This window comes from Desmodus rotundus, chromosome X, assembly GCF_022682495.2.
Source record: "Desmodus rotundus isolate HL8 chromosome X, HLdesRot8A.1, whole genome shotgun sequence".
In the NCBI taxonomy this organism is placed as follows: Eukaryota; Metazoa; Chordata; class Mammalia; order Chiroptera; family Phyllostomidae; genus Desmodus; species Desmodus rotundus.
Window position 1 is genome coordinate 6528556 of NC_071400.1, and position 72089 is coordinate 6600644.

A 72089-nucleotide genomic window follows, 5' to 3' on the forward strand; every position below is an offset into this window, starting at 1 on the left:
CACCCAGGACAGGCTTTGGGCTGGTTAATAACCCCCAGCCCTGCATGGGGGAGTGGGCAAAGCTCTGTCCCCCTGCTGCTTCACCTCTCTGACAGCCCCCAAGGGCCTTGCTGTTTCTCCGACAGACCAAGGGAAGGGAACACAGGGCCCCCTCCATCCCCTAGGGCCCACAGTCTCTGCCCCCTCCCCACCATGGCATCTGAACAGAGCTGAGTTTATGGCTCTTAGTGGGGGGTGGCTGTGGGATGGGGGGCCACAGAGAAAGGAGGGTTGCAAAAGCTGTGCCTTGCTTTCTCAGTGGCCTCCTGGGGGCCAATGAATGTACAGAGCCACAGTCAGGGGGTGTAGGGGTGGGCAGCCAGCATGTTTTCATTTTGCTCTGTTTGTTTTCTGTTTAGATCTACTGCTCAGTTCTGGTTTGGGCCTCTGAGAGCTGATGGGGTTTGGCAGGTACGGATTTCTGGGGCCACCCATCTCTGCCTCATACAGGGCTGTGGGCTCAGCTCTTGCCAGCCGTGTAGGAGCAGGAGGGTCTGCCTGCTCTCCTTCCTTCTAGCTCTTTCTTTCTATTTTCTCTTTCTCTTTTCCTCTTTCCTTCTTTCTCTTTCTGTATGTCTCTTTTTCCTCTATTTCCCTTTCTTTCCCCTCTCTGTTTCTCTCATCACTCTCGGAGTTTGTTTCTGTCTCCCTGTGCCTCTTTTATTCAGTAGTTCTTTCTGTCTTGCCATCTTTCTCCCTTTTCTCTCTATTTCCCTTATTCTCTTCCTCAAAAGGAGAGGAAGAAATCAACTCCTGGGGCATTTGGAGGCCTGAATTCTGGCCCAGCCTTCCCCATTAACTTTCTCTGAGTAAACTTTAATTGATCCTTTCCTATCTCTGGACCTCAGTTTTCCCATCTGCACAATGAAGGCTCTAATTTATGTGACCTCTGAGCTCTAAGCTAGAAGATCTTGTGAATATTTATTCCTTGCAGTGGATAATAGAGAGGGGTGCATCAGCTATGCTCTTCGGGGAGCATGGTCCTGAAATGCAGTCTGGACTTGAGGAGAGAGGGTACTAAGTAGAGTGCCTCCTTGAGCAGTGAGGGCTTATGGGGAAAGACAGAGATGGAGCAGGTCCTCACCTCACTGATGCCAAAACCTGATCCAGAGAACAGCATGAACAGAGCTGAGGCCTGGGGCCTAGGAAGGTAACAGTGCTGCTCTAGCAATAGTGGACAAGAGGACTAGAGCACAGAGCACCCAGTCTTGCTTCTTGACCTTCCGTCTGCTTTCCACATAGCCCTGCATCAGGCCAAAGACCATGTGGCCCCTATCTTTGAGCACAGCTCTCTTCTCATTATGGCATTTGTCCACTACCCTCTAGTGACTCAAAGGTAGAGGAGTCCAGGTTAGGGTGTGCCACACATCTCTGCACTGCTTTCTCTCCTGGTACTTCAATTCTAGTGGCAACCAGACCAAACTCATCCCCCACACCCCTTGCTCCTCCAGGGATTTTTTCCTCAGTGAATGCACAGCCATCTTCCCAGGTGGCTTGGGCCTTAGCCAGGGGTCCTGCTTTCCTATCAGCTCCCAGATCTCATCCATCTCAGTTATGGGGCTCTATCTCCATGTGTTACTCCTGCCCTCCCCACTGCTGCTGTCACTGCTGCGACCACCAGTGTCCACCTGGACTCCTGGCACATCCTCCTCCTTTTCTCATCTGTCTCACAATCTCTGATTCAACATCCACAGGGCTGCCCACACAACTGCAATTTCTATACCTCAGGGTAACTTCAGGGTTTAGGCTATTATAAATAGGACTGTTCTAAGCATTGGTGTGCATGTCTTCTGGTAACATAATTGCTGGGTCATAGGGGAAGGAAGCCCATGCTCAGTTTGGGCAGATACCGCCTCACAGCTGTCCAGAATGCTTGTGGCAATGTATACCTCCACCATCAATGTGGAGGACTTTCAGCTGCTCCTCATCTTCACTAGTACTTGCTCATTTCCATTTTCTTTCATTCTACTCATTTTGGTGGATATTGGGTGGCATCTTATTACAGTTTTAATTTTCCTTTTCCTTTTGACTAATTAAGTTGAACACCTTTTCATATGTTGATTGGCTACCTCAATATTCTTTATTTTGTGAAGTGTCTGTCAAAGTCTTTTGCACATTTTCTATTGGATCATCTAATGTATTGTGTATCAGGAGTCTTCTGTCAGATATATCTATTGCAAATATTTTCTCTCATTCTGTGGGTTGTCTTTTGAGGAACACAAATTCTTTATTTTTATATAGTCCAAATTATCAACTTTTTTCTTCATGGATAGCATTTTCCCATCTTATTTAAGAAATTTTTGTCTGCTCCAATGCTTCCAAGTTGTTCCCCTACATTTTCTTCTGAAAGCTTTATTGTTTTCCATTTCACATTTACATTGGAATCCATCTGGAACTGATTTCTGTGTGTGATGTGAGGTAGGGGTCAAGATAAATTTTTTTTTCCACATGGCTATCCAACTGACCCGGCACCATTTATTTTTCTAAAAAGTTTTCAGTGTACTACAGTGTCATTTTTGTCATAAATTGGGTGATTGTATATGTGTGGGTTTGTTTTTGAATTTTCTATTCTTTTCATTTGTCAGTTTCTATACTCTCATGTCGATACCACAATGTCTTAATTACTATAGCCTTCTAGGTCTTGATATCTGTTAGTGAGAGTCCTCCAGCTATGTTCTTCTTCAAGATTAAATGGGCTCTTCTTGGCCCTTTGCATTCCCATCTGAATTTTAGAACCAATTTGTCAGTTTCCACCACATAAAAACACTGGGATTTTTAAATGAGATCATGTTGGCTCTGTAGATTAATTTGGGGAGAATTGACATCTTTATAATATTGAGTTTTCTAATCCACGAATATATTTTATCCCTTAATTTGTCTTCTTTAATTTCTCTCCTTAATGTTTTTTTGTTGTTGTTTTCAGTGTAGAGGATTTTCACATCTTTCATTAGATTTATCCCTACGCATTTGATGTTTATGCTATGACAAATGAGAGGGTGTCTAAAACTTACTTTCTCTATTTTTTCTGGTATATAGAAATATAATTAACTTTTGCATATTGATCTTATATCCAGTGATCTTTCTAAATTCACTTATCAATCTTAATAATTTGTCTGCATGGATGGAACTGGAGAGCATTATGTTAAGTGAAATAACCCAGATGGTGAGGGACAAATACCATATGATCTCACCTTTAACTGGAACATAATCAATAGAAGAAAAAAGCAAACAAAATATAACCAGAGACATTGAAGTTAAGAACAATCTAACAATAGCCAGGGCGGGGGGGGGGGGTCGGGGACAGTGGGAAGAGGGGATTACAGGAACTACTATAAAGGACACATGGACAAAACCAAGGGGGAGGTTGGAGGGGGGGAGGGAGGTGGGTTCACCTGGGGTGGGGTGGAAGGATGGGGAGAAAAGGCATACAACTGTAATTGAATAACAATAAAAATTTAAAAAAAAAGAACAATCTAACAATAGCCAGAGGGGAGGGGGGACGGGATAGTGGGGAGAAGGGTTTTCAGGAACTGCTATAAAGGACACATGGAGAAAACCAAGGGGGAGGGTGGAAGCAGAGGAGAGAGGCGGGTTTGGCTGGGGTGGGGTAGAGAGGTGGGGAGAAAATGCAGACAACTGTAATTGAACAACAATAAAATAATTTAAAAATTGAAAAAAATAGTTTGTCTATAGATTATTCTGGACTTTATATATATACATGATCATGTCATATACAAATAATGGCAATTTCACTGCTTTCAAAGCTTTGATTTCTTTTTTCTTTTTTTAAATATATTTTATTGATTATGCTATTACAGTTGTCCCATTTTTTCCCCCTTTATTCCCCCCTGCCCTGAATACCCCCTCCCACCTGCATTCCCACCCTTTAGTTCATGTCCATGGGTTGTACACATAAGTTCTTTGGCTTCTACATTTCCTATACTATTCTTAACCTCCCGGTGTCTATCTTCCACCTATAATTTATGCTACTTATTCTCTGTACCTTTCCCCCCCCTCCCTCTCCCACTCCTCCACTGATAACCCTCCATGTGATCTCCATTTCTGTGATTCTGTTCCTGTTCTAGTTGTTTGCTTAGTTTGTTTTTGGTTTTTTTTTTCGGTGTGGTTGTTAATAGCTGTGAGTTTGTTGTCGTTTTACTGTTCATATTTTGATCTTTTTCTTAGATAAGTCCCTTTAACATTTCATATAATAAGGGCTTGGTGATGATGAACTCCTTGAACTTGACCTTATCTGGGAAGCACTTTATCTGCCCTTCCATTCTAAATGAAAGCTTTGCTGGATAAAGTAATCTTGAATGTAGATCCTTGCCTTTCATGATTTTGAATACTTTTTTCCAGCCCCTTCTTCCCTGCAAGGTTTCTTTTGAGAAATCAGCTGACAGTCTTATGGGAACTCCTTTGTAGGCAACTGTGTCCTTTTCTCTTGCTGCTTCTAAGATTCTCTCCTTATCTTTCATCTTGGGTAATGTAATGATAATGTGCCTTGGTGTGTGCTTCCTTGGGTCCAACTTCTTTAGGACGCTCAGCTTCCTGGACTTCTTGGAAGTCTATTTCCTTTGCCAGATTGGGGAAGTTCTCCTTTATTATTTGTTCAAATGAGTTTTCAATTTCTTGCTCTTCCTCTTCTCCTTCTGGCACCCCTAGGATTCAGATGTTGGAACGTTTAAAGGTGTCCTGGAGGTTCCTAAGCCTCTTTTCATTTTTTTGACTTCTTGTTTCTTCATTCTCTTCTGGTTGGATGTTTCTTTCTTCCTTCTGTTCCATACCATTGATCTGAGTCCCAGTTTCCTTCTCATCACTATTGGTTCCCTGTACATTTTCCTTTGTTTCTCTTAGCATAAGCTTCATTTTTTCATCTGGTTTTCGAATAGATTCAACCAATTCTGTGAGCATCTTGATAACCAGTGTTTTGAACTATGCATCTGATATGTTGGCTATCTCTTCGTCGCTTAGTTGTATTTTTTCTGGAGCTTTGATCTGTTCTTTCATTTGGGCCATTTTTTTATGTCTCAGCACACCTGTTACGTACTAAGGGGCAGAATCTTAGGTATTCGACAGGGCGGGGCAACCCATGTTGCTTAGTTGTTATGCTGTATGTGGGGGAGGGGTCCGAGAGGGAATGGTACCGCTTACTGGGCTCTGGGCCAGCTTTCAGTCACTTCCCCCACTACCCACAATCAAATCAGGCCATTCTGGTGCTGATTCCCAAGTGGGTGGGTTTGTGTACATTCTAAGACCCTGTGGGTCTCTCCAATGAATTCTCCTGTGGGGCTGGGAGTTTCTCCCGCTGCCAGAAGCCCCACAGGTTTTTTGAGTCAGAGGTTTTGAGGCTTTATTTCCCCATGCTGGGACCCTGGGTTGCATGGTCTGTCTCGCTCCCAATTGTTCCTCCTGGTTTATCTGCACACAAATGTGAGACTACCCAGTCTGCCAGCCGCCGCCTTGCCTGGTCCTCCAGCTGCTGCCTTGCCGCAAGTCCTCTCCATCTGGTTTGTATGAATGTTTCTTCTTTATCTCCTTGGTTGTTGGACTTCCATGCAGTTTGATTTTTCTGGCAGTTCTGGTTGTTCTTTATTTTTAAATTTGTTGTTGTCCTTCTTTTGGTTGTGCAAGGAGGCACAGTGTGTCTACCTACATCTCCATCTTGGCCGGAACTGAAATCTTTGTTTCTTTTACTGGCCTGATTACACTGAGTAGGACCTTCAGTACAACATTGAATAGAAATGGTGAGAGTGGACATCTGTGTCTTATACCCAGTCTTGGTGTATGAAAACTTTCAATATTTCACTATTAAGGATGTTGTTTGTGAAAGGTTTCTTATAGATGCCCATCATCAGGTTGATAACAAGTCTCTGCTATTCCTAGTGTGCTGAGAGTTTTATCATGAATGGGTGTTGAGTTTTGTAAAATGCTTGTTGTGCATTTATCATGATTTTTCTCCGTTTTCAAGTTAGGTGAATTATAATGGGTTTTTTTTTTTCTTGTTAAATCACCCTTGAATTCCCAGATTAAAACTCACTTAATCATGAAGAATTATTCTTTTAACATATTGTTGGAAAGCCATTTGCTGATTTTTGAAATTAAACTTGTTTTTTTCATTTTGTGATGATTGTAGATTCACATGCAGTTGTAAGAAATAACATAGGAAGGTCCTCTGTACCCTTTGCCCAGTTTCTCCCAATGGAAACATCTTGCAAAAATATGGTACATTATTACAGCTAGGATACTGACATTGATACTGTCAAGATACAGAACATCCACACAAGGATCCCTCCTGTTGCCCTTTCATAGCCACACCCACTTCCCTTCCATCCTACATCCTCCCTAACCCCTGGCAACCACTCGTCTGTTCTCCATTTGCATAATTTTGTCATTTCAAGAATGTTATACAATAGATTCATACAATATGTAACCATATGGGATTGGCTTTTTCACTAAGCATAATTCTCTGGAGAATCATCCAAGCTGTTGCATGTGTCAGTAGTTTGTTCCTTTTTGTTACTGAGTAGTATTCTATGGTATGAATGTACCACAGCTTGTTTAACCATTCACCAGTTGAAGGACATCTGGTTGTTCTCTGTTTGGGGCTATTGCAAAGAAATCTGCTTAAACATTCATGTATAAATTTTTGTGTGAATGTTAGTTTTAAATTCTCTGATAGAAATGTCTAACAGTGCAATTGCTCTGTCATACGGTACTTGCATGTTTAGTTTTATAGGAAAGTGACAAACTGTTTTGCAAAGTGACTATGCCATTTTACAATCCCACCACCAATGTATGAGGGAACCAGTTTCTCTGTACCCCTGCTAGCATTTGGTATTGTCACATTTTTTTTTAAATTTTAACCATTGGATGGCTATATAGTGACACCTCATTGTGTTTTTAATTTGCATTAATTTGCATTAATGTTGTTGACTAACTTTTCATGTGCTTATTTGCCATCTGTGTATCCTCTTTGCTGAAATGTCTCCTCATGTCTTCTGCCCATTTTCTAATCGAATTGTTTGTTTTGTCTTCTTTTGTTTTGCTTTCCTGTTGAGTCTTAAGAGCTCTTTGTATATTTTAGTTACAATTCCTGTGTGAAATACAGAGTCTACAAATATTTTCTCCCAGTTTGTAGTTTGTCTTTTTATCCATTTTTAAATATTTAAAAAAATTTTTCAATTACAGTTGATATTCAATATAGTATTAGTTTCAGGTGTACAACATAGTGATTAGACATTTATATATATTACAAAGGGATCACCCCAATAAATCTAGTACAAATCTGACACCATACATGGTTATAGTCAATATTATTGACTATATTCCCTATGCTGTACTTTACATCTCTGTGAGTGTTTTTACAACTGGCAGTTTGTACTTCTTTTTTTTTTTTTAGTAATATACTTTATTGATTATGCTATTAGTTGTCCCATTTCCCCCCCTTCACTCCATTCCATCCTGCACACCCCCTCCCACCCACATTCCCCCCCTCTAGTTCATGTCCATGGGTCATACTTATAAGTTCTTTGGCTTCTACATTTCCTATACTATTCTTAACCTCCCCCTGTCTATTTTCTACCTACCATTTATGCTACTTATTCTCTGTACCTTTCCCCCCTCTCTCCCCTCCCACTCCCCTGCTGATAACCCTCCATGTGATCTCCATTTCTGTGATTCTTTCCTGTTCTAGTTGTTTGCTTTTGTTTTTGTTTTAGGTGTGGTTGTTAATAACTGTGAGTTTGCTGTCATTTTTACTGTTCATATTTTTTATCTTCTTTTTCTTAGATAAATCCCTGTAACATTTCATATAATAAGGGCTTGGTGATGATGAACTCCTTGAACTTGACCTTATCTGGGAAGCACTTTATCTGCCCTTCCATTCTAAATGAAAGCTTTGCTGGATAAAGGAATCTTGGATGTAGGTCCTTGCCTTTCATGACTTGGAATACTTCTTTCCAGCTGCTTCTTGCCTGTAAGGTCTCTTTTGAGAAATCAGCTGACAGTCTTATGGGAACTCCTTTGTAGGCAACTGTGTCCTTTTCTCTTGCTGCTTCTAAGATTCTCTCCTTATCTTTCATCTTGGGTAATGTAATGATGACGTGCCTTGGTGTGTGCTTCCTTGGGTCCAACTTCTTTGGGACGCTCAGCTTCCTGGACTTCTTGGAAGTCTATTTCCTTTGCCAGATTGGGGAAGTTCTCCTTCATTATTTGTTCAAATGAGTTTTCAATTTCTTGCTCTTCCCCTTCTCCTTCTGGCACCCCTAGGATTCAGATGTTGGAACGTTTCAAGATGTCCTGGAGGTTCCTAAGCCTCTCCTCAGTTTTTTGACTTCTTGTTTCTTCATTCTCTTCTGGTTGGATGTTTCTTTCTTCCTTCTGGTCCACACCGTTGATTTGAGTCCCAGTTTCCTTCGCATCACTATTGGTTCCCTGTACATTTTCCTTTGTTTCTCTTAGCATAGCCTTTATTTTTTCATCTACTTTTCGAACAAATTCAACCAATTCTGTGAGCGTCTTGATAACCAGTGTTTTGAACTGTGCATCCGATAGTTTGGCTATCTCTTCATCGCTTAGTTGTATTTTTTCTGGAGCTTTGATCTGTTCTTTCATTTGGGCCATTTTTTTTTTTTTGTCTTGGGGTGCCTGAGCCACAAAAGGTTAAGTGCCTAAGGCAGGTTCTGCTGAAAGGATCGATGCGCCCGACTGTCTCCGAACGTGCAGGTAAAAATGCTGGAAGAACTTGTCCTCGTGTAAAGAGTCTACTCGCATTCTTCCGAGGACTGCGGCTCCTCGGAAAAAAGTACGTTCTCGGTGGAAGGGATCACTGCTCTTTTCTTTCCAAGTCTTCCGCCTGCCACATTCCTTCCCTCCAGCCCAGTTTGTACTTCTTAATCCCTTCCCCTTTTTTACCTATTTCCCCAATCGCCTGCCCATCTAGCAACCATCAAAATGTTTCCTGTACCTATGAGTTTGTTTGTATTTTGTTTGTTCATTTATTTTGGGTTTTAGATCCCTTATATAAGTGAAATCATATGGTATTTGTCTTTCTCTGTCTGACTTACTTCACTTACCATAATACGCTTTAGGCCCATACATGCTGTTGCAGATGACAAGATTTCATTCTTTTTATGGCTGACTAATATTCCACTGAACATATGGACCACTTCTTCTTTAACCACTCATCTATTGATGGGCACTTAAGTTGCTTCCATATCTTGGCTATTGCAAATAATACTACAGCAAATATAGGGACGCATATGTCTTTTCAAATTAATGTTTTCGGTTTCCTTGGATAAATACCCAGAAGTAGAATTTCTGGGTCCATCTTTGTCTTTTGTTACAGTCTTTGTTTTAAAGTCTATTTTGTCTGATATAAGTATTGTCACCCCAGCTTTTTAAAAATTTCCATTTGCATGAAATATTTTTTCCATCCCTCTACTTTCAGTCTGTGTGTGTCTTTTGATCTGAAGTGGATCTCCTATAGGCAGTATATGTGAGTCTTATTTTCTTATCCATTCAGCCACCCTGTGTCTTTTGATTGGAACATTTAATTAATTTACATTTAAAGTAATTATTGATAGGTATATAGTTATTGCTATTTTATTATTCATATTTTTATCTCTTTTTTCATCTTCTTAAAGAAGTCCCTTTAACATTTCTTATAATACTGGTTTTTAGTGATGAACTCCTTTAGCTTTTTGGTTGTCTGGGAATTTTCATCAAATAGTGAAAGTATTTAATTCAATGAAGTCCAATTTGTCCTTTTATTAATGAATCATGCTTTTGGTGTCATAACTAAGAATTCTTCACCAATATTTGAATCCTTAAGATTTTTTCACATTTTCTTCTTCTGCATATTTTCTTCTAAATGGTCTATACTTTTATGTGTTATATTTAAATGTAAGATTGATTCATGGAGTTAATTTTTGTGTAAGTTGTGAAGTTTCGGCTGAGGTTTTGCCTTTTTGTCTTTTTGCCTATGAATGTCTAATTGCTCCAGCACCATTTATTGAAAAGGCTGTCTTTCCTTTATTGAGATGCTTTTGTACCTTTGTCAAAAATCAATTGGATGTATCCGATGTGGATTTATTCCTCAGTTCTCTATTCCCTTCCATTGACCTATATATCTGTCTTGCCAATATCACAATAGAGTCTTGATTACAGTAGCTATAGAATGTCTTAAAATCAGGTATAGTGATTCCTCGCACTCTATTATTCTTTTTCAAAATTGTTTTTAGCTATTCTAGTTTCTCTGTCTTTTCACAGAAATTTTAGAATAATTTTGTCTATGTGTGCAAAGAAAGGTTTGTGGAAGTTTGATAGGAATTGCATTAAACCTATATATCAATTTGGAGAGAACTGACATTTTTACTATGTTGAGTCCTGCAATCCATGAAGACCAGGGTATAGCTCATCTTTTTTTTTTTTTATTGGCATTTTTTTCCAACATACTAATCCTACATGTTTCAGTACATTTACACCTTATTATTTCTTTTTTGTTTTTAGAGAGATTATAAATGTCATTGTATTTGAAATTTTGGTGTTTACATGTTTGGTGTTCGCAATGCTAGTACATAGAAATACGATTAATTTTGTATGTTTATCTTGTATATTGTGACCTTGATGAACTTATTTATAAGTTCTGGGAGATTTTTTTGGTAGATGTCCTGGGATTTTCTAAGGGGGGGGGAAACCCAAAAAATTCTAAAATTTATTTATTAAAAATTATGTATTTATTTTTTTAAAAAAAAATTTATTGTTATTCAATTACAGTTGTATGCCTTTTCTCCCCATCCCTCCACCCCACCCCAGCCGAACCCACCTCCCTTCCCCACCTCCACCCTCCCCCTTGATTTTGTCCATGTGTCCTTTATAGTAGTTCCTGTAAACCCCTCTCCCCACTGTCCCCTCCCCACTCCCCTCTGGCTATTGTTAGATTGTTCTTAACTTCAATGTCTCTGGTTGTATTTTGTTTGCTTTTTTTTGTTGTTGATTATGTTCCAGTTAAAGGTGAGATCATATGGTATTTGTATTTCACCACCTGGCTTATTTCACTTAGCATAATGCTCTCCAGATCCGTCCATGCTGTTGCAAAGGATACGAGCTCCTTCTTTCTCTCTGCTGCATAGAATTCCATTGTGTCAATGTACCATAGTTTTTGGATCCACTCATTTGCTGATGGGCACTTAGGTTGCTTCCAGCACTTGGCTATTGTAAATTGTGCTGCTATGAACATTGGGGTGCATAGGATCTTTTGGATTGGTGTTTCAGGGTTCTTAGGGTATAATCCCAGCAGCGGAATTGCTGGGTCAAAGGGCAGTTCCATTTTTAGTTTTCTGAGGAAATTCCATACTGTTTTCCACAGGCCTCACCAGTCTGCATTCCCACCAACAATGTACTAGGGTTCCCTTTTCTCCGCATCCTCTCCAACATTTGTTTGTTGATTTGTTTATGTTGGCCACTCTGACCGGTGTGAGATGGTACCTCATTGTGATTTTAATTTGCATCTTTCTGATGGCTAGTGATGCTGAGCATCTTTTCATGTGTCTCTGGGCCCTCTATATGTCTTCCTTGGAGAAGTGTCTGTTTAAAAATTGTGTATTTATTCTTACATGTTTAAACATGAGTCACCTTCAAAGTATTCTCCTTTTGATGCAATACACCTATCAAGACCTTTTCCCCACTGCTCAGAACAGTTTTTGAACTTCTCGATTTTGTTGCTTTATAGTGCTTCTGCCATTTTTTCTTTCACTTCTTCCACATCGACAAATCATTTCCCTTTGAGGACTTTTTTCATTCTGGAAAATGAAAAAAGTCATTCAGGGTGAGATTGGGTGAATAAGGAGGGTGGGGCATGGGGATCATGCCATTCTTGGTTAAAAACTGGTGAACACTCAGTGCAGTATGGGCTGGTGTGCTTGTAAATCACCCATCATGAAGTGGGCAAATGTGTTGAAAGAGTCCTCAAAAACTTCACTGAAGCCGAATGCAGCCTCTCACAACAATGTCAGCTGGTACACTGATACAGATGGGTGTACCTAGAACACTCACGTAGTGGGGGAAGTCTGTACTATAAGGGACCCACTCTCCAGAAGATAATTCTGTTTTTTGGGGCCCCCCTCAGATGTAAACAATTATGTCAACTGCAAATGAGAACCATTTTATTTCTTCTGTTTCAATCTGTATACCTTTTCTTTTTTCTTTTACTTTATTCTCCATTTTCATTTATTTTCTTATTGCACTGACTAGAACTTCCATCACTATTTTTGAATAAGAGTGATAGGAGTGGACATCCTTGCCTTTTGCCCAATCTAAGGTGAAAGCATACTGTCTTTCACCATCAAGTATAATGTCAGCTGTACAATTTCATAGGTGGTCTTTTACATATGAAAGGGATTTGGTAGGATGTTTTCTATATCAATTGAAAAATTTATTGGTTTTTGGTGGATAACATCGGCTAATTTCCAAGCAGTGAACTAGACTTACATTCCTAGAATGAACCCCACTTGGTTGTCTGTATAATTTTCTATATGTTACTGAATTATATTTGTTAATGTTTTGTTGAGAATTGTTCTCTATATTTCCATAAGGGATATTGGTCTGTGGTCTTTTGTTGTTGTTGTTTACTATATTTGTCCAGTTTTGGTGTCAGAGTAATACTGGCTTTATAAAATGAGTTGGTAAGTTTCTCCTCCTTTTCCTTTTACTGAAAGCAATTACATAGAATTTGTGTTCATTATTCTTTAAACTTTTAGTAGAATTCTCCAGTAAAGCCATCTGGATGTAGATATTTCTTCTTGGGTATGTTTTTAAATACAATTCAATTTATTTGATAGTTATAGGACTATCTCAATTATCTATTTCATATTGAATGAGTTGTGGTAGTTTGTGCTTTTCAAGGAATTGATCCATTTCATTTTAAGTTGACAAGTTTATGTGTGTAGAGTTGTTTATAGTGTTCCTTTATTATTCTTTTAATGATTGTTTTATTCCTAATATTGGTAATGTGTGTCTTCTCTCTTGTTTTCTTTGTCCGTCTTACTAAAGATTTATCAATTGTATCAATCTTTTCGAAGAACCGGGTCTTTTGTTTCATTGATTTTTCACCCTTGAAATCCTGACATACACCTCAGTTAGTCATAAAGAATTATTCTTGTAATATATTTTTAAATTATGCTTTCTAATATTTTGATTTTGGAGTTCTTATCCATGTTTACAAGAGAGATTGACCTGAAATGTTCCTTTCTTATAATGCTGTTATGTAGCTTTGGTATCAAGATTTGTCTGGTTATTTGGTTAGCCTCATAAAAGGAGTTTGGGATGTTTCCTTCTTTTTCTATTCTCTGGAAGGATTTGTGTAATATTGATGTTATTAGGTACATAAAGTTTTATTCACTTATGTATGTTTGGGGACAAATAGTTTCACTTCTGTGCATGGAGCTAGGTGGAGCAGGGTAACATATTTTCGATCCCCTACAATCTGCCAGACACCATGCTAGGAATTTTACATTCATTGTCTCATTGTTTCCTTATAAAAGTCTCATTGGACAAGAATTTTTATACTTGTCTCTGAGTTCAGGAAACTGAGATTCATTGACTTGATCATACAGATGTGGGATTCAAAACTAAATCTTATTTGTTGACCTACTACTGCAGTCCAAGCACTGTGCTCTGAGATGGTCATCCACTATTAACACTGAATCCTTCCAGCAGCTCAGAGACATTCTACTCATGTTTTTTATTGTGGAGATGAGAAAGCTGAAGTGCAGATAAGTTGAGGAACTTGTCCAGAGCTAAACGTCTAGGATGTGGCCAAGTTGGACTCCAGGGTTGTATTTTGTCATTCTTCAGCCAGAGGAGTGTTCTTTGTGCTGTGGCCAGAATGTTCCTCTCGTGGCAATGAGCACATTATTGTGTGTTAGTGACTGCCGTCACTGTTAGCAGCTCATGGGAAGGGAGGGGTCACTATGGCCAGGACAGCCACTGGTTCCAGGTTCCAGGTGCAACAATGGATCACAGCTGAAGACAGAGCTTGGGAGCTAAGCTGCTGAGCAGCTGGAAGAAAAGGGCTCAGGAAACTTGGCCCTGAGGCTGGGAGACTGGAAGGTGGGTTGGCAGACCAACACACACACACACACACCAGGAGATGAGCTGACAGGTAAGAAGGTGAATGGGAGCTGGAGTCTGGTATGTCGCAATTCCACCCCTCTATCATGTAAACCACTTTGCTGGACTAGGCCTGGTTGTACTAAATTTCTCTTGTCCCTAGAAATCCCAGGCCTGAGCTACTACTAACTCCTAAAAAAGAAGAGTGATGCCTTGAGGCCCTAGTCCCCAGCCAGAGGCATGGGTGTTGAGTCTAGGATTAATAGTATGGCAGAGCAGAGAAGGTGTTTACAGATCACTTGTCCAGTCACCCCATTTTTCTAGGGAGAAACCAAGGCCCAGAGAAATGAGGATGAATTGATCTATTTGTCTAAGGCCATACGCCCATCAACAGCCATGTGGAGGTGAACTTAGGCCTAGACTGAAGTGTGCAGGGTATGGGATGAGTAAGAGCATGTGTATGTGTGTGTGTGAATTGAGCTTCTTTCTGTACAGCATGGACTGCAAGAGCCAACTGCTCCACATATTAACTTGTGACTCTAGAAGAAGTTACTTGAACACTCTGGGCCTCATCTGTACCTCATCATAGTAACTACCTTGTAGTATTGTACAAATAAAATAAGTATGCACACACACATATGTATATATACATATACATATATGAGACAGTTAGGAAGCATTACATTGCTGTTCTTGTTATTACTGGAGGTACTTGGGTGGGGCAGAAGTAACAGTGGCTCAACAGTCAACTTGCCTGGGTTCCAATCCAGACTGACACACTAACTGTGTGGCTTTGGGCAAGTCCCTTCCCTCTCTGTGCCTCGGCAGCCTCATCTGCAATATGTGTAATGAGCAAATAAATGAGAGCGGCTTACTCCTAAGGCTGTTGAGGATTCAGTGCTATCACATGGACAGATCACGCAGATCACAGAAGGCCTTGAAGAAAAGGTGGCTATTGTAACTACTGTCCAGAGAGGTCAGAGAGCCAACCTCCAGGGTTTCTGCCTCCCATGCCCCACTCCTTTAGATCTGCAAGCTGGCCCCACACTTCTCCCCACTGGAGCTGGGCAGGAACTCCAATCTTCCAAGTTCAGGCCTTGCAGCCTCTCTGCTCCTGCCCTCTGCCTGGCTCCCTAACTTGACAACTTCTTTTCTTCTCACAGCACTGAGGGCTGTAATAGCAACTCTGAGGAGGCTTGGAGGGCTGTGCCAGCTGGAGGCCCCATGCCCTGACTGATGGCCACTGGAAGTGGAGAGATGGGACCTGGCTGCAGACCATCTCCCTCCACCCTGGCAGTGACCACATGCCCCAAAGCACCCCCCCACCCAACCCTCTTCTGAGGCTTAGTGGAGCTGGAGCAGCCAGTTGGAACAAGAATCAGAGACTCATGGGCCTCCTAGTAGAGACCACATTCTCTGTCCCCATGCACTTTAGTTTAAGGGAGGGGGAATGTAGACCTAGGAAGCAAAGAATGTGACCAAGGTGGCAAGGATTCTCATTCCACAGAGTAAGAAGCTGGGGCTCGGAAATGTCAAATGCAGAGTTAGGCTCACAACCCAGGTCTCCTAAATGCTATGTTTTCTGGAACCTAAGTATGTCAGAGATAGAAGGGAATTTTCAGGAGACATTTGAGCCTAATCTCATTTCATAAATAGATAACACTGAGGCCCAGAGAGGGAAAGGAACTTTCCTGAGGTCCAAAAGGAGTCAGTGGCAGAGGTGGGACCCAATCCTAGGCCTCCGGATGCTTTGGCCAGCTGCCGAGAGAGAGTGGCAGTGTGCCCAAAGGCTTGGGTGGGGGGAGGGGCCCAGCACACTACTGGGCTTTCAGCACCCACTCAGTCAGACTGTTGTCTTCCCACTCCCTGCATCTCTGAGGACCCTCTGACCTACCTCAGTGTGGCACCCTGTGGAAAGCATTTTCATAGGGCCGAGCCCTAAAAAGACTGAGAAACCTGAGCTTCAGGCTGTGTGTCCCCTTTCTGGGCCTCGGCTTCTCCAAATTTCAAATGGTGTGTGTGAAGTGTAGGGTAAGGGAGGACTTATTGAGAGAGCTGGGAAAATACAGATGCCCAGGCCTTACCCCAAACCTATGAAATCTGCATCTCTGGGGGTAGATTTAGGCTTGGGTGGCTGAATCCCCAAGGGAATTTAAATGGGCAGTGGGGTCTCAGAGATTTCTATGAGCTCCTCGACCTGACTTTTGCTGAGATCAACATAGGGTGCCTTGGGCAGAGGGGAGGGGTGGCCCCAATGGCTTTCCATCTGCAGACCCCACACTGAGCATGCCAGCCAAAACTACAGGCCATTTTCCCAGGGTTAGAAAATTGCTTTTGGGGTTTCCGGCACTGTCTGCATTCCTCCTGGGACACTGCTCCTGTGGTAGGAGTCTGCATGTCCACACCCCTCTGCGTCCTCTCTCCCTGACCCCCTAACCCCCCTCCTCAGTCTGGCTGACTCCTTGTGGCAGAGAAACAACACAGGCTCTGGAATCAAAGCAGGCTGGGGGTGAAGTCTCTGCTTCACCAGGAGTGGTTTTGCAGCCTTGAGCAGATCTGTTCACCTCTCTAAGGCTCTGCGTTCTCACTTCTGAAATGGCAATGGGAGTAGTACTTAGCTCACAGCACTGCTGTGTGCATTGGCTGAGCCCATGTATCTAGTGTGCTCAGATGCTCAACCCAGCAGCCGGCACCAGGAAGCACTCTGAGGATGGTGACTCCCTTCCCCTGGTGTGCTGCTCAACCCCAGGGGCACCCCAGCTCCTGCCTCCCTCAGAGGAATCTCAGGCAAAGTACCTTGCTCTCATTTGAAAGATTTAACATCCTGAATCAGAACCCCATTCTAAGAAAGAGGAATGAAAAATTTACTCTCTGCATTTGGCACTTTCTACTTCATGAGGCATGTCCACTTGCACTTGCTTGTATTTCCTTCCCAGCAAGTCCATGAGAGAGGAATTACAATCTTATGATACAGGTGACAAAGCTTGAGCTCTGAGAGGTTCAGTCATTTACCCACAGTCACTCAGTTTAGAATTGATAGTGCTCATATTCAAACCTAGAGCCATCTGTCTCTGGAGTGTAAGCTGCGTGCACTGGATCTTCACCATCTTGGTAAGATGAGGGAAGACACCATTCTACTGGGCACAGACTGTGCTAGCATCAACCCACCTCAGCATGGGTGCAAGTACCCACTGAAGGGACTTGTGGGCTGGAGGGGCCAGACACACACACACACACACACACACACACACACACACACATACAGGAGGGAGGCAATGACAGTTATCATTACAATGCCTGGTTGGCTGGCAAGGTTAAAGCAGACTTTCTACAGAAACCACCATAAAAAGAGGTTGGAAAGTTGATATTTGCTGAGAAGGATGTTAATGGAAATGATAAATGAGCTCTCCAAACCCTGAGCAAACTGACAGCTTCTAGGTTTTTAAAGATTTTATTATTCTTCTTTTTTAAAAAATTTATTATTGTTCAGTTACACTTGATCTGCCTTTTTCCCCATTGCCCACCCCAACCCCAACCCCCCCACTCTGAAAGTCAATCCCCCTGCATTTTCCATGCCCATGAGTCCTCTATTCATTTTCTTTTGCTTGCACCCATGAAGATCTTAAAGATTTTATTTATTTATTTTTAGACTGAGGAGGAGAGAAGGAGAAAGAGGAGAGAAACATTGATGTGAGAGAAACATCAATTGGTGGCCTCTCATATGCACTCCAACGAAGGAGGGAACCCACAACCCAGGCAAGTATCCCAAGAGGGAATTGATACGGTGACCTTTCACTTTGTGGGATGATGCCCAACCCACTGAGCCACACTGGTCAGGACACTGACAGCTTCTTATATACACACACAATGATAAAACTAGCAATGACCAGCTTTTCCTTGTGTGTAGCTTTAAAACATATGCAGAAGAATTTTTTCTTTATCATCTCACTTTCCCTCACCACATATTCAATAAACATTTGCTGAGCACCTACTATGTGCCAAGCACTGTTCTCGGTGTTTGAGCTACATCAGTGAGCAGAATAAATAGAGAAAGATCTCTCTCTCTTTGTGGAGCCCATAAACTGGTAAGAGGCAAAAAGTAAACAACATAAATAAAATCATATGGTTGATGATGAAAAGTGTTATGGAGCACAAAAATAAAGCAGGAGGAAAAACGGTCAGGGGATCTGAGGGTGAGGTTGCAAGTTTATCTGTCCAGGAAGGTCACACTGAGAAGGTAACATGTGAGAAATCTCTGAAAGAGGTAAGGAAGGAAGCAAACCACACAAATACCTACAGAAAGACCATTGCAGGCAGAGACAACAGTCTGTGCAAAGAACCTCAATTGATTGTGTGTCAGAAAGTTTTGAGGAACTGCGAAGAGGACAGTGGCTAGATTTACATGAACAAAGAGAAGACCAGGGCATGGTGACAGAAAGTTAACAAGGGACCACATCTCGGAAGACTTTGGGCCACCAAAATGGCTTTGTCTTTACTCCTAGAAAGATGGGGAGCCTTGGGACTTGAGTTGGCTTTAACAGGATCTCTTCGGCTTGGATCCTTCAGGTATAGAGAAGAGGCTGTGGGGACAAGGGCTGAAGGGTAGCCTGGAGGGTGGAGACAGTGGAGGTGGTGAGAAGTTTCAGATTAGGGGATATATTCTGAAAAGAGAGACAAGAAGCTTTGCTGACAGATGGGATGGGGGATTGAAGAAATAAAGGAGTCAAGGACCACCTTATAGGGTATGAAGCCCACATGTGGACCGCAACTACCCTAGTCTGAAGCACCACCCCCACTCACCAAATTTTAGCAATGGCCTTCTTACTGGGGCTCCTCAGTCCCACCTTTCTCCCCTACTCTCCATCCAGCAGCCAGAGGGATGCTTTTAAAATGCAAATCAGGCTCTGTTACTTTCCAAGGCACTTAGAAAAAAGTCCAGGTCCTACTTGAGCTGGCTCCTACCTGCCCTTCTAATGACCCATGATCTTTCCTGCGTCTATCCCCATCCTCTGCTCTGCTTCAGACTGCTCTGCCATTTCATGAACCCACCAAGTTCATTCCCATATCAGTACCTTTGCATTGGACTATTCTTTCTATTCTTCAAGGTTAGGTTCTCCTCCTTCGGATCTCAGCTGAGATGTCATATCCTCAGAAAGATCATGCACTGCATCATTACCTCATCAAATTAGATCTGTCATTCTCGATTTTCTCTTTCATAGGTCCTTACTTTTGTTTTATTCCCTACCTAGCACTTTCTGAAGACTATATGTTGACTTCCATGACCTTTGTCTCCTTCACTAGACTGTCATCTCCCTGAGGGCAAGGGCAGGAGTGCACAGACTTGGCCCACCCCTGTATATCAGTGCCTGGTTCTAAGACAGGTATTCACTGTTAGTGTGTGTGGCAGGGTATTAAGTGACTTAAGCTTATTTAATGCCTACAGCAAGCCTGTGAAATAGGTATTGCTATTATTCCCATTTTACAGATGTAGAAACTGAGGCTCAAAGAGGTCATGAGGTTTGCACATGGTAGAGCCAGGATTCTAACATGTGTCTGTTTGACCATCCTGTACCCTTTATAATCTCTCTCTCTCTTTCTCTCTCTCTCTCACACACACACAGTATGTACTCTGAAAAAATTTTCACAATGAATAAAGGACTGAAAATGTTAAAAAGTTAGACTGGAACTCAGGTCCATCAGATCCAAAATCCGAATTCATTCTCCACCTCTTAAGATGTGTCCTGTACCATTTTTGATATGAGAATGTGCAAAGAACATGATCTTTGGAGCCAAGCAAGTCTAGTTTCACATTCCTGTCCCATTAGTGATTATATGACCTCAGGCAAGTTCATTCACATCTGTGAACCTCTGTTCACTCATCATCACAAAATTAAAATGATAATCACCCCTAATTCTCAGGATTGCTGTCAGAAGTATGACTTTGGACAAGTCTCTAATTCATTTCCTTCTCCTGTATTCTGTAATTTAGAGACATTCTGTAATTAATCTCCATCTAACCTGAGGCAGGTTGTTTCACCCATTCAACCTGTCCCTCTATCCATCCATCTATCCATCAGTCCAGCCACCCATCTATTCATTCATCCACACATCCATACTGGTGAAGCCCCCTGCTGTGCACCAGGCACTGTGACAATCCATGAGCTCTAGAGGAAAGTAGGATGCTAACAGAGCTTGCAGTGTACCGTTCAAATAGCAGTTCACATTTCTGTTATGTCCTATGCTTACCACTGGAAGTGAGGGGATGGTGAGGGCGGCGGCATGTATCCTTTGAGAGCTGAAATTGTGTTGACTTCCCACTTGATCCCAGTACCTCATACACAGGAACTTAATATCTCCTGACCTCCTTCTGAACTGTGAAGGCTGCATGGAGAAGGACCTTGAATATAGTTTGACCTTGAGCCTGCGGCCATATAGTTTCAAGCAAGGGTGTGACAAGATCAGATTTGCTTTATAGAATAACCTCTCTGATCCCTGGTGTCTGCAGGGTTGGAAGGGACAAAACAGAAAAGAGGGAAGTCAATGAGGAAGCTATCGCGCTAGCAGCTGTGAGAGATGATGAGCAATTGACCTCAGTGGCTTTAGTAGGAATGGAGACAAGTGGAGGGTTCACAAGGTGTTTAAGAGGTGGACTCACTTTTTTGTGATGATTGAATGGATATGGGGGTGAGAGAGAGAGGTAGAAGGATGTAATAGATGCTTCTCAATTTTCTGTTTTGGACAACTGGGGAGCTATCTGGATGACTCCAGGTGCCTTACCATATAGGTCTGGGACAGGGGAATGAGGGAGTACCCAGTGGCTTTGACTTCTCAGAGCAGCTTGCTTGGCATTTGCCTGCATTATCAATAAATGTGTTTTTTTCTTTCTTTGGGGTTATATCTCCTCAACTCTTTCCTGCTCAGCCACAGAGGTAATAGCACATTGACAGGTGTCAGCTGTGAAGACAACTTCATTTAAAGCCCCTTGGTAACCTAGGCTTTAAATTCTCACTTTGAACAGTCCTCTCTCTCCTCTTTCTCTCTCCCTATCTTTCTCTCTTTTCTCTGTTCCCTTCTCTGTCTTCCTCTACCTCTCTTTCTCTCTCTCCCCACCCATCTCCTCTCTGTGTTAGACACTCTCACATACACACCCTTACAGAGATTTCCTACACAGACTTGGGAGGATGCCTGAGTATGTATGTGTGCCTGTCTCTGTGTATACACACAGAAATGGGGTATGAAAGGGAATGGGAGCTTTAAGTGTGAACTTTAAAAAATTTTTGGTCTCAGACCAAACTCTTAGTTAAGGGTCCATAGAAATAAGCTGTCTGGATTCTTTGGGAAAGGAGTTCATCCATTCATTGAGCAGACACTCCTAAGTGCCTCCTCTGTGCCTAGTCTGTGTTGGGACAGTCTGTAAAAATGATAGAAGTTAGTGGGACACGCAACCACCCCACCCCCAAAATGCCAAGATGTGACCAAAGAAGTCACTATGGGGGCACTGAGGAAGAAGTCACCAATTGCCTGCCTGGATGGCAAGCTCAGCATGACTTCACACAGAAAGTACCCTTAGAGATGGGCTTTGAAGAGTAAAGAGAAGTTATCATTCTGATAAGAGAGCAGGGACCCTTAGGTAGAAGGAACAACAGCATAGGCAGAGACCTGGAAGCATGAGAGAAAATGGCAAGTAGTTCATTGAGACCGAGTGATAGACTAGAAGAAGGAGAGTGGTGGGAGATGGAAGGTAAGGAAGGTTGAGTCCTGAATGGCACATGATTGAGTTTGCCTTATTTTTTTTAAGGATTTTATTTATTTATTTTTAGAGATGGGGAGGGAGGGAGAAAGAGAGGGAGAGAAACATCAATGTGTGGTTGCTTCTTGTGCACTCCTAACTGGGAATCCAGCCTACAACCCAGGCATGTGCCTCGACTGGGAATCAACCGCTGACCCTTTGATTTGCAAGCCAGCATTCAACCCACTGAGCCACAGCAGCCAGGGCTTTGTTTTAAAGATTTTATTTATTTTTATTTTTAGAGAGGGAAAGGGAAGGAGAAAGAGAGAGAGAGAAACATCAATGTGTGGTTGCCTCTCGTGCGCCCCACTGGGGACCCAGCTTGCAAACCAGTCATGTGCCCTGACTCACGCCTAGGAATCAAACCAGCAACCCTTTAGTTCACAGGCCAACACTCAATTCATGGAGCCATACCAGCCAGGGCCACATGAGTGACTTTGAATGGTGAGCAATTAATTAGAACACCTATCTTGCAGGGCACATTGTCAGCTTCCATCAACATTTCAGATGCCCAGATGTTTTGACACAGCAGTTTCTATCTCATTGTCTTCCCTGGAGAAACACTTGGCACATGACTATGCACAGGGATTACAAACACTTTGATAGTATAAAATAAAATGTGTAATAGTATGAATAGCTATCAATAGGGAGCTGGTTAAATAAGATTTTGGTGCATCCCTGCCAAGGAATATCATGAAACAGTTATAATAAGTGAAGTAAATCTGTTGAGGACAGAACAAGTGTAAATAACATTTTTTAATACTCACCTGCGGATATGTTTGTATTAATTTTAGAGAGAGAGGAAGAGAGAAAGGGGAGGATAGAGAAATGTCAGTGTGTGTGTGTGTGTGTGTGTGAGAGAGAGAGAGAGGGAGAGAGAGAAAGAGAGAGAAACATTGATGTGAGAAACATCTATCAGTTGTCACAAGTGGGAATCAAACCTGCAACCTTTTTGGTATGCAGGACAACACTCCAACCAACGAACCACCCATCCAGGGCTAACTAACATTTTTTAAATTGCAATAAAATTGCTTGGTATGCAGACATATATTTCCTACCTCTGTCAGCTGAAAGAGCGTAGAAGCAATGGCACCTCTGTAGCAATGAGCACATCTAGTGATCAGATCTTGGTTTCTAATACCATCTTCCAAAAGAAGAAGCCAGTACTCAATGAAGAAATAATTGAATCAGGCCTGGGACAGGGACAGTCCAGGATATTCCTGGACTATCTTAGTGTGCCATAGAATAGGGAAGTGCTCAGAAAAGCATGTGCTGGTTTTTTGTTTTGTTTTGTTTTGTTTTGTAAAAACTCAGGAGCCAAGCTGAAAGAGACCCTAATAGCCAAAATGGGAACAATTTGATCAGAAAATAGTGATGAAATTTGATTTTTTATATATATAATTAATTTTAGGATAGTTTTAGATCTACAAAAGTGGTGTAGAAAGTTCCCATACACACAGCATCAAGTTTTTTCTATTGTTAACACCTCAGATGAGTGTGGTACATTTGTTACAATTAACGGATGGACAGCTGTTGAAATATTATTATTAATTAAGGTCCATACTTGATTCAGGTTTCCTTTTTTAACTTAATAACCTTATCTGTTCCAGTGTCATATTTCAGACACCATATTACATTTAGTTGTCATGATTCCTTAGGCTTCTCTTGTCTATGGCAGTTCCTCAGACTTCCCTTGCTATTGATGACTTTGACAGTTTTGATGAGTATTGATTGGAAGAATGTCCCTCAATTTAGATTTGAAAAATCATGATGCTTCTCTCATGGTTAAAGTGGGGAATGGGTGTGGGGGGGAATATCACAGAGATGAAATGCCCTTCTCAACACATGTCACTGGTGCACACTATCTGTTGACTGATGGTGTTAACTGGAACCACCTCACTGAGGTAGTATTTGTCAAGTGTTTCCATGTTACTTTCTCCCCACTTCCACACTGTCATCTTTGGAAGGAAGGCACTATGCACAACCCATACTTAAGGAACAGGGAGTTACACCTTACTCCCTTGAGGTAGAAGATAATATTGGATTTTAACCCACAGAATAAATATCCATTGGCCCATAGTAACACAAATAAATAATAGAATACATAAATAAAAAGAGGATATGGCTCATTTTCTCCATTATAGTAGAATTCCACTTAATTTATATAGAAAGAAAGAGGGAAATAGAACATGACTATTGGGGGGCATCACAGTAATAAATGTTGATCCACTAGTGGATGCTACAATTATCACACAAACATAGAACATTTGATGAGAAACAGAACATGTATAGTCCTAAAGTATCTTCTCAATATACTTGAACTATATAGCAAAGAGAATTATGGTAACTCTATAGTTGGGAAACCCTGCAGATATTAACTTAACTGAGTGACTGAGGTAAACATTGCCAGTAATAAGACACAGCAGCTTCACAGATTTGTTGGCATGATCAGCTGTGAAAGACTCAACATCATTTCTTTGGTATTTTTGCCCAAAATGCATAACCTTGCTCTGGTCATAAGTAAATGTCAGGCAATGGCCTGACTGATGTGGCTCATTTGGTTGGGCATCAACCCACAAAGTGAAAGGGTCGCTGGTTCAATTTCCAGTTGGGGCACATGCCTGGGTTCCAGGTTCAGTCCCCGGTTGGGGCATCTGAGAGGTAACGGATCAATGTTTTTTTTCCTCACATCAGTGTTTCTCTCCCTCTCTACCTCCCTCCCTCCCCCCCCTCTAAAACTAAATAAATAAAAATTGTTTAAAAATCAGACAAACAGAAATTGAGAGACAGTCTATAAAATGGATGACTAGTACTCTTCAAAAGGGTCAAGATCATGAAAGACAAGGAAAGACTGAGGAATTGTCCCAAGTTGAGAGAGACTAAGAAGACATGGCAATGCAATGTGATGTAGGATCCTGGACATTAGTGGGGAAACTGGTGAGATTCAAATGAGATCTGTAGTTTAGTTCATAGTATGATTCCAAGGTTAATTTCTTGGTTTTAATAATCGTACTAAGGTTATGTAAGATGTTAATATCAGGGGAAGCTGGGTGAGGGATGTACAGTCGTTCTCTGTTCTAATTTTTGCAACTTTTCTGTGTCTAAAATTAGTTCAAAATAAAAGATTGAAAAAGTGGCAGCATAATAGATTGAGGGCAGATAACTGGAAGGCCTCTGGTGGCAGAAACATGAAATGTTTCAGTGGATTTTTGAAGGGTGCTTGTCTCAGGCAGTTGAAAAGAGCCAGAGAAGAGGCCTGAAAGAGTTGACACCTTGAGTGCTCAGAGATTCTGAGAATGCTCTGGCCTTCTTGGATCTGGGGGTTGGGGGACCACCTCTTCTCAGAGCCATCTCCCTCCACCCCCAAAGATTTGTTCAACATAGCGACCTGAGGTCACCTGGGTTGTGTCTCCAGAACAGACCCTGGGCCATGTGTCACCAGCTGGGACTGCAAGTCCCCCTTTCTCCTCTCCAGCTTAGTGCTAGGAGGGACAGACCAGTGCACACCCCCTCTGCTCCCTGGGATTCCCACCCTGGAGGGCGGGGTCCTGAGGTGAGGCTGACGCAGTTAGGGGAAAGCTTGGCAGGCAGGCCAGCGGCAGAGCTGGTGCTCCAGGGGGAGGGCGGCTCAGACAGTGGTTAGCTTCGGAGTGGAGCTTAGCAGCGAGAAGGGGGAAAAGGAGGGGGGTCTCCTTCTCAAGGGGCCCTTTCATGTTGAAATCAGCCAGCGTGAATGCTGGCGGCCCAGGAGCCCAGCCGGGGGAAATGTGAGAGCCCCCTTATCTCCCCTCTTGTCACAGCACCGTCTGCGGTTCCCAGCCGGCCAGCGAGGATGCATTAGGAGAAGTGTTGGTGGGGGTGGGAGTGTTTCCCTCGAGACCTTGGGCTGGGCCCACTCTGTTAGGGTGGGGGAAGGGGGGCTGGGGAAAGCAGGTTCCAGACCCTCCTGGTGCTGGAGATGGGGGTGGACTGGAGTACCCTGAGTCTTGGAGCAAGGAGAGGCTGTAGACTCGGCAGGAATAGGAAAAAAAGCCTCCAGCCTCACCTCCATACAGCACCCTGTCACCCACACTGGGTGTACAGACCCTGCCCACACACCTGCTCAAACAAGGTCTCACTTCCCCTGGGAGAGCCCTCAAGTCATCACACTGCTTCTCCACTTGGACTCAGTTCACATTTCACATTTCTGGGCAGAAACTCTAGGACATTTGACCAGGGTGGCTGTGGCCCCACCATTCCTGGGACACTCTCAGCCCAGGAGTGACCCCTGCTGTCCAGACAACCTGGGAGGCCAAAGGCTGAACATACCAGCTTCCCAAGTCACTTGCACTGGATGGCCCTTCCAGCCTCCTTGCACCCCTATAATCTTGTGTTTCACCAGGACAGACTATGAGTTCCTTGTGAATCATGCTGTAGGAGAGATGGGTGAACCCAATGTCTGGATTGTGGGGGCATTATTAGCCCCCACCACTGGAGCTTTCAGCAGCCAATGTTTTCCCAGACATTTGCCTGGGGGTGTGTTGGGGTGCAGGACAATTCCTGTCCCCTCACATGCTCCCACTGCTCAGGATGTCACACCTCCTCCCCATAATCCTGTCTGACCAGAGCTGAAGTTGTCCCAGCAGCCTCTACTGCCCAAGAGAGGAAAGGGCAAAGAAGCCAGGGGCCCTGTGGAGGTGTGGGCACATGGAAAGCAGAACAAGGCAAGGGCGAGAGTGTGAGGGACCCCACAGACAGCCTCGTGCAGTGAGGGGAAGAGAGCTATAGGCCTCTCTGTGTTCTGCCTCCGGTTCTGCCAGCACCTGCTGTGTGGCCTTGGGTTAGTCTCTGTCTCCCCAAATGTCAAATGGAAAGAATCTCTACTGAACATGGATGCCCCACCCTATTGCCTTCATTTTCTGCACATATGCATCCCTAACAGAGATCCTCTGTTGCCTCCACTAGAACACCATCTCCACCAAGTCAGGGGGCCTTGTATCCATCATCACTGGACCCTGAACTCCACAACAGGGACAAGGTAGTCTCTGGGGCATGCTCAGCTGTGGGCACCCTCATCCATTTGTTGCAAGTGAAATTCTAGGTTCCACCCACAGAGAAAGGAGGTGGCAGATGCCTCACAGAGGAGAGTTTTTTCCTGGATCTGCGTAACAGCAGACCATGGAGTAGGCCCAGGGTGATGAAGGCTACCTGGGAAAGAGGACACAGGCCTGAGGTGGCTGCCAGGGCACAAGACCCATTTCAGGCTGCTTCAGACTAGCATGGGGAGAGGTCCTGAAGTGCATGGACTAGGATTTATTCCTCCAGGCATCCTCAGAGCCAATCCCTGGACATAGCAGGGCAAAGGGTCTCAGACAGTGTTTGCTGGCTGAAGGTAATTAATTGCTCACCATCTTGCATGTGACTTGGTGCTGGCTTGGTGTTGTCTCTGGACCATCCTGACACCTTCCTAACAGGAAGGCTGTGTGTTACGCATCACCCATGCCACCCTCACAACAATGAGGTAGGTGCTATATTATTATCCCCATTCTACAGTGAAGACACAGACTCAGACAGGTTTAGTGACCTGCCCTATGTCACACAGCCAGGAAATTACAGAGCCAGGATTTGAGCCCAGGGCTGTGCTCTCCTCTTCACCTTGCTGCCTTCGATAAAAGGAGGTCAGGGTTCAATTTGAACTGCTTTAAACTCAGTCCAGCATTTCTACAAATTTTTGCTACCTTATTGCATCCTTACTCGAAGCTTCTGTGGTGAGGAAGACAAGCACCATTATCCCATTTCATAGACCAGAGAGGGCCCTGTAGTCACCCAGCCAATGAATGGCCTCAATGTGACCTGGGCCCAAGTCAACCTCATGGTAGAACCTTACCCTTTGCCTTTGACCAGGCTGGAGTCTAAGCTCTTGGACCCCACTTGCTGGCCCAAAGTTCTTACTCTCCCATCCTGCATTTAGTATCACTAATGTCATGAACATTGCAGGGACCCAGCCCTGAGCAGAGCTGGCTGTTTTTGCCCTGTCTATGAGGCCCTTTCAGAGGCTCCTGTTGGCCCTCCAGTGAGGAGGCTGGTGACAGTGGGAGGATGGGCAGGTTGCCACAGGATGGGCAGAGAAGGCAAACTTTGGGGCCCCACAGAGTATCTAAAAAGTTTTCTGACCAAAGGCTGTGTCTTGACTTTTGCTCAGAAGCAAGCCTCATGTGGACCCTCAGTAAATATTCATTGAATTGAATATTTACTGAGCGTCTACACTATGCCTGCCATTTCAGCAAATGCTTTTTTAAAGAGGCAGTTGTTACTCATTGAGCACTTGCTTTATGGCAAGCAGTGATTGTGCACAATTTTTTTGAATCTTCAAAAGAGCCATGCAAGGGATGTTATGAACAGCATCCTCATTCTGCGTGAACATCCCCCCTGTTCTGCTGATGGGCAAAGTGAGGGTCAGAGATGCTAAGCCACATGCTTAAGGGCTCCCAGTCAGAACATGGCAGAGCTGGAAATAGAATTCAGGCCTGCCAGACTAAAAATGCTATGTTTTCAATTCCCATGCCATCTCTTAGAAGGGGAGTGGCCTGCTTGGGAAGCGAGAATGAGAATTAGAGCCCCAGCAAGGGCCCAGCTCACTCCCTGGGTGTTCAGGGACCTTAGGGAGATGGCGGTGGTTCCCTCCAGCACCCACTCCAGGCTCTTTAAGCATGGGAGCCGTGGGTTTGGTTGGGGTGGGGCTTGCTGGGCAGAGTAATCCCCATCTGAGTGCACAGCAGGGTTCTGCTCCCTCTACGGAGCTGATGGGCCCCAGGCAGATGGATGGCACACAAAGTGCTTAGAGGGAACAAAAGGGACAGGATTAGAGAGGAGGGACTTTTACAGAAATTCTGGGTAGAAAATAACTAGGAATGCTTTCAAAGAAAAGAATGAAGTCTTTGGCTTTGTGAATCAGGAGTAACTTGGAGGATGCAAGCGCCTTGCTCAGCAGAATACGGGCAGACAATGGGAGCTGGGCCTCTGCTCTTTGTCATGCAGCTTTCAGACATGATCTCTCTGCCTTTTTCCCCTCCCTGCCATCTTTTCTTCCTTAAAGAGATGGGACTTAGTATCCCACTTCACAGAGAATGAAACTGAGGCTTTTAAAATGGGACCTGAGAGGGCCAAAGGCACATAGTTAGGAAGTGGGCAGATCTGGGCTGTGAACACATGTCAAAATGGTTTGGGAAAGCATGCTCCAAAATGCCCCAAAGAAGGAAGGGGAGAAAAGCCCCAGTTCGTGGCAGCAGAAAGATCCTTTGAGCCCAGAGCTATGTGCCTGAGCTACTGTAGCTCAGCCTCTGGAATCCCCTGGGACACAGTAGTCTCTTCCCAGAAGTGCTAGGACTGGAGGGGAGGTGGGGGACATCAGGGCCAAACACCTGTCTCCAGACCTCTTATGTTTAGGGTCCCCTCTGCAACATCCATGGTGGGTGGGGTTTCACTAGGCAGAGACAGGAGACAGCATTCCACTCCAAGTACACAGCACGAGCCAAGGCATGGGGGCTGGAGAGGCAGCGGGCAGATGCAGGGCAGGAGGTGAGACTTACGTAGCCAGAGCAAGACTATGGAGAGTGATGGCAGGAAAGGTGGGAAGCTGGCTGAGTCTCCGGCTGAAAATGTCTCCAAGACCCTCTAGTCCCAATCCTCCCCAAGGTTGGAATCCCCTGTACAAAGCCCTGGGCCACCCAGTTTCTCCCGGGCCACTTGGCAGGATTTCCTGCAGGAAGCCAGAAGAGTCTTTATAGCCACCTAGCCTGGTGTATTCATTTGCAGATGGAGAAACTGAGGTCCAGAAAGGGAAATTGACCTATACAAGGGCATTCAGCCAGTCTGTGGTAACCCTGGAGCAGGCTTTTCGTGGACACTCGGTAAGTATCCATTGGATGGAAGCTTGCTGAAGACCAATAGTCTAGACAGAATGTGGTCAGAGAACCCTATAGACATGCTGCCACCCTCTCTCCTCCAGTTCCTAGAACCCCTCCTCAACACTTAGAACAGTGCCTAAGGAAGGCACAGAGCAGGAGCTCAGTAAGCATTTGTTAAATAAGTAAAAGATTGGGTCAGCAAATGCTGGGGACAGCCACAAGGGCACTCAGCCCAGAGAGTATGTGGGAGCTGAAATCCGGCCTGTACTGCATTCACCAAGTCATGTGTCCTGGTGCAGTGCTGCAAATGCCCTTTTGGCTAATTTGTACTAGGACAATGTATAGGCTGGTGACTGTGCTGGGGATGTTGGATGGAGGCAAGGAGTTAGTCTTCTCAGTAGCCTGCTCTGTTTCCTCCAAACAGATGTACCTTTGTCCATGGCCCACCCACCCCACCTCCCGACTAAACCCAAACAGGTAGAGTGCCTTGGCCCTCCTGCTTCCCAGCTATCAGTTAATGTAGGCTACCACATCCCACTACTGACTTTTACTAAGTTTCTGGTAAGCTAAACCCCAACTCCTTTGCTGCTTGTTCCCCGTTCACTTCCCCATGGCACACCAGTCTCTGTGGGAGCTTTTACCTTAGGCACTCATGCACCCCCAAGTTGTGTGTGCTTAGTAGCTACTGCATTACTGGAACCTTGAACAGTAAGGGGGTGGACCTTTTACAGAAACTGTGAAAATGGGGAAACTGAGGCTTAGAGAGGTTAAGTAACTTGCCCAGGGTCACCCAGCTATGACATCCCAATGTGGATTTGAACTGGTATCTGTCAACTCTGACACTGATGCTTTTGCCCATCACTCCCCTGCAGGGCTCTCTCTCCAGGTGCTTGATGGCATACCCTGCCCATCCTCTCTGATACAAAGTATCTCTGTCAAGTTGACATCAGAATGTCTGGCCATGTGCCATAGATGCCAACTGTGTGACTGTAGGCAGGAGCTCCCACCTCGCTTCTTTCTACAGATGGACAGATGGATTTTAGCCCCACCCACTGACCCTGCCACTTAGAGCTATGGCAGGACCTCTGAGAGATGCTTTCCAGTCTGTTTACCCTCCAGCCTGCTCAGGTTGGGGACAGAGGCTGAAAAGTATGCTCAGGAGCGAGGGCCTGAGTGTATGAATTCCTTTCTCCAATCTAGGAAAGGCTTAACTTTGGGGTAGAGTAGGGGGCACCTGCAAATTCCACCACTCCCCAGAGGGACTAGCAGCTCTAGTTCTGCCCTATGCTTGTCTTAGAGAGGCAGATGGGCAGATGGGAAGAAGATCTGCTGGCACCCTATTTCTGGAAGACCCCAGAGCCATTTTGTGCTGAGGCTGCCTGCCTGGGGGCCTGGTCTGACAGTGACACTGCATGGTTGAGGGGGCAAGAAACAGGCTACTGCACAGAAAATGGGACCCCACATGCCAGCATGCAGCTCATCTGTGTCAGGGCAGGCCAGAGAATGCTGAAGGAAGCTTTAATTAGTGGGGAGTCTCAACTGTTCAGAGTCTTGTTGGGGAAGGAAGAATCCTTCCATAGTGAGGGACAAAGATGGAGAGAGAAAGACTGTGGTAGACAGACAGAGAGGGAGACAGAACAAAGACAATGCCAGCCAATGAACAAGCAAGGAAGATGATAAGAGTCAAAATAGGCCCAGCTCTGTCACCAACTTGCAGTGGGCCCTGTGAACATTCAGTCCCTCCTTTCAGGACTATAAGCCCCATTTGTCAGGCTGTGGGGGACAGGGGTAAGACTGGCCTAGGCACCTTCCAAGGGCCCACCAACATCATGAGAGAGAAATTGACCTTCCCAGGCTGGCTCTGGCAATGGGCTTTTCTGAAACTCTCAGTAATGAAAATGAGCACAAACCAAATTTTGGAAATTCCAAGTGTGTCTGTGGTAGGAGATGAGGGGGACAGAGCTGCAGAACTGTCTGTCTATGACTCAAAGCCTCTTGAGGGAAAGATCACACATTCTCAGATGCAGGACTGCTCTCCCACCACCCCAGCTGCCCACCCAGCCTTACCTCTACGGGGCCCCAGCCTCTGACCCTACCACCACCATCTCTGTTATTGCAGCCACAACCTACTTCCTAATGACCCTCATGGAAGAATGGGGGGTGAAACCACAGCCAAAAGAGGTTTGCTAACTTGTCCAAGGATACCCAGAAATCTTTGTGCTGATACTGATGTCACCACCACAAATGGGGAGAGGAGAAGGAAGGGAGGGGCACAGTGCTTGCCCCTTCCCAAACATCATCCCCCTTAATCTCAGAACCACCTTTCAGGGCAGGAATTAGGGTGCCTGAAACCAGTGCTTAGAAGGGGCACCTTTGCTAGCTAAAGTCTAGTAGGTAGTAGAGCTCAGATCCATAATTTAGATGGTAGCTTTGGGTCACTGCCTGAGGGTCTCATCATGGCAAAAGCAGGATATCTCCCTGACTGTTGGGCCTTGCCATTCTAACTGGCAGTTCCATCATCCCACAAAGGCCTGGCCCTGAGTCAGGGGTTCCGGCTCTAACCCCAACAGCTTATGGGACTGAGCTGGACAGAAGGAGGTGTGGCCCAGGGAAAACTTGGGGGAAATTGTGGGGTGATCTGCAATGAGGGTTATGCATCCCTGTGTCTGTGCCTCCTCCCCTGTCCCTAGTAGGGGTGGCTGGCACTGTCCCAGCCCTGATCTCAGGTGGGCTGAGTTACCCTGCTGGGTCCCAGATCCCTGCCCCTGGAGCTTCCATTCTACCCACTGAAGGGAGAGTGGAGTTGTTGCCCAGCTCCCAGGAGCTACCAACCAGGCCCAGGGCCCAGGTACAGAGCAGAGAAGGTCTCATATACACAGAGTTGGAGGTAGAGAGGCTGTAAGAGGCAGGAGGACAGATCCAGTGGAGAGACAAAGAGAAAACTGGAGGCAAAGTGAAGACAGGTCAGAGCAAGGGCAACAGTGAGAACCAGAGAGCAAGAGAGAGACACAGAAGCAGAAAAGCATAGAAGAAGGCAGAGACAGAGAGAGACTGGAGAGATACACAGAATCAGAAAGACAGTGAGAGAGGAAGAGATTGGCCAACAGTCTAGAGGCAGAGAGACAGAGAAATGGAGACAAAAACAGTGACAGGGACTGAAGGAAACTGGGACAGAGACGTGGAGAAAATCAAATTAAGTCAGAGGCCCAGAAGAGTGAAGAGAAGTGGCAGGGAGACTTGAGGAAGCCGTGATGGGGGCCTGAGCTGTCCCAGCTGTGTCCAGGCAGGATAGCCAGGATGGCAGGCTCATGTCCCATATCTCTGCTCCCTCTTCCCTACCCCAGCCTTTTCCATTCTGGGCACACAAGAAAAACAATACTATTTGTTTGGCAAACTGGGGAAAAGGGGTCTTGGACCACCTCAGGCCTCCCTGGACCCTCCCGAAGGCAGAGCTAATTCACAGCTGGGAGGAAGGACCCCAGAGCCCTGTTTTGGCCCTTCCCCTTTGTCCTTGGGTTCCTGCTTCCCCAGTGTCTCAACAACACAGCATGTCTGGCCCACTAGCCACACTGAAAAGCCACAGGGCAATGGGCCCAAGGCCATCGTGGGGCCCACCAGGGACTCATAGTGTGCTCTGCATGCAGTTGGTCACCCTTCCTCCCTCTCCTCCTGGATTTATTTCTATACCCACCTCCCTCACCCTCTGCTCTGTCTTCACTCCTGAAAAGTGCTCCATCCTGACATGTCACCTCCTTCCAGCCACCACCTGTCCATCAGTCCCAAATTCCAATCTCTCCCTCCCAGCCAAGTGGACCCCCAGAAGCCAGGCTGCTGGCCAAGATTCAAAGGTTCCATGGCTGCCACCTACATAAGCCCAGGAAGAGAGCCCTAGGACCCTCAGGAATGCTTCTCCCTGCCAGGCAAGCCCTGCCTGATCAGGCTGGTCTGGGTGAGATAGAGCTCTCTGTTGCAGGCCTGGATCAAGCAAGAGCCAGCATGAGGATGCCTCCCTCCCAGCCATCACACTTCCCATGTTTCAACCCGCATCCTTGGAGCCCTCATGGTCTGCATCTTCTCCTCTAGGCCCTTCAAGGAGTGGCAATGCCCACTCAGCCCCTAGCTCCAGCCCAGTCCTGTGCCAGCTGTCTAAGTTGATGAGACCCCATAGGGCTTAGGGATTGGAAGTTTCAGGCTCCAGGCTAAAGACTGTATGTGTGTGCACATGCAAGTGCGTGCAAGTGTATATATGCCCGTGGGTGGGTGTGTAACCTGCACCCTAGCAGTAATACACTCCCAGAGAGCTGTGGCCTTTCCACTGGGGCTAGGAAAGAAGGTGACAGGCTCTACTTTCAGAAGGCATGACGATGATACTTGACCTGGCAAGGTGGAGCAGATACTTCAGACTCAGAAGCAAGAATTCTCTATCTCAGCCAGGATGTCTCTTTACCTGGGAGTTGTGGGGTGAGAGAAGAGGTCTGAAGCCTGTTTACTCATTGCCTGGGGGGCAGACAGAGCAGGACATTCTTGGTGGCATGGGAAATGGGGCATGTGCATCTCTTCTCTCCACCTCATGCTCTGCCCTGCAGAGGCTGGTGTGGTGACCCTCTCTGAAGGTTGTGTTACTCAAGTGGCATGGAGGGATACAGGTCCCAGAGGGTGTGGAGGGCCCTGGAAGCCTCTCCTCATGCTTTTGGACCTCCCAGTCCATAGTCAGGCCCTTGGCTGGCATCCTTTCCCCAATTTGAGCTGTTACCCAGGCACCAAAGGAGGCCCCAGGTATTCTGGTCATCCAGCCTAAGGAAAAACAATATTCCCATGCTCTCTACCCATTTCATAACTTGGAATATTGAGGCTAGTCAGTAGGAATGGCTGGGTCAGATCTCCTTTGGCAGAACCAGGGCCCCCAGAGGCCCCAAGTGACCAAAACCTGTTGCTAAATAACACCAAAATCTGTTCCTAAGTGTTGCCACCAGTGGAGACGAACCCCCAGTGCCACCTCATGACTCACTGGGCCTGGCTATCTGAAGGACTGCACTTTGCCTTTGTAGTCCATCTGCCCACAGGGGTACCCAGGCAGCACCTGCCACACAGACCAGCCACTTGATTTCTTTCAGAGAGGCAGCATGATATTGAAAAAAGAACATTCAACTTCGTCACCCCTGGGTTTAACTTAAGATCTCTCATCTCCTAGCTGTGTGGCATTAAACTTCTCTGAGCCTCCCCCATCTCATCAACTGAAATAAGGGTAATCTCCACTGCTTGCCTGCCCTACCTACCTCACAAGCCCCAAGTCAAAGGGTGGTCATTCACTTGGCCATTCAGAAAAGATTGACCAAGTCCTGGCTGTTGGCTCAGTTGGTTGGAACATCATCTCTTACACCAAAAAGCTTGCAGGTTTAATCCTTGGTTAGACATACCTAGGTTGTAGGTTGGATTCCCAATCAGGGCACGTAAGGGAGGCACCAATTGATGTTTCATTCTCTCTCTCTCTCTCTCTCTCTCTCTCTCTCTCTTCCTCTCTCTAAAAAAACAATAAACATATCCTTGGGTAAGGATTTAAAATTTTGTTTTAAAGGTTGATCAAGTACTTACCATGGGCTAGACACTGTTGTGGGGCCTTGGGGTGCTGCTGCTATGAACAAAGGAGACAAAGTGTTGGCCTTTGAAGCTCATTCTTTCTAGAAGCCAGCAGTCAATATACAACAAATAGCTCCTATACCATCAAGTAGTGTTGAGTGCTGTGAAAATAAAGCCAGACGAGGAGGCAGGGAGTGAGAGCAGTGGGTTCCTGGCTCAGTCAGCCCATCTTCCTGTCCTCCAGGGTCCATGTGGCTCCTTGCTTGTGAGTGGCCCAGCTGGGCAGGCAGTGCAGGACACTGGTCTGAAAACCCAGTGGCCTGGCCTATTTCTGTCTCAGTGTCCTGGCCCCAATTCAGCCCAGATCCCCAGTCTCTGTTGCTTCTCTGACTCCAATTCACAAACCGGGCAGAAAGCTGTTTCTGCTTTCACTCCTGCCAATGTACTCAGCCGCATCCTGGGCAACCCCTCAGGCCTGGCTCCCCATTTGTGCTTCCCCATCCCCACCCCCATCTCCTATTCTAGGTCCTATTGGAGCTACGGCTATCCTCCACCCATGAGCTGCAAGGCAGCAGCTCAAAAGCAGCTCAGGCTTCACTGAAGTGGTACTAATGCCATCTTCAGTGACCTGCCAGGAGAGGAGGGAGGAATGAAATCAGTTTAGATTCCCAGACCTCCTCCAGAGGTCAGCCCCTCCTGCCAGCCTCCATGCCAGGGTGCAAAGACACTGTAGCTTGTTTAGGATGGAGCACCCACAGGGGAGCAAAAAGACAGTGAGGGTGTCATCAGGCTAGGGGGAGGCTGAGCTGGCAGAGCAGAGGGGTTTCTCCATGAGGTCCTGCACCTCTCAGGGGCTCCCCTTGGCACACGTTTGGGGGCTGGGGGCTTAGTAGTAGCTCTTGTTACCCCTTCTAAATGTGTTTACTTTTGCTTTTACGTTTTGATAACTTAACATTGGTGACACTAGTAGGGCACATTTAAAATTATTGAGAATTTTTTATTGTAAAAATTAATGAAGCTCATTATAAGAAACTTAGGAGATACAGAAAGTATTAGGAAGACAAATATACATTGCCTGTTACCCAGTGTCCAGATAGAATCCGTTTACATTTTGGTTTATTCCCTGCCATCAATTTTGTTTTTCTATGTAGAACCCTCTGTAGCTCTTAATACCTACACACACACACTTTAATATACTTGAGACCATGGATAATCACAATAGCTAAGGATTATTGTATGTCTAGTATCTGCCAGGCCTTGTTCTCTATACTTCTCCTGCATTCACAGGATTTTTCTTCCCAGTAATCATTAAAGGTAGGTACTATTATTAACCCCATTTTCCTTCTGAGGAAACTGGGGTAAAGGGAGGTTGAATATCCAACCTCAGCAAGTTGAATGTAGTAAGTTACAGAGATTGAAAATGAACCCAGTCTTGACTTTCAGAATCTATGTGTTTAATAATGATACTATATGGCTTTAACATTTTTAAATTACAAAATATAATATATGTATAAAAGAGTATATGCAATATTCATGCCCAATTTAAGGGAGAGGAGTAAAATGAGTATGTGCAATATCACCACCCAGCTTATGAAATAGAGCATCACTGTTCATGCCTTTTTTGCAAGCTATCAGGCACATGTCCCTACATCACCCCCAACTCTTGGATAATATGGTTCTTTAGGCAGTAATGAGGCTTCCTCCTCCTTGGCCTCCAAAATCGCCTAGAGCTTTGCCTGCCAACAATTCATGGGAAACTGCAGGGGTACCCATTTCGCTGCCCCTTCTGGGACAGGTCTCAGGACATGTGGTGGCTGGCTGGCTGGGATTGGTAGACACCTGGGCAGCTCAGCAGGTGCCTGCTTGTCCTGGCATCCGATTCTGTATAAGCCCTGCAGGCCTGCTTTTTCTCTAATGCTCATCAGTAGGTCCTAGGGGAAGTGTAGGGGGAAAGGAAGAGGTGTGAGCTCACTGAACCCCTGAGGTGGGGCCTGGGGCCTGGACCTGAGGCCTATAAAGTGCTGGGAGAGCACAGGCCAGCTTTCCTTTCCAATTCAGTTGTAGAGCCCAATGTGGCAGGGGATGGGGAGCTATCTCATTCAAACCTGAGAGGTCAGCACTAAGCACTCCCTCCTTTTTGTATTTTCCTTTAACACGTTTTTGGATACATACTACATGCCAAGCACAGTACTGTGTTCTGGGGACACAGAGGCAGAGGAGACAGACACATTTTCTGTTCTCATGGAAGGTTTAATCTAGTCGGGGGACAGACATTCAATGACTAGTAATGAAATAATGATTTAATTATGGTTGACATGAGGACTCCAAAAAGACATACGACTGCTAAGAGGGTATACAAGGTCTGTCCACAAAGTATTCAGTCATGTACTATGAAAAAGAGACACATTTATCAAAGAAGATACAAGATACAGGAAACATTGTAAGTAGGACAATGATGCCTCAGTCCCCTTCAAAGTAGTCACCTTGGGACCTCACACAGTTCTCCCAATTGCCATCAGCTGCCCTGTTGTATTTTCCTGAATCTCATCGACAGTCTCTTCCCTTTCAAAGGTGATTTTACTTTTGGGAAAAGCCAGAAGTCACAGGGCACCAAATCTGGGCTGTAGGGGGGCTGAGTCACCTGGGTGATTAGATCTTTTGCCAAAAAACTCTGCATGAGACATGATGCACGAACAGGCATGTTGTCATGATGAAGCTGCCAATCACCAGTTGCCCATAACCGTGGCCTTCTGAATCATCCAAATATTTTCTGTGGAGGAATGTTCAAGCTTAACCCAAGACTTGGTGCAGATTCATTGCTCTACTCAGTCACTTTGAATGTGACGGCCACACAGTACACATGCTCACTCAACGGTGTCTACCACCTCCACTGACTAGTACAGTGAAGACATCATTATTCATACATGCCCATTCCAGTCCACTCTCCTTGGCTGCCAGGTTACATTGATGCCATGCAAACCATTCTTGTCATACTAACAATGGCTGGACTTTTTCTGGACTGACCTTCGTATGACAGGTCCTGACCTAGCCTGGGGGTCAGGGCTGGATAGGCAGAGCCCTTAAGAACTTGGCCGGCCTCCTCTCCTGTAGGTGGTGAGGGGTGGGGATAGGAAGGGCAGGCAGGGCTCCTATCCAGCTAAAGTCACTTTAAAGAGCCAGAATCTGCTGGCTGGTGGCCTTTGGCCTGGAGCCAAGTGAATTGGGTGGATTCTCCCTCTTCTTCCTTCTCCTAAAGTCACTCCTGGGGGGAAGTTTGGCTCTACTCCCTTGCTGACTCCAACACCAAGTAGCAGATACTCAATGAGCATGCAGAGCAACCACCCAGACAAGACCTGCCCCAGTCAAACACCACCTTGTTAATTATATTTGCCCACACAAGGCTCTCCTGTTGGCCCACCTATGGGCCTTGAGCCTCACGGTCAGCTTCTGCCCTTCCTGGGGGCCTCTCCTCCCCATTCTGTATGCACATAAGTGCTCAGGCCCTGAAGAGAAGAGACTAACCTTCCCTCTGTTTCAGCAGACACTGGGGAAAGAGAGGCTGAAAGGCCAGGTGTGCAGGGCCAAGCATGACTCACCTTTGGGGTCCCAGATGGCAGAATGAGGCCTCTCCATCCTCTTGTCCATCCATCTATCTTGCATGGGAAGTGCTGAAGCAACATAGTATAGTAGTTGAGAACACAGAATCCTGTGCCAGGTAGCAAGGGTTTGAATCCTAGCTGTGACACTTACTAGTAGTGTAGCCGTGGGCAAGTTACTTGGGCTAGGCCTTATTGTCCCATCTATAAAATGGGGGTGACAATACTAGTAGCTATGTCATCGGATTCTCATAAAGACTAAATGGACAAATGTTTGCAAAGTGCTTAGAATAGCACTTGCCTTAAATAGCGGAAATAAAGATGAGCTCTTTGTAGCTTTGCTGTTTCCAAGAGGCTGAAGTCAGAGGCAAGTGTTGCTCTGCACCCTGCCTTGGACATCCCAAGCAAATGTATTGCCCAGAGTGTGGAGGCTGAGAATAGTTTATTTCTTTGCTCTGTCAGAGATGCATAGAACCTACAGCTGTTGCAGCTGAAAAAAACCCTCAGAGACCATCCAAGTCAGCTGCTCCCCATTCCCTAGTGAATGAGAAACTAAGGTTCAGGGAGGAGGCAGAGACAGTGACAAAGAAGAGGCTAAGACCTTGGTATTTTATTCACAGCTTTAGTGTAGGTCGGTGGCTAGCATTCACTCTTGGGTTCAAATCTGGGCTTTGGCACTTAATGGCATGTGATGGCTCTGTGACCTCAAGCAAGGTACTTACCACGTGGGAGCCTCAGTTTCCTGGCCTGTAAAGTGAGAATGATAGTATGTGCCTCATAGGGTTGCTGAGGAAGAACTGGAATAATGCATGTACAGTGCTCAACACGGGACTTGACACAGAGTAATGCATGTTAGCAGTCATTCCTACATCAAAGATCTTTCACCACATCAGGCTGCTGGTGCTGGTGCCCAGGTGGCACTCACTGAGCCGGCCAGGCCGACCCCTGGGCTCACCAGCCAACTCCATGCCCATTTGGATGGCCTATTCTTCCCCTCTAGTCTCAGGTCCTCTGTGCCTGCTGTGAAGGCAGCCTGACTGGCTGAAAATGGCAATGACTTGTCAGGAGCCTGGCCTATAGACAAGGAGATGTCAGGTGGTGGTGTGAAGATATCACTCATTCTCCCTGACTAAGGGGGACAGCATGGCTTTCTCTGTGTTCTTCGTTAGGCTGAGCCTAGTGGGAGACCCATCTCCCTTGGAGGTTGTTTCTGGGATCCCTCCTGGGATCTGAGTCAGTGTTGTTCCCTTCAGATGCTGGCTTACAGGCGAGGTGGGGTTGGAGCTGTCTGATGGAAGGACTGGCACGAAATGCCTGCTCCAGCTGTTCTTCAGCCTGGCTGCACATCATAATCTTTGTGTGGAGAGCTTTGAGAATGCCCATGCCTGGGGTCTATCCCCCGGACTCAGTTTTATTGATTGGTCCTGGGTGCTGGGCATAGGCATTGAGTTGAAACTCCAAGTGATTCTAATGAGAGCACCAGCACCAGACACTGTGTAAGGTGCTGCAGGGGACTCCAAGATACTTGGGCTGAGGTTCCTAGCCTTCAGAGACACCCAGGCTACTGCAGAGATAAGACAAGTAAGGAAACAGCAACAAGGCAGTGGGGTGTGCCCTCTGAAAGGGATGTAAAAGTCTGCCCTGGAATGCTTCACAAAGGCTGTAGCATTTGAACTTGAATCATCCATACACCAACATTCAGAGACTATTTGTTGAGCACTTACTATGTATCACGGACAGTTATAGGTGTCGGAGATACGGCAGTGACCAAGAGAAAGTCCATGTCTTCCTGAAGCTTTCATTCTAGTTAGGATGTCCAGTGAAGGATCCATGACAATTTGACAGGCATGGAAGTAGGTGAAAGATATTCCTGGGAGATGGAACATCATGAGCAGACAAGCGGGAAAGAAGAGAGTTTACTTTAACAATGGTGGTTGATGTAGCCAGAGCCTTGGCATCAAACGCAGAAGTGGCAAAAGATGAGAAACAAGATCTGGGTAGGACTCAGATGATGGGACAGGGTACTTGTGTAACAGTGGAAAATTGTAACAGTGGGGAATTCTAACCCACCCCACCATTCTTTTGACACTAGGCTCTAAGTGTGGACTGTGACTAATTTGTAGCTTGTACATGAGCAGCATGTTTGTATAAATCCCAGGAACTAGATTCAAAAGATACAGAGCCTGACCTTTAGGCATCCCAGCTCTGGGAGATTTGCTGACCTTCAGTCATGGAGCCAAGATGATGTGAATCCAGGATGATGTAAATCCAGGATGACTAAACCAGGATGACGCACACCAGACTTGCCTTATCGGAATGGACTGTGCTAGTCTGTGCGTAGAGAACTTTCCAGCTCCCTCCCTTGATCTCTTTGTTCTGTTCCCCTCCCTCTTTATGAAAACCTCTGCCTCCACTGAGAGGTGGGATTGGGCTTTGTGACATGAGTCCCCCATCTTCCAGGTGGCCAGCACTGAAAAGAAACCACTGTCCTTTACATCAGTACCTGCTTCTGAAGTATTGGCTTTCATAGTGGCAGGCAGCCCCACCTGCATTTGGTTACACTTGGAAGCCCTATGAGGGAGTTGGAATTACTCCTGAAGACAACAGGGAGCCATGTCAAGGTTGTGAACAGAGGAGTGACTTGGTCATATTTATGTTCTGGGGGCATTGTGGAACAAGCTTGGCCACTGGCCCATCCTAGGTGGTTCTTTCTCCTGATTCTATCTCAGTCAAGATCCTAAAGTGTTGATTCCACCTTGAGGGAGAACTAACATGAGGCAAGGGTTAGAGGCAAGGAGCAGTAGACATAGTGGCCACCTTTTGGGAGCACCCTTCCAAGCATTATACAGATAAGTACTTATTTAATTCCCACCACACCCCCTTGGGTAGGCATGATTCTTATCCCCGCTTTATAGATGGTGAACCTAAGGCTGAAAGAAGTGAATCCATTTCCCAAGGTGACATAGCTGGCAAGTCACAGAACTAGAATTTGATCCCAGGCAGTTTACACTTATAAGTGCTATGCTATACTAAATACCTGTTAACTTCAGAACTCACAGTCTTGAGGGGGGGGGTGCCATAAAGGCATTGTCGCAATGCCTATGCTTCTAAGAGGACAAGGGGCATTTAACCTCATTTTGACCTTGGAGTTTTTTACCTTGATGAGAAAGACTCCCACTGGTGTAAGGCTGTCCCTGACCTGTTGGTAATTGCAGACTCTGATCACCCTGATGGTCTTGCACAGCTCCTTATCCTGGCTGGCTGCTCCTCCAAGCCATTTGGGGAAATTTGGAGAAATACAAGAAAGTCATATGGTCTGTCCATACCAAGCACAGCTCTTATCACAAAGGAGGGTATTAAATAAATAACTGGAGGCTGGATAAATAAATGAATGAACAAATGAATGAGTGATGCATTGAACTGAACCCCTGCAGCAGCTCCTTGGAAGCAGTAGAGCATAGTGGCTAGGTGTGAGTTTTTGTGTCAACAAGGTCTCAGTTCAAATCTTGGCTTGACCAATAACCAGCTGGGTGACCAACATAGGCTTCCCCTCCCACCCAGGGCTCTTTGAAATGTTGAGATAAGAAAATCGAAGCTAAGACAGTCCCTGGTAGACAGTGAGTGCTTAATAACTGGTGGCTCTTGTTGAACTTTTGGGAAGCCCCTCTGAAAACCTAATAAACACTCTAGACTGTCACCCCAGAGTAACCTACCAAGCTGCACAATTTTCCATGTAAGATCAGGAGTTTAGGGAACCTTTAAAGACTAGACCCAACATTTAAGAGTCTGGCTGCATGTGCCTTCACAGGAATAATGTTGGGGGTAGGGTGGTCTTTGTTTCCCCCTCCACTTACACCTCCCCAGGATTTGCATGTTGGGAAGACAAGTTTAAGGAAGATTCAGAGAGATTTGGAACAAGAGAGACGGTCCCTCAGGGTCCCTCATCATCTTGAGCCAGTTTGGCTCTTCCACCCTCTCCCTCTCTCTCCCAAAGCCAGTGACTGGGTGGGTGAGGATAGAGAAGCTACTGGATTTAGGCCAGTTTGGACTGGGGGTGGGAGGAGGGAAGCAGGAGTTAGGAGAAAGCAAGAAACACTGGCTATTGAATGGGCTACTCAATCAGGCACAGGCTAGGGCCTCCAAAGCCATCTTCTCCTTTACCTGGTACATAAGACTGCATGGTACATGGAGACATTAGTGTCACTTGCAGATGAGAAAGCAGGCTCAGAGAGGGGAAAACAAGCCCCTCAATCCAGAAGTGGCCAAATCACAAATGGAACTCCAGCTTGTCTCACTCTAATGCCTTTATTGTCTCTTCCCCACTATCTTGCCTCAAGGTAAGTCATGGCTCCCAGGCTATCTGAGCTCAGCCTTGTCCTGCTAGTGGGCATCTGTGAGTGAGATGCCTCAGACCCAGGCCTGAGCACTCACCTCCTGCCCCATTCAGCTCTCAGGCAAGCTGCATTGGGAGCACCAGCCACCTATCCGGAGGGGGCAGTGAAGCCACAGCTGAGTTTATTAAGAGCAAAAGATGACTCCAGCTGCACAGGAAACTAAGTAACCCTGATTATGTGTTTATTCTTTCACTTCCCTGCCTCCTGCTCCCACCCTCCCACCTCCTTCTCCTCTCTTCCTGCCTCCTCCCTGTCTGCCTTCCCACCTTCTATCTTCTGTCAAATGTGCTTACTGAGAGCTGCCCTCCACCCTCACCTCCTCTTTCTCCAGTGCTACCCCTAGCCCAGCCAACTTGCTGTAGATTGCTCTCATCCCCCACCTCTGAAGGCAGAGGGCTGCTCAAGCAGCAGACTAGGTGGCCTGAGTCCCCTCCTTCTGGTAGGGAGCCACCAGCTAGAGGTAGTGGCCTTAGAGATCATCTTATCCAATTCTACTCTCTGTTTTTTAAAAAATATTTTATTTATTTATTTTTAGACAGAGGGGAAGGAAGGGAGAAAGAGAGGGAAAGAAAGAACAATGTGCTGTTGCCTCTCATGCTCACCCTAATGGGGACCAGGCCCGCAACCCATGCATGTGCCCTGACTGGGAATCGAACCAGTAACCCTTTGGTTTACAAGCCAGCACTCAATCCACTGAGCCACATGAGCCAGGGCCTACTCTGTCTTTTCTATAGGTAGGGAAACCAAGGTCTGGAGAAGGGACAGGACTGTTGGTCAAATAGTTATAACAAAGCTGAAGTGGAATCACAGATGCCCAAAGCAAGATTCCAGGGTCCATCAGTGACATGATGCTGGAGGAGGTGCTAGGGACTTGGAGCCCTTGGGGCCATGCCTCCACCAATACAATTCAGGATGAATTGACACCCAGCCAACTCCCTCTGTTGGTCTAGAACCCTAGGGCTATAGGCTCTTTGAGACCACAGGACCCACTAAAGTCATCTAACACAATCCTTGTGACTCAGAGAGGGAAACAGAGGAACAGTGCCAGGAAGCTCTTTCATCCTGAGCCACAAAGCCCTGTGGCAGACCTGGAGACACTCCAATGGGGATAAGCAATAGGAAGAAGAAGAATGGTTCGTGCTGGACATTACTACCTGCCAGCAGGCTTTGTGGGCTAATAGAAATGGGCAAAAAAAAAGTGGTGAGCACATCTCCTTTCTCAAAGCTCTCACAAAGAGGAGAGCCCTGCCAAGGCTCCTCAAGATCTTGGTTACTCAGAAGCAGCTTATCTCTGGCATGTGAGTGGGTTTCCTCCTTTGGAGAGGAGCCTGAGGATGGAGGTGGCAGGAGAAAGGGCCTTTGCTCAGCTGAAGAAAAATCTCCATTAACCCAACCTGACACATCAGTATTAGCTTTTCCTACGCTAAATTACACAAGGATAAACTTGGGGCTGGGAGAAAAACCACACTGATTAGTGTCAGCTCCAGACCCACTGCACCATGACCAGGGGTGGGGGCAGGCACTTACGACGTGGTTTTTGCCCTTCCTATTTCTTCCTTGGACCTTTTATCCCCCTGCCTTTCTGTGGAGTGTCAGGGACAGAAAGTGGACTTGGCACACTATCTACTGAGCCAACATAAAAACATTTGCAAGTTGAAATGGGGGTGGCAAGGGTGGGGAGGTTTCCCTAATGCCCTGGATTGGGTGACTAAAGGAGTAGGGAAGAGAAGAGAAACCATCATTCAAGATTTTAGTGTGGAATAAAATTAAATCGTAACTTTAATATAACTGACTGGATCTCACTTCATTGCCATAGTCTATTCCTAGCAACGGGTCACTGGTCCCAGGGACTCCTGAAAGTCCACATGCCAAGGGCAGAGGGACAAGGAGTGATGGGAGACTGGAAGCCATGGCTGAGGTTTTGCAGTAAGGATGGGGTCAGGGGACTGGCCTCACAAAGTACTGCCTGTGGGCCAGGACTTTGCCAGGCACATTGCTCTGCTTCTCTCATCAAAACCCTACAACACCAATCTGCAGTTGGGATTATTAGTCCCATTTTTCAGACGAGGAAACTGCAGCTGAGAGACGTTGAACAACATGCCAAGGGCTACACAGCTAAGAAATGGTGGAGCCCAACTTGGACCCAGGTCTCTTGGACCTGCTTCCTCAGGCTTCTGCCACAGCCCATGACACCTGACAAGTATCTTTGGAAGGGAATTGATGAGAAAAAAGAAGCAATGGAGGAATCCCTTTCTTCTCACAGATCACTGATTTAGTTCTGGCCTTGCCTGACCTGAATGATACAGCCCCTCAGTCCCCACCCCATCTGCTCATTTGCTGATCCATCTCAGTCCCTAGGAAACACACTGTTCCTCATGTTGGATGTGCGGGCAGATGAGAGCAGACCTCAGTCTCTTCTTAACCCTTGGCCCAGGAAGGAACAAGCCTCTGATTCAGACACAGGAGCAAATTCAAAGTGCAGGCACAGCCTAGTGGTTCAGACAGCCTAGTTCAGAGATTAATTAGAGCTTAACAACATATTAGTGGTGAGACGTCAGGCAAGTCATTGAATTTCCCTTTTCATTCATTTCCCATCATATAAAATTGGGATGATCACAGCACCTACACTATAGGATAGTTATGAGGACTACATGGGTTAATAATTGCAAAGTACTTAGAACAGGGTCTGGCTCAGGGGAAGTGCTGTGTAGATATTAGTGCTCATATTACTCAGTGTCATAAAGAACTACTGCATTACCACCAATGACAAAAAAGAACTGCCCAATAGGAAGCTCCAGGAACCTATTGTAATTATTCAACAAGGATTGGGATTGCCCAGGAGTAGGGCTTGGGGTACTCACTCTAATGATTCAATAGGTCAATTGTTTCAGGCAGTTCTTGCAAAGCTCTACTTTACCAATCACTGAGAACAGTTTGGAGTTATCAGGTTGAACCATATGAAATTGCCAATGCTTGACCAATTTGACTTAGAAAACTGGCAATTTCATTTGGTTTAACTCAATAGCAGAGTTCATTTTGGGAGAGGCAAGGGCTGGCTCAGTTCCTACCCATTTCTTACCTCCTCAGCTGAGGGAGGTTGCTAACCATATTTGACCCATTTCTATAAAGAGTAAATATTTTCTAGTAGTTGCTTCTCAAGTGCTTTAAGACTGTACTTCCTTGAGAGTTGCAACATTCCTCCTGGAACCAATTTTACACTATTAGAGTCCTTGATATTTAAAGCCAAGAGGGATTTTAGGAAAAACGTTTTATTTTTGGATGTCTGAAGATGAGTGGTGAGTAATCAAGGATATTGATGGCATTCTGGAAGTGCTGAAAGGCAGGGGTCACTAGAGATGGTGTCTGCGACCCTGGGGCACTGCCAAGCCTTGTGGAAACTGAATAGGTGAGGTGGTAGGGTCCCTGCCAACTCTGCTTCTTGATGGCCTCCCTGATTTGTGAAGAATGGCTCAAGGAAGAAACATTGTGCATGTGTGGCATGTGTCCTCCTCTTTCATCTACCTTGCTGCTTGTTCTAGTGGTGTTGATGGTGTGCTACAGTCCCTCCAAATCTCTGTTTCTCCTCTCTAAGCCCCATGAAGTCAGGGACCACATTTGTCTCGTCATCATTCAATCCTTACCACTTACCACATTGCTGGGCACAAAGTAAGCCCTCAATAAATGTTTTCTGAATGAATTAATTAGCAAACAAATGAAGCAAGTGGATTCTGCCTTGCCTAGCAATCATAGTTTCCAGGGGGAAACAATGAGGACTTATGAAAATCCTTTCCAAGAACTTGAACTGCTTGAGGAACAAATGCCTGCATTGTCACGGGTATTGTCTGGGATTGTGGTCAAGGTTCCCAAAATCCACTGGAGCCTGAGCTCTCAAAAGTGATAAAAGCCACAGAAGAAGAGGAGGTCAAGAGGGCAGGACATGGCCACTTTCAGTTGAAAAAAAAAAGTTAGTATGGGTCAATAGCTCCACTGAGGGGTGACAAAAAATAGGGTTTACCTGCAACAAGATTTAGATCAGACCTTCCATGCACTGTGGGGACATGAGGCAGAGTGCACATGTCCTTCCCTGAACATCTTTAAGAGTAGAAAGCCTCCACTCTCATCACATTACCCACAGGCAGTGAGGCCTTGGGCTCATTACTTCTACTCTCTGGGCCTCAGTTTCCCCATCTATAGCTGTAGCAGGGACAGTGGTAGACCCTATGATCTCTACAGCTCCTTTCAGCTTCTAAAGTCTGGAATTCTGTCTGGGGGCTAGGCCATGTTGGCATAACTTCAGAAGGATGCAGACGGCCATAAAAGTGGTGGGATCTCTGGAGATGGAGAATCCTGCAGGGAAGCTCCTCCCCCAGCCCTCCACCTCCTGCCCTTTCCACTGCTGCAACCACAACCTCCCCTGTTCTCCCCGGTTTCTCCTCCCCAAACCCCCGCAGCTCTGTCTGGAGGCCCCATTCTCTGACCAGCTTTGTTTGCTTTTAATAAAGTTAATCGCACTCCTAATTTGTATGTAATGAAAAGATAAAAGGGATACATGGGGGCAAACCTTCCACTGGAGTAGATGCAGTCCAGTTCCAGGGCCACCAACTGCCTCCCACCTCCGATCGCACCACTGTCTTGCTGGATCCAGAGTCTGAGCAGGGGTTGCTGTCTGGCCCCAGCCTGGCCCTGTTGTTTCTGCAGCTCCCCCAGAGAAACCCCCTGGGGACTGACTGCTTGCTCTGCCCTTCTCCTTGCCTGTGGTAGAGGATGAAATTCCATACCCCCAAGTCCTGAAAGCATCCCAGAGCCCACCTTTGTGGTCTTCTCTATCCTCCCTAAGCTAGCCAGCTCCTTAAATGCAAGGGTTGGCTCATGGCTCAGCACCCATCAAATAGCAGCAACACTCAGTTCATCGTTCTTGACCATGTGCCCACCATATCTCTGGGAATGCCATGGATTCCTTAATGAGAAAGAAGGGAATATACTTGAGGAGGGTGATTTTATCTTACTCAACTGTGGGTCTACACTTTGGCCATCGCTCACTCCCTGACACGCCTATTCTTTCACAGGTCCCATTCAACTGGCTGGCCATCTCGAGCCCTGGTTCTCATCCCAGGACTGCCAAAAGGATGTAACCTTGAGACCACTCCTTTCATTTCTCTGGGCCTCTTCCCTGTGGGTGGTGGATGGAGAGATGGCTCATAAGAGGAATGGCACCTACATCCCAGCATGCTGGAGAAGCTTTGGGAAGAACAAAGTCCCTGGTCCCTAGAGCAATTGCTCTTGCACCCACCCACCCCAGAGGAGGCTCCCATGGAAATAGTCCCTTGCAGTAGTGGTTTGGGATAATGATGTTCAGTGGCAGACAGGGCAGGAACCCTAGCCTCCCCACAAGAACTGCTTAGTGAAACAATTTACTGAGGACTGTGTCAGAGGTTAGAGGCAGCAGGAGTCCCCTCCATCTCCAGCCCTTGTCTCAGAGGCCTATTTCCAAGGCCCTTGATTGTCCACAGCAGAGAGACAGCGGTGAGACCGGTGGGGCTTAGGGATGGCTTAATGCACTGGGAAGAAGTGAGGCTGCAGAGCAAGCAGCCCTTCCTCTGCCCTCCCAGGGCCAGGTCAGGCGGGGCTCAGGCTGGGCTCCAGACCCAGATGGGGGTATGCAGAGAGCAGCCCCACTGGAGGGGGGTCCCAGCATGGCACGCCTGAGCAACAATCTGGAAGCTATTGGGCTCGTGCGTTTCTGCGATCCAACGCGAATGCCATGCCCAGTTCATTTCCTCTAAGGAAACACAACCTCAGGGGATAATTAGAGCTTCTTTGCGTACACAATCCCATATTGTTTATCCAACACAAATTAAAAAACGTGGGCCCTGAGAACATGGAGCGAGAGATAAAGGAGACCTCCTCCTCCTCCCCCCCCTTCTCCATCCCAGCTGGATCTCATTACCCTGCCAGGCCAGGCCAAGCCCTAGCCCTAGTGACGCCCCCACCCTGCCAGCTCCTGCTCCTCATACAGCCCTTATGTGCCCCCCAGACCCAGTCTGTCAAACTCAGGATCTGGGATCCTTGTTAGCCTTCCCTCAAGTCTATCTCCCTATTGCCCCATTCTGAAAGGTGGTTCTGGGGGAAGCTTCTCTGACCAAAGTGCTTGACAAAAAGTGACCATTTATCCATGTGTCCCTTCAGGAAGCCTCCCACTGAGGAACATGGGAAATGCCATGCCACAAACACAACTCAGCACCCAGGAGCAGAGGCAAAGCCCGTGCCTTGGGGGGTTCTGGGAAGGAAGGTCTGACTGTCTAGGCCCTGGCCTTGGCCCTAGGTCCCTTCCACTTCCCATATGCACCCTACCCAGACAACAGGGAGCCCAGTCAGCCTGGCCTGGGGGCCCCTCCACAAAGCCCAGCCCCTCTCTCCCTAGGCCTCAGCCCAACAAAGGAGGATTCTCAGCCGGGGCGGTTCAGGGCGGGAGGAAGGAGGGTTGTGGGTGGAAAATAGCTTCGGAACCCAAGGTTGGCCATCTCCATGAAAGCCCTATTATTGCTTGGGTTGCTAAACGTCTTGCTCAGCATGGCCAATTCAGCTCCCCTCACTTCCCTGTCTCCCCCTAGGAATAGCTCCACATTCCAACGCTGCACAGCCAGCCTTTCTCAACATGGGAGGCAGACAGGAGGCAGAGTGAGCAGGGAGGGGCTGAGGAGAAGGGAAGGCCACAGAGGGAGAACTCACCTTCCCCAAGCCTTGCTGGTTACAGAGTAAAGATGGTTCCATGGAAGCCACAGCAATATCAACTCTGACCTCCTGGTTTCACTTGTATCACAGCCTGCTTCCCAGAAGGGCCTTGGTCCATGAAGGGCTGCCTGGCTTCCCTGAGGTGTGGGAAGGTGGCCCTCTATCCACTATCTGCTAAAGAGTGTGGCTTCTTTGCCTCCCAGGACCCTGGGCTGGCAAAGACAGACCCCACTGCTCTGTGCCCCTGACTCCTCACACCTCAATCATGGAGAATGGAAGGATGGAAGGATGAACCAACTCCCTCCTGGGGGCAGGCCCTCCCAACCTCCTGTGGGCACAGAACAGGGAGCCGGCCGGCCGGTTGGACAAGGAGGGAGTTTGACTCGAGGTAAAATTCTCTCTGGTTGAAGTGAAGAGGAAGTTGTGTGAGCTGAGAACACATTCCCCGTCTGGTCTGTCCTTTCAGCTCTCCTGGTAGTTTTTTTTCTTTTGGTTTGTCTCTGAGCTGGAAAGAACATGTGCTTGGCAGATTTTTTATTAACTGTAGCTCTCTCTCTCTCTCCTGCTCTCTCTCTCTCTCTCTCCCTCTCTCCTTTTCGCTTGCTTGACAGAATTTAGATTAGACAAAACATGAGCTCATTTCTGCCTGAGAAAAAAAAAGAGCTGCACCCCTCCTCCCCTCCCCCACCTTCTCCTCTTCTTCCTAGCCTCACCCACCTCTGCTCAGTGGGAGAGGGCAGGCATACAGAGGCAACCTCTCTAAGTATGATGCCCCCATACTGTACCAGCAACCAGCTTTGGAGGGTACACAGTCCCACAGTCTTGCAATCACAGGTCCTATGCCTAGAGTCTGGGTGGCAAGAGGGGAATACCTGGGGCCCTGAGGGGTAAATAAGAAAGGTGCACCCTTCTGGGATTGGCAAGGCCCCTGGCAGCATCTGCATCTAGCAACAGGGTACCAGACCCTAACCCTACCTTGACCTCCCCCTCCCTCACTTTCCTCATTCCTCATCACCAGGCCACCTAGCCTGTTCCTTACCTCTGAACACTTGCTGGGTCCCCTGCCAAACTGCTGACCAAATCACTGAAGTGCCTCATTTCTCCTTCCACAGATATGGGCATATGGTCTGGCAGCTTGGGAGGCCCATCTGAGGTGGATATCCCAGCTTTATCACTCACTTGCTGGGCTTTAGTCTACCCATTCCTACTCAGTGAACCTCAGCTTCTTATGTGTGAGACAGGGATAGTAAGATCTACATTATAACTGTCTCGAGGTTTAAAAGACGTTTAAATCAATGTTGAGCTCCTGAAATTGATGAAAACAAGTAGCTGAATCTCTGCATTATCACTGTGCAATAAGTCACCCCCTCCCTCCCCTTCCTCCCCTACTTCCTCCTTCTTTTCTTCTCTCTCTCCCTCTCTCTCTCTCTGTCTCTCTCATTCCCTGTCTCTCTCATTCTCTCTCTTTCTCTGCCCACCCTCTCTCCCCCAACAGTATACAGGGGTGGAAGGACAGCAGGAAGGATTGTGCTCAGATATAAGAAAGAACTTCCCAGGAGCAAAGTGGTTGTTATGCAAAGAAATGCCAACTGGAATCTGTTGATTCACCTTCCGGCATATTACAGAGGAAACAGAAAGACAGCTGGCACCCTTTCCTGGTGGGTTGGGAACAGTGGAATGACCCTGGACTGTGGCAGGGCAGAGCCCCAGGTCTGCTCACACACCTTTCAGACCTCCAGTTCCTCATCTATACGATGGAAGGAAGGATTCCCCTCCTCTCAAAGCTATCCTGAGGTATCTTCATGAGCTTCTGTGGGCTGCCTAGATGAGTCTCCCTTGTCATTCCACAGCACCAGGGAGGATGGCAAGCAGGAGTCTCTGGGGCTACTCTATGATCTGAGGCTTCTGGGTGCTTAGGGACCCTTGAGGTCATCCTGGCAGGCAACAGTCCAGCCCAGTTGGAGAGGCCACAGCCCAGATTCCAAGACTGGTGGGCCACTGTGAGTCAGTGAGCCCCTACCCTTTACAGCCACACCTCCCAAACACCCTCCAGCCTGCCCACCCACCCTCGAGCTGTCCCTTAGCCAAACAGGGCAGTATTACTCCTCTAATCTGCTATTACAAATAAATCCTTCTCTTCCCTTAAACATTTTCATCACCTCCCTCTGAACCCACTCTAATCCGTCTACTTCTGCTGCACCTTCTCCCACTATCATCCCTCTCTCATCCTCTGGCTGCAGGCAGACCCCCATGCAGCCTGCAGGGGGTGTGGCATTTGTGTCCCAGGTGAAAGTGTGAGCCCCAGTGCTCAGTGAGTCTGGCCCCTTGACATTTGGTGCCTTGGAGACAGCCAAGGGAAGCAGAAGCACGTGGGGCCTGGAATCCCAGTACTGCTGCTGCGTACTTTCTCAGTAGCCCTAGGAAAGCCCCACACTTTTCTCAGCCTAATTCTCCTTCATCTGTAAAAGAGGGTCTGGCAGGGCCCCGGTGAGAAAGCAAGTGCTCTGCCAAGGGCTGGGCACATTTAATTCACTCTCTTTACTCCCAAGGAGTGAAGCTCTCTGGAGCCAGCTGTTCGTAGGCCTTCTTGGCTGGTCTTCTCACCTGGAACCTGCCCCCACAGCCCTCAGGCTCCCTGGTGGCCAGGCACAGGGCCCCACAGCTCAGCTGGGCCACAAATGAGCCCAAACCCCCAAACTAAACCACTGTTAGCTTTTGGGGGAATGATAGTCTGCTCCTGCAACAGGAAGAAAGGAAGTAAGACTTGAGACAGCATACCAGCAATGAAGAGAGTAGAGCTGAGTAGTATGTGGTGGGGCTAAAAACTTCACTTCATTTCTTAGATTCTGTCTGGAGAAGGCAGCCCCTCTGTTGGTCCATCTATGCCTCAGGGTGGGTAGGACAGGGTTTGTGCCTCAGAGTGGGTATGGCAGGGTTGAGGGGATACCCTTTTTGGAGCACCTGTTTTGATAGGTCCTGCTATCTTCTTTTTTAAAAAAAAATTTTTATTTTATTTATAATGACATTGACCTCCTAATGGCATGTGTGCCTGCTGAGCACAGTACAGCTTCAGGTTTGGGGTTTTGTTTTGTTTTTTGTTTTTTGGGTTTTTTTGGTAATTTTTAGAGAGAGGAGAAGGGAGGGAGAAAGAGAGGGAGAGAAACATCAATGTGAGAGAGAAACATTGATCACACCAATTGGTTGCCTCTCGCACGCCCCCATCCAGGGCCCAAACCTGCAACCCAGGCATGTACCCCGACTGGGAACAAAACTGTCTACCTTTCGCTTTGTGGGATGATGCTCAACCAACTGAGCTGTGCCAGTCAGAGTAGCCTTGGAATTTTCTTAACAGCCCTGTGAGGCTGGCTGACATTACCTCTTTTTTTGCCAAATGGGAAAACTGAGGGTCACAGAAGCTGGCAAAAAAAAAAAAAAAAAAACCCAACATGCCTAACTGAGTGCCTATGTCATGTGCAGCACCTGTTAATAGAGCCACAGTGAACAAGGCTGACATGCTTCTCACCTGCATGGACTCTGATGTCCAGACAATGGCAGAAGCAGATTTTGAATCCTGGTCTGTCTGATGCCAATGCCTGCACTTATAACCAAGACACTAAGATGCTTCATGTTTCAGAAAGAGAACATATAAACCACTCTAGTTGTATGACAAAGGAGGACGCTGACAGTGACGAAGAAGCTTCTTGGCACCAGTCCCAGCCCTATAGGAGATGATGATCTAGGATAGCAGAAAAGTCTTTTTGCCACATGGCAAGGACAGGGATGGGGCTGATGGGTACAATGGGTATTGGCAAGGATTAATGGACTGGAACTTTTAAGCTGGCTCTTGAAGGATACCTAGGAGTTGACCAAGCTGACAAGGGAGGAAATGGCATCCTAGAGAGAAGGACACATCTTGAGTAAGTACCAGAGCTAGCGCCAGCAGACCCAGGCATGTGGGGCCCCCAGCTTGTCCCCCACCCCCTCAGAGAGACAGCAGTTTGAAGAGCCTGGGTTGCTATCTCTGTTCTGCAATTTCCAAGATGTGTAGCCTTAGAAAAGGACCTAACTTCTCTGAGCCTCGATCCCTTGATCTGAGTGCTAGGTACCTAGTTAGTGTGGAATGCTAAGTAGCTACTAATGTTGTTATCATTATCATTATCCTCATGAAACTCTCATCTCGAAATGGACTGGGCTGCAGGGTGCCTCACCCCAAACTGTCCCTGCCCTGTTCTACTTGCCCTTTTCCCCAGTTTTCCCACTTGCTATTACTGCACCCCACCTCTAGCTCCTGCTCCTTCCCTGACCCCTACCCCTGTCACCCACTTTCTGTAACAGACTGGCTTGGCTCTGGATAAAGTCCAGAAGGTAGGGACCTAGTGGGCTCCTGGCAGGTTTTAGGGCAAGTAGCACCCTTCTTGTCTGTCCACACCATTTTAAGCCTGAGGATGAGGGGAAGGGGGTAATTTGGAAAAAGAAAGATAGAGCAGGAAGATTTTCTTCCTGTCTCAGTCTGGGTGGCTTCAGGTGTGCAGACTGCATGATTGGGGCTGAGGTCCATCTCCATCTGCTGTGTCTACCTCAGAGGCGGGGTGTAGGGGAGGGAGAGTTATCTGGAATGAGAGGGTGGGTGCAGGAATCACTCCATGATCACTCCCCACCCTGGACCTCTCCCATTGACACCCAAAGGCAGTGCCTCCTAACCAGCATGGGGTTAACCTTCCCTGAGTTCTCTATACTGCTGAGGCCTGTCCTTCCCCAGGCTTCTCCCCAGGCCAGGGAGACTGGGAGGGGATTGTGAGGAAGGTTGGTTGGGGGGTGAGGGGCAGAAGTCCAGCCTGGTTCTGATTTCCCGGACTAGGGCTGAGAACCAGAGCCTGGTCTGTCTTCAATCCGCCCCTCCTTCCCCCGTGCAACACTTCTCTGCTTTCGGGAGCGGCCCATAACCGCAAACACATTTGCTAATGCAGCTAGCCTGCCCGCCCAGGGACAGCTGGCTGGGCCCTGTGCCTGGGGCCAGGCCAGGCAAAGGGCAGGGGGCCTGGCTGGGAAAGGGGCCTGAAGCTCCTCCTCCTCTGCTAAGCTGCCTACACAGCCTTGGTCACTGCCTCTCTGGCTCCATCACTCCTCTCCACTGTGACTCCTTCAAGTGCTGAGATGGGTGTCAAAGAAACTGAGGCCACAAGAAGGAAGGGCTACATGGCTGGCCGCATGCTGTTCAGCCCAAGGAGAGGCAGTTAGACATGCTCTTAGGCCAAGAAATCACCTTGCCTTGCTGGGCTAAGAGGTTTCTGGGCCTGAGCCCGCTCATATAGCCTCTCCTTCAGATGAGCCACCTATAAGAATGGAAAATCTAGGGCCCAGGGGAACCTGGGAGTTTATGGGCTTCCCAGGAAGGCAAGAGCATGAGGAAGCTGGGACTTCTCTGCCACTATGGAACTTGGGTAATCACTTCCTTTCTCTGAGCCTCAGTTTCTCCAACCTGTCCTATCTCACAGGCTTATGATATGAGAATGAATAGGCAAGTGTCTCATAAACTGTAAAATGCTGTGTCCACAATAATGATTGTTCTGCCAGACCACATGCTGTGTGAGGGCAGGAACCATCCCTGAGCTCCCTCTGTACCCCCTGACCCCAGCCCTGAGGGCCATTCTGGGTAGATGGCTAAAGAGATTGGCCTGGAGACTGAGAGACACAAGTCAGTTCTATGTCCTGTGTCAGCTCAAGTTCCTGAAGCCTCTGAGAACCAAGACTGAGTCCTCTGGTCCCTAAGCTTCAGCGTTGGAGCTGTGACTGCAGCCCACCCCCAACCAGCTGCCAATCACAAGGCTCCAGCCTCTTTCAGCTGCCCCCAGCCACCCTCCCCACTCCTCCTCCCTTCCCACACAAGGCAAGTCGCTCAGCTTCCTTCTGCCAAGACACCCCCGCCCAGCCCCACAGCCCCTCTGCAAAGACAGGGCCCTTTCTCTGCCACGTTCCTGGAGGCTTTTCCACTTAACAGGGCCTTGAAATCCATTTGCCGCAGACTGTGAACTTCCTCTTCATGCTCCTGCCCGCTGGCCTTCTTCTAGGCTGACCCCCCTACCCCCATCCCCACCCTGGCGTCCGCCAGCCCATGGCCCAGCAGCTGTCATCCTAATCTCCCCCTCCCCAGGCCTCTGAGGCCAAGCAGGGGGCACCTGGAGGAGGTACTTGGGGCCCAAGAAGCAGCAATGGCCTGGGCTAAGACTTGGAGCTGAGAGTTTTCTCCCTAGGAGTGTCCTAAGCTCCAGCCAAGACACAAAAGCCTGCTTCCCCTTCTCCCAGCCCACTAGAAAAAAGCCCACCTCCTTCAAGAGTCTGGAGCCATCAGGGTATTCCTTCCCAGATAAAGCCTTCATTCCCCATGACCCTTGCTTCTATTGCTGGTGGAGATGCAGGACAGCAGCCTGGTAAACCGTCAGATATGGTTGGGAATGTAGGCAGTCAGGCTTCTAGTCCTACTTCAGCCAGAATCCATGACCTGGGACCAGTCTGGTCCCTACTTGGTCCTCTGATTTCCTCCCCAACCCACCCAGGCCTAATCTTCTCTCATTGCCTGAATTAAACTCTGCCCTCTGCTTCCCCCAGGGTGGTCAGTTTCAGGTCCCTGTGTCCTTCCTCTTGGAGTCCAAAAAGGCTTTCGTGTTCTGCCACAAACTCAATTCCCAATTCAACAAGTACCTGTGAAGCTACAGAAATAGCAAGCAGGTACCATCCCCACAGCACCTGCCACGGTCAGGTATTTCATGCCTTGTACCTCATTGTGATGTTAATATCTCCATGTCACAGGTGGAAGAAACTGAGGCTTGGAAGGGAGAAGTGACAGGTCCCAAGTTTGTGAAATGGTAGAGTTCTGAATTGAACCTGGGTATCTGGATCCTTCCATCTGTATTCGCTCCTTGTCTGCCTCTCCATGCCTGTGCCTGCACACCTACATACCCTGCAGTAGGAGGACCCATTAACCCATACTGGCTTTGCAGTACCTATTTGCAGAGCTTCAGATTGTAGTCAGGCTTCCAAATGGTGAGATCTGTGCTAACACATGTGCAGCTTGTGACTCATTCTAATCTGAGGGCCCATCTCAGCTCTTTTCCCCTAAAATTATATTATTCTAAAGCTTAAGCCAGAGTGAAAGAAAAGCATGGCCCACGGTCAGAGCACTTGGAAGGAAGGACTGCTTGTGGACCTCAAGTCACCTGGTAGCCACCTTGTTTAAATACTCACAAGAAGCCTTTCGGCCAGCAATCATCTTGGCCTTTTTACAGTTTGGGAAACTAAGGCACAGAGAGGGAAAGTAAATTGCCAGAGACCACACATGAATAGGTGGCCCAGTATTTTTTCCACCCCAACTCAACCACCTCAGTTTAGCCTGTCCCCAGTGGGGAAAAGGTGGCATCTGCAGGAAGATGGAAGGCTCAGACAAGAGTGACACAGCACAGAAGATCTGCATGGCAGGGGCAGAGCTACAGTCCTCTCAGCTGAAGTTTGCTCTCACCCTTGCAGCCTGGAGCTCACTCTTACACTGGGCTCTGAGCTTTGCCTGTCTCTCTACCATCTGTCTTTCTCATCCTTCCCCACTCTCATTCTCAACAATGAATCTGTATGTAACCTGGACTGAATTACCACCTATTACTGAACCTGCCTCATTCTAATTTCTAGCATTAATGCAATCGATGGAGGGGAAACAGGCTGCCATCAGCCACCTGCTGCTCTCGCCTTGCACCAACTTCCCAGTGCTGTACCACCCTAAGCCTCTCCTTGCATGTGGATGGGCCCACATGCCATTTATACATGCACTTGCCAAACAAAGCAGGTCTTCGACCCACATGGGAAGCCCTCCACAAAACTCAATTAAATGAATACATGTATGTGCATATTTGTTCTTTCTTTTTTAAAAAAAAATTTTAATTTTTTATTGTTATTCAATTACAGTTGTGTGCCTTTTCTCCCCATCCCTCCACCCCACCCCAGCCAAACACCCCTCCCTCCCCCACCTCCACCTTCCCCCTTGATTTTGTCCATGTGTCCTTTATAGTAGTTCCTGTAATCCCCTCTCCTCACTGTCCCCTCCCCACTGAAACACCAATCCAAAAGAACCTGTGCACCCCAATGTTCATAGCAGCACAATTTACAATAGCCAAGTACTGGAAGCAACCGAAGTGCCCATCAGCAAACGAGTGGATCCAAAAACTATGGTATATTTACACAATGGAATTCTATGCAGCAGAGAGAAAGAAGGAGCTTATAACCTTTGCAACAGCATGGATGGAACTGGAGAGCATTATGTTAAGTGAAATAAGCCACACAGTGAGGGACAAATACCATATTTGTTCTTTCAGTGAACATGTACATGGTACTAAGGATGTGTCAAGCACTCTTTCAGGGCACTAGAGGTACAGCAGTGGAAAACCAAAAGTCCCAGTATTCATGGACCTTAGAGTCTAGTGACAGGAGAGGTGGATAACAACCAAGTAAAGCATACATTAACAACACAGTCCCAGAGTGGGGCAGGAGTTGTGAAACCAATAAGCCAAGCTGTGTAATTGTGGTGTAGGTTGAGTAGTCAGGGGAAGACTCTATGTGGAGGCAATGCTTGGACCGAGACCTGATTGACAAGAAGGACCCAGCCTTGTGAAGAGCTGGGTGAAGGGTTGAGGGACAAGGAACAGAAAGCATAAAGGTGCTGAAGTCAAATTGAATGTGATGGAGAAAAGGGCTATAAGCTGAGGTTCGGGAGATAGAAAGGGATGAAGTCATGTAAGGCCTTATAGGTCATGGTAAGGACTTTGAGTTTTATCCTAAGTGTGGTGAGAAGCCATTAGAGGGTTTTAGGCATGTTTAAGGACATGACTGAATGGTATATTTGAATGATAACTCTGGCTGCTACCAGGAGAATGGATTGTTGAGGAACAAGGGTAGAAGCACTGGTCCATATGAGAGATAATGGTGGCCTAGGCTACGCTGGTGGCCACAGACAGAAGAGGATATCAAGTAGGTAATTACATATGCCAGTCTGGACTTCAGTGATGTCAAGCTCTTCCCAGTCACCACAAATGGGTGGTTCCTCTCCATCTCCATTTGGACATCTAGGTGGGCATCTCAAATATGGCTACAAAAGGATCCTTGGTATCCCACCAATCCAGGCTGTTACTTGCATAAGCATGGGGTTCAGGACTGGAGACACAAACCTAGGGGAGTCATAGGCATATAGATGGTATTGAAACCCATAGGGCTCCATGAGATCATCTACTGAGAAAGTGCAGGTAGAGAAAAAGAGAGCACCCAGAACTGTGCTCCAACACTTACCAGAGGAGCTTGCAAAGAACCAGAGAAGAAGCAATCAATGAAATGAGAAGAAAGCCAGCAAGCATGAGAGTGTGGCTCTAAGAGAGAGAGGTCAGCTGCAGCAGATGCTCTGAGAGGTCCAGAGAGGCAAGGCAGATCACTAGGTTTGGCAATGTGAGGTCATTGGTGACCCTGAGAAGAGCAATTTCAGCACAGATGGAATTCGATGAGGGTAGCATGAGAGGTGAGAATGGGCTGTGGGGAAGCTGTAACATTGAGTGTAGAAATCCTTTCAGGGAGGTTTCCTGGTCAAGAAAAGCAGAAGAGATTAGGGTGGAAGCAGGGTCAATAGATTGGAGGCCCAAGTGAGGACAGAGCATTGTTGGAGTCAGGGTGCTAGAGAGAATAAGAAGAATAAGGGGTGGGACATACAGCATCACAGTGCAGCGACCAGCATTACCCCGCCCTGGGGAACACCTAAGGCTCCGCCCCTTTAAGTAACAGACGCATCAAGACTAAAGAAAAAAAAAATGGCCCAAATGACAGAACACTTCAAAGCTCCAGAAAAAATACAACTAAGCGAGGAAGAGATAGCCAACCTATCAGATGCACAGTTCAAAACACTGGTTATCAAGACGCTCACAGAATTGGTTGAATCTGTTCGAAAACCAGATGAAAAAATGAAGCCTATGCTAAGAGAAACAAAGGAAAATGTACATGGAACCAATAGTGATGCGAAGGAAACTGGGACTCAAATCAACAGTGTGGACCAGAAGGAAGAAAGAAACATCCAACCAGAAAAGAATGAAGAAACAAGAACTCGGAAAAATGAGGAGAGGCTTAGGAACCTCCAGGACATCTTGAAACATTCCAACATCCGAATTATAGGGGTGCCGGAAGGAGAAGAGGAAGAACAAAAAATTGAAAACTTATTTGAACAAATAATGAAGGAGAATTTCCCTCATCTGGCAAAGGAAATAGACTTCCAGGAAGTCCAGGAAGCTCAGAGAGTCCCAAAGAAGCTGGACCCAAGGAGGAACACATCGAGGCACATCATAAGTACATTAGCCAAGATGAAACAGAAGGAGAGAATCTTAGAAGCAGCAAGAGAAAAGGAGACAGTTACCTACAAAGGTCTTCCCATAAGACTGTCAGCTGATTTCTCCAAAGAGACCTTACGGGCAAGAAGGGGCTGGAAAGAAGTATTCCAAGTCATGAAAGGCAAGGACCTACATCCAAGATTACTATATCCAGCAAAGCTATCATTTAGAATGGAAGGGAAGATAAAGTGCTTCTCAGATAAGGTCAAGTTAAAGAAGTTCATCATCACCAAGCCCTCATTATATGAACTGTTAAAGGGAGTTACCTAAGAAAAAGAAGATAAAAAATATGAACAGTAAAAATGACAGCAAACTCAGTTATTAACGACCACACCTAAAACAAAAACAAGAGCAAACTAGGCAAACAACTAGAAAAGGAACAGAACCATAGAGATGGAGATCACATGGAGGGTTGTCAATAGGGGAGTGGGAGGGGGAGAGGGGGGAAAGGTACAGAGAATAAGTAGCATAGATGATAGGTGGAAAATAGACAGAGGGAGGGTAAGAATAGTGTAGGAAATGTAGAAGCCAAAGAACTTATAAGTATGACCCATGGACATGAACTATAGGGGGGGGGAATGTGGGAGGGAGTGGGTGGGCAGGATGGAGTGGAGTGAGGGGGGGAAAGGGACAACTGTAATAGCATAATCAATAAAGATATTTTTAAAAAAGAAGAATAAGGGGTGGGGTCAAGGGGTGGGTTGATTGAAATCAAGATTGTGAAAGTGATGCAGTTAATAGGATGGCAAGATCAAGGGTATGGTCATGGCAGTGGAAGACTGAGATGGCATGGAGCTCCAGGGTGTTGGATGTGAGGTAGTCCAGGAACAGAGAAGCCAGGTGGTGGGTGTGTCACCTTTTTTCATGAAGAAATTATCAAGATCATTGCCAGAATTAGGAAATGGCAAGGAGGCTCAGCCACCTACTGACATCTCAGCAAATAGAGGGCACCTACAAAGAAGGTCAAAAGATGACACACTGAAGGAAGGATAGGGGATGAGGCAGTCTTGGAAGGAGCCATCGTTTTGGAAAAGGGAAGGAAAACAAATTGTCTGGAAGGAGCCATTGGAAACCAGGAAGACACCCTCTCTACTTCCCTGCCTAGAGGTATGTGGGAGAAAAATAGAGGCCCCACTTGAGGAAGCTGTGTCTTCGCAGCATAAGAATGAAGGAAACGATGCTAAGAGGCTGAGGATATGGGGAGGGGAAGAGTTGCTGACAGTACCAGAAAGCAGTGTAAGGATTTCAGGAGCTTGGAAAAAATGTAAGGTGAGGCCCAAGTCTAGGCAACATATAAGGCAATTTAAGGATTAGAATTGGAAGGATGGTGGAAGGCCAAGTAGGTCTGGGCTTCGGTGGTAATTAAGGTAAACAGGGATGTGAGTCCTACTGGGAGAGATTGGGGTTTCTTACAGAAACTGTGGCCATCAGTTCAAGCCAGGAAACGGGGGGAGCCTGAGTGACTGACTTCTGCTGCTGGCTGGAGGTGGGGAGGCCAAAGGAGAACCAGGACCTTTGAGGCAGCAAAGGAAGCTCTGTAGGCTTCCCATCTAACCCACAGGGGGCAGTGTCTGTGCTATGGGAGAAGAGGTGAAACCCAAAACAAGCAAAGTGTATGGAAACCAGTGCCCATGACTACATACCATCAGGTACACACATACATGCACACAGAGACTAGCCCCCACACAAAGCATGAGCATGTAAACAAAACACTACCTATATGCAAACATGACATGCAGGCGCACACACTTTGACATGCATGCGCCATGCATACAAATGATGCACACAAGCCCAACACACCACGCATGCCCATATTTCGCCATACCATGTGTACACACTCACACATGTGTGTATGTACACATATGCACACATGCATGCACACACCAGAGACTGGGCTTTCTTAAGTCTTGCCAGGCCACAGACAGCTGAAAATCAAGCTGAGGTTGAACAATCCAAGTCAGAAAAGGGGGAGTAGATGAAGGGCGTGAGAATGAGGTGTATGTTGGGGGAGTCAAGCAGGGGGGAGCAAGGGAGCCAAGTGCTAAAGAAAAAAATCAAGACCGTTTGGAAAAGGGAAAGCTCAGACAGAGCAGGAATGCAGGCTGTAATTAGAATCGCTTCAACCGTCTCTAGATTTGAGAAGGATAGGCAAACTGGTTGCACGTGCAGCATGGCGATCCCTAGCCTAGATAATGTTGGGTAAGTAAGCATGTGAGCATGTGAATGGGCATGCATACACTCCTGGGAGCCTGCAAGGGCTGCAGAAAATGCACTTGACCACACAGCATTGGGCCCTGGGGAAGCTGATGTATGGTGCTTCCCTACTTGCCCCTGCAGACACCTGCCTTCAGGCTGGACCCCTCACCCAGCTCAGGGCACCCCCACACACATACACACACGAGGTCCAGAGGGGTTAGGACTTGCCCCAGGCCACACAGCTAGTCAAGTTGAGCCTAGTGGATGACTGGCGAAGAACTGGATGAGGAGATAGTATCCCTGAGTTCCAGTCCCAAGTCAGCCACTGACTGGCTGCCTGTGACCAGGGCCACATTCCTTCTCTTTCTCAGGACCTGTGGAGCCTAAAGGAAGATCTTGGGGTTTTCCAATCTGGCCCTTAGTAGTCACCCAGAACTGTTGGTTCAGAGCAGCTGTAAGCAGGCCAGGGAAAGAGATTTGTGGGGTGCCTACAACAAGAAGAGGTGGACTGGGAGGGAGGTGAATGTCTCTGGCTCCCCTGGCTCCAGGCAGAGGTTGCACTGAGGGAAAACCTTCACCCACTGACCTGGCCAGATGCCATGGACACCCGGGACTGAAGCAGGCCCCAGAGCGGAGGCCCAGGCAGCTGCAAACACAATCCCTCATATTCCCTGTGGCCTTGTGGCCTTCCCTTTCCCTTCTTTTCACCTCCCACCTCCAGGCTTGCTGGGAGGGCCTTGGGGGCAGCTGCTGTCATCACTAAAAATAGCTCAGCCAGTTTTGGGTGTGAAGGAGCCCCTCTTAGTTGCGTGGTCCCAGAGGCCTGGCAGGTGGCAGTTGGTGTCTGTTGCCCCTCCAAGCCTGAGAGATCAGGTTTTCCCATTCAAGTGCGAGCTCCAGGTGCAGCCCACATCTCAGGCTCCCCATGCACTGCCCTCTTTGTTCCCAAGCACCTCAGGTACTCCTCTTTACAGGTTCAGACAGTGGGTGCCTTGGATCCTGGTGCCCAGAGAATAATAATAATAATGGCAATAATGTTAGTAATAGTTAACATGTATCAACCATTTATATGTCAGGCCCTCTGCAAAGGGCTTTGCATGTCTAACTCATTTCTACTTGGCACAGCTCTTTGAGGTAGACACTATTATCCCCATTGTGCAGGTGAACAAACGAGGCAGCAGCGACTTAAGTAAATTACTCAGTTACACAGCTAGTAAGTGGTACAATGGTGATGTTTTGTATTCTTTTAATTGCAGATTCCTTCAGGGAGAGAAACATTCTGATAACACTAAGAGTAAGAGTGAATATTTACTCATCTTCCTGTGCACTGAGTCTCCCTGACTTCTTCAAAGCTGGCTCTGTATAGCCTCAAAGCTATAGGGATAGAGGGCAGGTATGTCCTCTGTTTGCCCCTTGCTGGCTGTGTGGCTCTGAGTGAGTGCCTTCTCCTTTCTGAGCCTGTATGTCCCCCTCTGTGAGACAGAGGTAATGGTGACAGCTGGCTCTCCCAGAAGACGGGAGGGCTGTCAGAGACAATGTGTGAAAATGGACTTGACTCCCATGGAGGGATGTACATTGCCCTCAGGCCCCCTTCTTAAAGACCCCTGGGGGCTGCTTTGTCCCAGTCTCTCCAGAGGCTGGACAGAGATGCCTTGGGTCCTGCAACCTAGCTATTCTCTCCACAAGGCCTTGTCGGCACAGTATCCCAGGCCTCCAAGCTTTCCAGGGGCTATGAAACCATGCGAGCCCCAAGAAAATTTATTGGCTCTAAAATATGAAAAGAAAACAGCAGAATTGGAATTAATAAATGTTCTATTATGTGTCTACAAAACATAATATAATATTGACCTCATTAATTGTTAAATTTAGCATTCCTAAAAAATTTATTACATTTGAAAACAATTTGTTGGTTAGGTTTCCTCACTTTGCAAGAATTCCCAAGTATGCACAGTGATTACCAAGAAATCATAGCCAATTGGGAATGAAACGAGTTACTCATAGGCAAATTATTTCAAAAGCAGAATTATAGAAATCCTTTGAAAATTTTATAGAAAAAATTACATTTAATATGGGATGTGGGTGCATTTTCACATATTTGATATGCTGTGGGGTAAAGCCACTAAAAGGGAGAGTGCCTAGGGCCTGAGAAGGTCTGGGAAGGGCCCTGGTCAAGAGTGGAAGAGGAGTGAAGGCCCTGCGAGGGAAGGAATAAAGGCGCCTCTGTGACAAGAGCAATTTGGGGGAGACAGTCTATGGGCCATGGTGGGTGCCCACTCCTCTGGTTGTTCACCTCATCTCAAACAAAACAAAACAAAACAAAAAACCTCCCAGGCCACATTCATGTAGGCACTGGCAGAATGGCCCTCTCAGAGTAGCCCTTTCATGTACTGCCCTCGGCTCTTATCAAAGGCCCTTTCAAGAAACAGGCATGCCTGTGTGCCTTTCATAATCAAGAAGAGAAATAAACATTATCTGACGAAAAGCGAGAAGAAAACAGTCATGTGTAAACGGTGTCTGTTGGGTTGTCAAGCGGTTGCCCAGGACATTGTCCACTGGGCTGCTCGGTGCCCCTGGGCAAGGGCCCACATGACACATTGCTCTCCCAGTTTAGCACCAGCATCAACTTGGGGTCCCTGGAGGGCCTGTCAGTTTCCTTCCTTCTGATACCAGGAGCAGCAGAGAGCTCTGCTTCTGGCAGGCTCACCACAGGGGGCTGCACAGCAGAGGCAGGGATTGGGAGGTACACAGGCCACCACTTACATCTACGTGACCTGAGGCAGGTCCCTTCCCGCTGAGCCCTCTGTGCAACATGGCGCAAGTCACAGGGTTAGTGTAAGGATGCATTGAGATAATGAATGTCAAGTGGAAGAATAGGCCTCCGAGCAGTTAAGAACTCAGGTTTGAGAGTGGGTTTGCTCTCAACTGCTGAGATTGGATGACTCAGACCTCTACCCCAGGATGCCTGTCTGCCTGCTCTGCATGATCTCTGACACCTGGGCTCTGTGCCGAACACATGCCAGCAACCTGAGTAGGTCAAGCTTCTCCCTTGTCAAATCTGCACGCCCAGGAATCACTGAGGAGCTCAGGGGCTGCTGGCAGAGACTACACCGTGACCCCCAGCTCTCCAGAAGCTAAGATGACTCAGCCTCACCTGCTCTAGATGTTGTTCCTTCTCTAGCTACCTACCTGGCCTGGTTTCTGCCCACTCTTTCTCACCTCTTTCCTGCAGAAACCCAGTGAGGATACAGTTTTGCTAAGCACTCTCTGTCCTATTTATTGCTGTAGTCAATGCAGGGGTGAATAAACAAGAGGCTGGTGGCATTATGCCAGCTCATCAATGGCAGACCAACACTTGGTCTGAGCCACCATCTGCAGCTGGGCCATCCCCTCTACAGGCCAAACGCCTTGCTGTCAGCTCAGGAGCTTGGCCCGCTCTTTTGAATGTCCCCATCTTCTCTCCCACAGGCCCCTGCATCCTTCTGCCCTCTACGCTTTGTGCCCTTGCCACACTTTGTATGTGGCTCCATTGCAGTTCTCAGTGGCTCTTGGTGTCTTGGACCAGCATTTCCGGGTTCTGCAGCCTGTAGCACTTAGACTGCAAAGGCAGATGCTGTCTGGTTTTACCTCTGAGTCTCTGTGGCCCTGCACTGGGCTTGGCACTGGCATATCAACTGAACAAGAGGGTACTCAGCACGGGTAGAGGGAGCAGGGGGAGAAGTAAGAGAGATTCTTCCTCTAGGATTGGTCATTCCAGCTCTGGACACTGGGACTCAGAAGATTCGGGCTCAAGTCCTTAACCATTTTTACAATAGCTGCGTGACCTTGCCTTTCCTGTGAGCCCCACTTTTATCATCAGAAAAATGAAGTTCTTCCCTGCCTCCTGGCAAGGGCTGTTGAGATTAAATGAGGGAACAGTTGGGAAAGTCCACGAGAACTTGAGAGCTGCTGGACCAGTGGCTGAGGCCCTGTACTCTGACTGTTCTGGGAGTTCCTCTGGGTTCATTTTCATGTTGAGACCGTAAAGCCTTGAAAACATGCAGAGAAGCCAACTGCACCCACTAACATCCTGCCTGCTAGACCAGTCAGTTGTGGAAGAAACGAGTTTGCTTCTTATCTCATAATGACTCACATTTTTACCGTGTGGTCCACCTCACAGAATTTGGAGGGCTTTCTAGGCCCTCTCATTCCTTTAATTCCTGCTCCCACCCTACCTGCCAGGCACCCTGAGCCCCACTGGGCAGTTAAGAATATGATTAATCATAACAGCAGCTAGTACTTATCAAGGGCTTACCATAGCTCTCAGTGTTGTACATTTATTAACTTGCTCAATTCTCACAACACAAATAGGTACCATTATTTTCCTCATTTTTACAGATATGAAAACTGAAAGCCAAAGAGGTGAAGTCACTTGCCCAAGGTCTCAGGACTAGTACACAGCAAAGGTGTGGCTTGCCCTAGGTAGTCCAGCTCTAGAGTCTGCAAGTTGAACCACTTTCTAACTACCTGTTAGACAAGACACTGAGATGCTGACAAAGGAACTGACCCAAAGTCACATATGCACTGAGTTAGTGGCATTGCCTGGATCCTCTAACTCAGATCATTAGCACCTTCTATGACCTGGATTTTTCCTTTAAACAGTGTTATGGTGTATAAATGAACCCTTAGTACACTGTATAAGGAAGGATGGGGGGCTCTGTGAAGGAAGTCAATGTTAGGTATTTCTTATGTTTACAATTCAACAAACACTTATCCTTGCCCTCAAGGAGACACTCATTGGAATATTCCACTACAAGAACAGAGGTAATCCAGGAACTAACCATGGCTCTGCAAACAAAGGAAGGAGCCCTTCATCTTGCCACTTGGGCTGGCCCTGGGACATAGCAAAGAGCTGGAGAGGTGGGAGTGAGTGGAGGGGCATTGAAACCAGGGGAACTGCCTGAGGGGGGTTGGGGAAGCACTGCCATGGGAAAAGGCCTGGTGTGTTCTGGGAACAGTTAGGAGTCCTAAGTGACTGTAAGACTTCATGGAAGAGAAACAGGGCCAAATGGCCAAAGAACTTAAATATCAAGCTAAGGAATTGTGACTTGATTTTTGCAGCTGATGGGCAATCCATTCCCTGTGATAGAGAGAAGTCACAACCATGGAGTCATTCAAGAATAGACTTAGAGAGTCATGGTATGTCCCAGTTAGAAAGGATACCTAGAGCTCAAGAGGGGCCAATGACTTTGGCAAGATCACCTGGTGACTTTGTATGTCTCAGGCCTTAATTTAGGTCTCATAGGCCTCACAGGTATAAATTGGGAGGAGGGAGGAAGGACCCCAAGTGCAGGGTCCCAGGGAGAAGAGAGGAAAGGGCCCTGACTTTTGGCAGCCCCACATCCTATCTCCAGGTTGTCAGGTGTGGCTTTGAGTAGGGGGCTCCCTACAGGGGCAGTCACTCCCCCAGGATCCTAGGACAGGGCCCATGTCCCAAAGCCAGGCCATGGGTCTCTTTCCCCTCAGTGGAAAGCCCACAGGGAAGGGTTTGTCAGGGGAATGGAGGGGCTGGCTGGGCAAGTGTCCTGTGTTGAGAGAAGCCAGGCCTAGCTCAGAGAGGGCAGTCATCCCCAGCTTGCCAGGAAGCCGATTAGAGCTGGGGCTGGGTGGGGTCCTGAAGGCCTCTGCCCTGGTCCTCCACCTCCACCTGGCAATCATTAGGTTAGCTCAGAGGATCCCTGTTAAGAGAGCTAGACTTCTGGGATGGATCAAGGTGAAGGGGAGGCTGGCAGAGAGGACTCCTGTGCCCAGACCTCACAGTGAGGGCCCCACATGGCTGCCGATTCCCTTGGGCATGTCAAAAAGACATTTCAAAGACATGGCCAGCCCCTTATCCAGCCACATGTGTCCTTTCTCCCCATGTGGTAGGCCATATGTCCAACTCTCTTGGGGAAGTATAGAGCTATGAGCTTGGGGGTAGGGGCTGATTCTTAGAGCAATGGGCTGATTAATCAAACACAAATCTGCTAGGAGAATGCTAACCTCTAGGGCTGGGAATATGAGATACAGGAATCCTGGGGTGAGGGGAGCCATGTGCAGGTGCTGAGACCATGCCTCTTTTTCCCCCAGCCTCCACACTCAACTGCCAGCTTCCCAAAGCCTCAATGTCCTCATCTGTAAAATGGGCATAATGCTTTCCTCATAGGACTGTTGTGAAGCTGAAACAAAAGACTGAATATAAAACTCTCAGCACCCAAGGACAAAGTAAGTACCCAATTTGTGCTGGGTCAACTGACTCCCTTTTTGTCTCTACAGAGGGGTCACAACAAAACAGGGGAAAATCCACTAGCCCGTGATACTCCTGCAGAGTAGAATTTAGAGGTCTCATATCATCTAGCTCCCACCTCCTCCATCCTGCTCATGCAGCAGTGGAGGTCCGGAGAGGTTAAATGACTTTTCCAAGACCACACAGCCCATCAGTAGTTGGTAGAGCTGGGACTACAACCCAGATTGCCTGCATCATAAAACAATGGAATACTGCTTGTCCTGCAGCCCTGGCTCAATCCAGCAGCAATGCCCTGTGATTTTCAGCACCCCTACTGCTCAACAGGATGCAACCAAGAAGATGCAAGAGGTGTCCCAGCAAGGCTGAGGCTGCAGATGATGGATCCTCTGATTTTGCTCCACTCTGCAGCAAAGAGACAGAGAGAGAGAGAGAGACAGAGAGAGACTGAGACTTTATTGGACTACCATATCACATTGCAAGCTCCTATCTCATTTGCTGTTCACTAGTCCCTGGCCCCCCTTCCCTGGCTCTTTCACGGCCGGATCTGCATGGTTTGCATTATTCTCCTTCCCGCCCACCCCCTCCCCGGATATCTTGGTTCCATATTTTCCACACTGAGGCTCGGTTTACTCCTGGCTGGGATCCGGGCCTGCACCTGGGTTCTAAGAGAAAGCTCTGTGGGCGGGGGCGGAGGGTGAGTGCACTGAGTGGCAGAGTGCCACTGCTCATCCTGCCTCTCTCTCTGCTGAGGGAACAGGGCACCACAACATTGTTCCTACCCTCTGCCTTTCTCAGGAGCAATTGCTGCCTTGCTCCTGAGAAAGCAGCAATTCTCCGAGTGAATGCCACAGATGCCTGCTCCTGTATCACCTGATGCTGGTTGGAAGTGAAGATTCTCAGGCCCCACCCAGACTGACTGAATCAGAATCTCTGGGGCATGGCCCAGGAATCTACATTATGACTCGTGTTTCATTCATAAATATCCTGCCTGATTCTTTGCCTTTAATTCTTCACTGGTGAGTGGCTCATTTTGATAACTGCCCTTGGTCACTCCTATGCCAAGCGCATTTAACAAATGTTCACTGACTGCCCCCAACAGTTTTTTGGTTTCCCTCCTAGCTCCCTGGCTATTCTTCTGTTTCCTTTGCTGGCTCTTCTGTCTCTTCAATTTCTTGGATAGTGGAAGGCCCAAGGTCAGTCTTTTCTCCTATTTTATCCTCACCACCCAGTCTCCCTGTATGAGCTCATCTTCTCTCAACTCCAGCTCCTATCTGTGCACTGATAGTCTCCACCCCAGGCTTCCAGCCCAGCCCTCTCCCTGGAGCCCAGCCCCATCCCAGTTTGCATATCCTGCAGCCCCCACAAAATCAACAGGACCCATACTGAGCTCATCTTCTTCACACACCCAGTTAACTTTCTGAAGTACACATCTGATTATGTCACTCAAAAGCCTTCTGGGAACTCTTCTTGGCCTATAAGTGCATGCTCTGTAGCCACAACGCAGGGCTAGGCCCCTAGTTGCCTCTCCAGCCTGCTCTCTCTCCCCACTTCTCTCCTCAGCCCCTTACTCCTGGCTGCCCTCCTCCAGATCAGTTGAATGACTCACAGTTCTAAAAATGCACTGGGTACCCCTCACCTCTGGCCCCTGCATGTGTTACTCCCACTTCCTGGGATAGAGAGGCATGGTGAGGGGGGTGCAGAGGGAACATCTGCTTTCAAACACTGGTCTAGGGGGTCATGCTGCTGCGATTCTAGTTTTAGTGTCATTAGCAAGCCCTTGGAGACTCAAGGTGCAATCACATTCCCCTAGCACCATTCCCCTAGCAATGGCATTGTTGGAACGCCCTTCTCCTCTAGCCTCACCAAGCCTAAGCCTACTATTTTTCTGGCACTTCCTCCTCTAGGAGCCTCTCCTTACCCTGCCAGTCTGGATTATTAATAGGATAATGATCATAGATAAGCCTCTAAGAATAGAGCCTGGCTCGTAATAGGCGCTCAATACACATTTATTAAGGATGATTGAGTGAATGTGTTCCTATAACTTTCTTCTGTCGATGTATAATGATCACCAATGTCACGTCTATCTCCCACCCAAAGTATGAGCTCCCCAAAGGCAGGGGCAACATCTTCTCCACCTGTGCATCTCCAGCATCCAATGAACACCAGTAGGTGCTCAACAAATGTTTGGCAAGTAAGCTTATGGAAGCCCCTCCATGCCTTGGCAATGCACTGGGTCCTGGGGAAGGGAGCAAAGATTAGAAAGTGGCATCGTGGTCCCTGCTGCAGAGACCATGGGAACATCAGCTGGTATGCTAAGGCTAGAAGAACGGGCAAATCTTTTGCTCTTTGGAGTGTGGTGAGGAGGTGGGGCGGTGGAAAGCCTTCCCGGGGGAGGTAGATTTTTACCAGAGCTTTGTTGGATGTGGCCATCTTCAAGTCTTTCTCTTTCATTATAAAAATTAAGACTTTATGGTCTATTAAAGTGCTGCTCATTCAGCATCTTTGTTAATCAAGCTAACCATCCTAACATTAAATATTATTACCCTTGGTTGACCAATGACCAAAGGAAGGCTCAAAGGAGATAGCAAGGTGGTCCAGGTCATTCATGTAGTGAGTAGCAAAACTTCGACTTGGTCTCAGATGTCCCTGACCTCAGAATTCAAATGTTTAAAATCACATTTTCTTGTCTCCATAACCATGCACTCTGGAAGGCGTGGCAAAGATGCTCTCTTCTAAAAACCACCCTCATCCTGTCGCCTGGAAATGTTGCTGTTAGTTAAACATAGAAGAATCCAGGCTTACTGTCTTGCTGCAAGTCCACCAATGAGAGGCTGCCAAGTGAGAGGAGTCAGTGACACACAAGCTAGTAAGTCACAGCTTACTAGCTGTGTGTCACTGACTTAGATGTTTTACCTCTCTGGATCTCTGTTCCTTCAACTGTAAAATACTGATGATAATTCATAGAGTTGTTATGAAGATTAAGATATAAAGCACTTTGAATAATGCCTGGAATATAATAAGTGCTCAGTAAATATGTTCTTGTCAGGTACCCTTTTACCCCAAAATGGAATGACTATATATGTAGGTTTTTATTTTATTTATC